Source organism: Heptranchias perlo, chromosome 19 (assembly GCF_035084215.1).
Source record: "Heptranchias perlo isolate sHepPer1 chromosome 19, sHepPer1.hap1, whole genome shotgun sequence".
Lineage (NCBI taxonomy): Eukaryota > Metazoa > Chordata > Chondrichthyes > Hexanchiformes > Hexanchidae > Heptranchias > Heptranchias perlo.
Window position 1 is genome coordinate 40,174,848 of NC_090343.1, and position 72,089 is coordinate 40,246,936.

A 72,089-nucleotide genomic window follows, 5' to 3' on the forward strand; every position below is an offset into this window, starting at 1 on the left:
GATCTTCCAGTTGGGCTACATGGTCACTAAGGCCAACACACACCATGCATGGGAGTTGGTGACCCAGCAGTAAATTGGTCCCTTGGCCTTGTGAGCTGTAAAAAAGGTGCAAAAAAAAATGTTAACGTCAATGTGAGTGAATTAGGTGCAAACAGTACTCTGCATAGTACCTGATAATTTAGAGGGATCCCATCTCTAGTAAATCCATAGAGTTTGAAAAGTCTTGTTATCGCGGCAGCTGGTAAAAGAATAAATAAGTGAATGGACCTATCATCACAAAGGCATGTGGGTTTGTATAATGTCATACTATACTGAGGGAGTGCTACATTGTCGGAGGTGCTGACTTTCACATGTAATGTTAAACCAAGGCCCCATCTGCCTGTTCCGGTAGATGTAAAATATCCCATGGCACTATTCAAAGAAGAGTAATCCCAGTGCCTTGGCCAACATTCCTCCCTTAATATCACCAAAACATTGTTTGGTCACTCATCTCGTACTGCTATATAAATGCAAATTGGTTCTCCGTCTCGCTTTCTAAATTATGAATTATTGAGGACAGATGCTGTGAAAACCTGTTGGAGGAATGAATTGGATGTTTTGTATATCTGACAACATAATGTACTGTGCAAATTATGGAAGCAAAGTTGTTCTTTTTCAGTATAGCGTGGCCTGGTGCGAATTATAAATCGCTAAATGGGACAACCTCGACAATTGCAAGGTAGTTTGCATAAGTTGCATACATTTCCCCAAGTATATGCAAAGTGTTTTACATTGGTCTTGCCATCGTTCTTGTTACATGCCAAGATAATGTTCAGTGCCAACCCATGGACAACAACAGATGAGGCCTTGTTCAGAAAGAAAGAACAGTTCCTGTGGAAAGACTGTGTGATGGAATAGGAAACATACTCCTCTTCCAGAGGTTTTGGGGATTCTATGGAGTCAGTGCTGTGCTCCTCTGCCTCTTGCCCCAAGCAATAAATAAACAATCTGCTATGCTGTTCTTCCTGGAAACTGTCCAGCAACTGCTGCCTTGAACGGCACACTCCACTACATGTTACTTCAACTCAGTTGAAACTTGAGGGCAGGCAATGACTAGAGTATTTTAGTAGGGGTAAGCAGAAGGCAGGGCTGATGGAACGGAGTCTGCCCAAGAGAGATAAATATTTCTGCTCCAATCTGGAGCTGATGGAGAACTGAGAGTGCTGTAAGCAGCGACTGTTGCCGTTAGTATCAATAGTTTCCCCATCCTGTACTGGATCCAGCACCAAAGCAATGATCACTAGCCCAAAATCAGAGAGTGGAGAACTGGGCCTCTGAAGTGAATACGACTCTGCAGAAATCCTCATTTTCCTTAACAGCCAGTGAGGAATACTGTCCTAGTAAAAGCTATTTCAGAAGATCAACAATACCCGATCTGAGATGCCAGTGTTGATCTCCTGATCTATAAATGTTCCATGACAGGACTTTGTGTGGCACTGTGTGTCAGCAAGGAGCTGTGAGTAATTAGCAATTGCAATGGTGCAGTACAGCAATAGCTGAACATAGAAGTTGAGATTGGCTCACTGTTGTTTTGGGAGGAACATGATAGACTTGTAATCCTCTCTAAGCTTTTCTGACAAGACCCCTCCAACTGGTCTGATGGATAGGCTTGACAGCGAAATACTAAAAGTAGTCACAGGTACTGAGAACAGAACTATTAACAGACAACTTGCAGTCCTATAAATGTTGTTGAAGAAAACTCCTGTGTCATGAAGAAATCTTAAAGGCCAGTTATACTGCATGTTTTGCATTACTGCAAAGTGGATTCAACTTAGTGCCTGCACAAACTATGTAGTGTAAATCAGGTGCAAAGTTGCCTGAATTGAAATTAGACAGGTGATGTGGGACCCCCTCCAACAGATTGTCTTACACTGCTTCAACCATGCACAGCCTGCAGTACAACTTGTGTCCGGTGTAGAGTGAATTTTAGGCAACCACTTAATCTTTGATCTTTTTAAACTGGCCGATCCGCATTTTGAAATTAACATTGAACCACATTGGCAGTGAATGTGCTTCAATGCACACACTCCTTACACATGTTTAAGACTCCTTACACATTCCCTGGCCATGGCACAATGTGGAGCCAGCGGTATAACTTAGCGCTGCGAGCTCTGCACAGCTGTGAGCAGGTACCAGTCTCAAACTGACCCTTCCAACTTACCTGCACCCTTCACTATTTGACCTAGCATGCAGCAAAAGCATATTTTGAATAAGGCGTTGCTGCAATAGAATGAACCCTGCAAAGCTGAAACTGATCAGTGGGGTACCTGCTAGGCCCAAAGCTGAATTCCAAATGGCCAAACTGAATGCACAACTCTGTTCTGTATTCTACGAATTTACCAGTGATTCTAACTTCTGGATGGAATGCATTTTTAAGTAAAAGTGATTTGGCAGCAATCAGCCTGCTTGAAACACATTTAGAAATTTTAACTTGTAATATAAGCCCATGCAATGTGTTCTCAGAGAGCTCTGCACAAAGTCAATTTAGGGACAATGGGCTCCATGGGCGCCATCGGGTGCGTTCCTGGCGAGGGGGCTCCGAAAATCGGGGAATCCCGGAGCGGGTCGGGAGCCCGGCTCCAACCCGCCCACTTCCGGGTTCCCCACAGACGTGCCGACGTGCGCGGGCGGCCCCTGCATGTGGGACTACTGCAGGCAATTAAAGCCGGCGGGGTGCCACTTGAGAGTATTTATCTTGTCATTTCAGGTCATTAACAGACCTGATTAAGGGATTATGTGTGGAGGGGTGGGATTTCAGAAACAACTGGGACTGTTTCTCATACTGGGGGAAATACTCCCAGTTGAAATGGACGTGTTGCTGTTATCAGCCTGTGGCAGCTGCAAAGGTCCATTTGACAGGGGGGGGTGGGGGGGAGACCCTCGCTCATTGCAGGAGGCCACTCTGTCACTTGGGACAAAGTTTGGCCTCCACCACCCTCCTCCTGACAATCAAATTCACCAACTTGCACACTTACCCCGGGGTCCAGACACATGTACCTACCTTGCGGACCCCCTCAGATGTACATCTACCAGATGGGGGCCGCCGTAGCTGCAGTCATGACCTCCTCGGAGGACGAACAGAATCACCAGCCTCACCGGCCAAGCCGTCCACCTCTGACACGGGGAATCCCGGAGCGGGTCGGGAGCCCGGCTCCAACCCGCCCACTTCCAGTGCTGTGACACATCCACCTGTACAGCAGGAGGGAGGGCAACCGCAGAGAGAGATGCGTCGCAGGTGGCACTACCCTCGCCACAGGGTCCACAGACCGAGGCTCAGCTTCCTGGACCTCTCTGAGCAGCAGTGCACACGGAGGCTCAGAGTCACTCGACATGTAGTCGTGGACATCTGCAGCCTCTTTCATGCCGAGCTGCTCCCGGTTGTCCCGAGCACCATCTTCTTACCTGTCGCTGTCAACGTCACCACTGCCCTCAACAACTTCTCCTCCACATCCTTCCAGGGTGCCACCGGGGACATCGCCGATGTCTCTCAGTCGTCTGCACAAAAGAGCCCTGCAAATACACCTACACCCACTCTGCAGTGACACAATGGGTGGCATCAGTTGTGGGTCTTCATAGTGATCCTCAGGAAAGGGCATTATTGCACAAACCAGACAAGATTCGCAAAGACGTGGCAGTAGTGGTGCCAATATAATATGTAATGTGAGTTGCTCAGAAATTCAATATAAGTAACAACCATGACAAACCCTCAAACACCCTTGTGCATCCCCTTCATGCTCACAACACGTTTGCCTTACGCTTCCTACTGCACATATGTGATGCATACCCTGTGGCTGCAGCACAGGTAGTGGCAGGTTGAGTGAGGCTGACCGTGAAAGAGATGCATGAGAGGGTGAGTATGAGATAGAGCCATGAGATTGTATGAGGATTGGGTTGAGTGGTAGTGGTGGGATGAGTACTGGCGAGGTGAGTAAGTGCAGGTAAGATGAGGATGAGGTTTGAGTGGGTGTGAGGGGTGATGCGACAGAGTAGTGTTGGCAGTGCAGAAGGAGATGTGGGGTGGGGGCGGTGATGTGGCAGACGGAGTGTAGGGGAATGAGTATGTGTACTCACTTTGGCTGACCCACTTAGGGCATTGCAGCGCCTCCTGCACTGTATGCAGGTGGGCGATATGTTGGTGGTACAGGTGAACTCCTATGCCACCTCGAGCCAGGCCTTCCTGGTGGCAGAGGCAGGCCGCTTCCTCCCGCCCGCCGGGGGGAAGATCTCTGTCCTCTCCCTCCTCCTCACCCCATCCAATGATACCTGGAGTGAGGCATCATTAAACTGGGAGCAGCCTTCCCCCATGGCTGCTCCATGCTGTAATTTTTCCTATTTGTTGCAGCATCAGTCAGTGGAGGACTGCCCCTTTAAATAGAGCTCCTCCAGCTGACAGACCTTACTGTGCATGCGCAGCCCGCCAGATGCGCAGATCAGCAGTGGGGAACCCAGAAGACCAGGTAAGTGGATCCAATTAGGCTGCGATTGAGCGCGGGGCAGACTGATTTCACCGGGCGTGTTACCCACGCGCCCAATAGCCCCCACCGCCGCGAACCCGCAGCCCTGGTAATATCGAGCCCAAGGTGTTTCAGGGTGAATGGATAGCATGCTGTAAGGTGAACAATCTGTCCTTGTATCTTCGGATAAGCACTAGAGATACAATGCAATGATATGGGATGCCATCGTATACTCTGAAACTCTCCAATAAGTGGAAAGACATCTCACTGAAAAACTCAGTTTATTATGAAAAAGAAATTCATACAAGAGTTCAAAGAGCAGATGAAAATAACCAATACAATACTTAACTTGCACCAATACCTTAAGCTGAACTCAATGCGACAAATGGTTTCAAGATCCTTAGCATGGATCAGCATGCATTAAACTGGATTTTGATGAGCAAAGCATGGCTAATAAGTTCCTTGCTGTCCATCCTTCCAGACCATATAGCTTCCATGTGAACCAAAGGCACTGGAGTTACCATATACTTATACCTTGTCTGGACAGCTTGCTCAAACCCAGGGCAAAAGCAAATCTGCCACAGGTCTTGCTGGCAGGACAGCCAGAACTTTTGGTGGCTGCCTCTTTCTCAAAAGTGGTCAACATGAAGTCCTGGTCTGAGGAATTAATCAAGCTTATTTTATCCTGATATAAAGAATGGCTGGCTGTCCTTTGAAGCTAATACCCAGGCCTGTGTGCCTTACCCTAATAAAGGCAAGAGAAAGCAGTTAACACAAACCAGTTTCAATTTATCATTAATATGTAATGCTTTCAGGCAAAGGCACACATTTTGCTTTGCCTACACGTTCTGAATTTAAAATATAGGAAATCTTTACAAGCACAACAGTTGTAGCTTCCCTTTTAAACATCGCAGTGCTGGCTATTTCATGAAATGGATCGTGCCGTTCAAGTTTGGTGAATTCTTGAGATGCACAGTATAGCTCTGTTTATTGGTGAATTGATCTAGTGCAGAATGCAATTCTGATTTATTGGTGAATTTGTGTGGTCCGAGTACATTTGTGCCATAGAGATTAGTTTGGTCCATTTTTATTGAGGAATGAAATGTTATGCAGGTAGTGGTTTTGATACTAGAGTAATAAACCAGTGAACATGGTTCAGATCCCACCATGGCTGTTTGAGAATTCAGAAAATCTGTGAAAAGAAAGCCGGTATCAGTAAAAGTGACCATGAAGCTGTCAGATCGTCGTAAAAACCCAACTGGTTCACTATGTCCCTTAGGGAAGGAAACCTGCCGTCCTTACCCGGTCTGGCCGATATGTGACTCCAGTTCCACACTGTTGGTTGACTGCCCTCTGAAGTGGCCTAGTAAGTCACTTGGTTGTATAAAACTGCTTCCAAGGCAACTAGGGATGGGCAATAAATGCCGGCCTTGCCAGCGACGTCCACATCCCAAGAATGAATAAAGAAGAAAAAACTTGGGGTGACCATTTTCATTGATTTGATTTCAAGCACTTGGTGACTCCCAGTTGTTAAAGCAGCGTTCTTTAGCATGTAATTTTCTGCAGCATTTTGTAATAGCTGTGAGACTAGGAGACTGCAAAATATCCATGTGGGAATGTCCATCCACGGTACAACATGTCATAAAAATTATAGAAAACAAAATATTTAGAGAGTTGCTTGTGGGTTCACTGTATATTAAAGTAGTAGATTGAGGAAGGCCTTTGCGAAATGGTGATTGAGGACCATTCTGATCTAGTCATACGTGGATTATTTTTCAAATATAATTTATTGGTTACAATCTATTCAGTACATATTTCCTGTACGATAAAAGTTTTATTTTAGAGGGAATGGCTGGCCTATCAGTGCTTTAAACAATGAAAGAAATATTGGCATTTATATAATGTTGATGTGACTTAAAAGTGTTTCAGATTCAATTAATTACTTTTAGATGCAGTGTCGGCCATTTTGCACATGGCAAGATCCCACCAACACAGCAATGAAATTATGGAAGAATGAACCTTTTGGAAGACGGAGGAATATTGGCCAGAACACCAGGAACTCCATTTTCTGCTCGAGTCCGAATAAGGCCATGTGATCGTCAACATCTGCCTCAAATTGCAGACAGGACCTCTACCTGAAGTGTAGTCTGTAGCTGGTTAACTTTAACGATGCAGAACTCTCTCCTCATACTGTGCTGGAGTATCAGCTTAGATTATACACTTAAGTTCTGGAGTAGGACTTGAACCCACAACTTTCTGACTCAAAAGCAATTGCTTGACATGACAGTGGAGCATGCTATGTGCTTGTGTGGCCACATTAGTGATAAATCAGTGGGTAACTATGCAAATGTACAGCCCAATTTTTTTTTAGCTGAACTCTGCTGTTCTATAACTTCTCAAATACTGTTTACAGCCTCATAGGTCTATGATGAGTTGAACCATAGAAGTAGTACAACAGTGGAGAAAATAAGATGAAAAGTGTTTGGTCTCATTTGTCAAATTCTAACCAACTCTGAACACCCTGAGACAGAGCTGTTAGGCCTGGTTGATTAACACTATAATAGAGATAGATGTCAACTTTGAAAGCTTGTTTAAGAGTCCTTATTTTCTTTTGTCATTTTAAAAATAACCTACATTGAAACACTAATTATATGGGTGCAGTTTAAATATATTTAAATGTACTGTAGTGAATTACATGTTCTTGAGTATTTGTGAGGAAAATATTAGTAACTAATATTACAATCCCTGTAAACTTTCCTTCATGTATTGAATGATTAGGTTCAAGGGGCATTACCTCATCAAATGTTTGGAAAATCCTTTCTGTGTGGGGGAGAGAGAGAATGAAGAGTCATGATATTTTTTTTTGCCTCTATTGCATCGTGATAGTGTGTTCAGCAGAATTTAAGTCACTGGGGCAATGACTCTGGAAAGGTCTTGAACATTTTTAAAGCACCTTCTATGCTTTACATTGGGAACCAATTCTAAAATTGAATTTGTACAATAAACTTATCATTTAATTCCACATGCATTTACAAATCAGATATTTACCTCATATTATATACTCTGGCATGAGACCATATTTAAACAGGCAGGCTCTGTGTTGATTTTGAAGTCCATTATCAGCACAATGGAGTCGTTGGGATGAGATTGCTGGAGATGAGCACACTGCTTATACCACTCCCTCCTGTAACTGGGTTACTATGACTGATGTTGGCGGCGGGGGGGTGGGGAGAACATTTTTGGTCCCCTCCCTTGGGTCTGTAGGGGACTGGCAGAGAGAGTCAAATGCATAAGTCTGTGAGCTGATTGATCAGCTGTTATAGTACTGGCTGATCTTGCCGGTGGGAGTAATGGAGGTGAGTTTTGTTGGAAAGGGTTGAAGCAGGCAGATAGGGAGAAGCAATTTACAGTAATTTGGGGACTCGCAATTATCCACCAATTTCTATTATTCACAGGGCGGATTGTAGCCCTCTTTTATTCTGGTGGATAATAAAAGTTCCACTGTCTGGTACTAAATGGGTTATTTTGTAATCACTACCTCATCTACCATGATCTGCAAATCTGACATGTAGCAGGAAAGAGATGAGGGTAAAAATTCCAAAGTTGCGAACTTCATTTAACATGCTTGTTAACATGTTCCTGTGTATGATATTTCTATGCAGGCATTAACCCATTCATTTTAAACAGGCTAAAGCTCGCATTAAATTAGCACCGCTGGAATGTTGCATGAGTGAGTTAAATGTTCCAGTGTATTCCTCAGCACACATGCCAGTTCATCAGTGTTTCAACATGTCTGTGTTTGCAGTCAAAATTCAGTGCGGGCTGGCCCTCTTTGTCCCTCAGTCCCCCTCCTGGTGCTAATAGAAGTGTATACGCTAGATGAGACCCAGAGTTCCCACCTACATGATACAGTGTTGGAATTGATTCCATTGGGAGTAGGAGCGGCATTTTTGGGAAATGAGCCTTGTCCAGATCTATTAGCACCAGCACTCGTTGTGGGGGTGGGGGGGCAGTGGAACTGAAGGGAGGAATGGATGACAGTGAAGGGGAAGGGGCCAATGGATGGAAATGAAGGAGAGGAGGAATTTGAAGTGGATTGGAACAAATAGAAGGGGAAGGAGGAAATGAAAGGGAGAAGGAAAGGGAAAGTAGCTGGGAGCTGGGCTTTGGGCTGGAGAAGAAAGAGAGAGCCAGCATAAATGGATATATTGGTAACCGGATATATTGGTAAATGGATATATTGGCCTGCATGAGTTGAATTGGGAGGGAGGGGGAAGAATGTCAGAATAAACCAAGGGGGTTGAAAGATAAAAGATTGCCAGCTTGAATGGAGGGATGTGTAGAAGAAGAGTATCAGCTTGAACTGGGTTGGAGGGAGAGAAATGGGTCAGGAAGAATTGAAGGGTGGGGGAGAAGAGCATCAGTATCAACTACAAGGGGGAGAGAGTGTCTCTGCGTGCAGATAGATGTGCTCCACCGTCTCTGTGAGATCGGTCCAGAGGGGGTCGAGCACCTGTATGAACTAGAATGGTGGGTTGGATATGGGAGAATCACAGTTGGGGAAATTATGGTCTGGTTGGTCTGTTGAAAACTTGAATATGACTTTGATTTTCCAGAATGCCTAACTTTTCATTAAAAAATTTAAGATTTTCCAGGGGACCATGTCTCCCTTCCCTAGAAATGGTCCACCAAGTTTGCTCCTCCAACATTTGGATTTCCCCCTCAGCCTTTCATGTACTTGTGTATTTTTTTATTCCTCTAATACAAGTGAAGGAATGCTCGGTGTAGATACCACTCGTTATCAGGGCTGTTCTTGAGTTGCCAGCTTTTTGGGGGCTGTGTCAGTTTTATTGAAGCTGTTGGTCAGCTTATTGCTAGATTTCTGGGTCGGCATGTGTACCTCACATATACACAGTACTGAAGGCTTATGAGGTGCTTTTGGATTTTTAATTTTTTTTGTCCTGCTTCTTTGCTGGAGAGATCTAGATTTTCACATGATAAAGAAAAGCTATGCAAAGTAAATGGTAACAAGATCAGTTTGATTTGTTTTTCTGGCTTCAGTACCACTGCCATCTAAACTGACTAATAAAACAGTCAGCACCACCCACAGTAGCACGTTGGTACTGCAGACTGGATATTCAAAAATAAGAAATCGATCCCTTTGTTCAGCCGACATGCAACATAGCCAGCTCACTCTTTCATCTATCGTTGTTCCAAGCGTTGCCTGTGAAGTGCCGAGGGAAGCGAGGGCATAGAATGTACTGGGTCATGGAAACTTCCCTGAGTAACACCTGCAGCAATGTCCAAGGGCTGCAACGATTGGCCTCTAACAACCACAACCACCTTCCTTTGTGTCAGGAATGATTCCGGCCACTTGAGGGTTTCCTCTTTGACCCGCCCCATTGACTTCAGTTTTGCTAGGGCTCCTTGTTGTCATATTCGGTCGAATGCTGGTGTGATGTCGAAGGCAGCTATTCTCACCTCTCCTGAAGGGCATTCAGTTCTTTCATCTATGTCTGAATCAAGGCAGTGATGAGGTCAAGAGCTGAGTGATTCTGGCAGAACCCAAACTGAGAGTCAGCCAGAGGTGATTGGCGAGCAAGTGTTGCTTGATATAATTATTCACTCCTTCCATGACCTTACTGATAATTGGGAGGAAATTACTAGGGCAATAATTGGCTGGGTTAGATTTCCCCTACTTTTTTATGGACAGGACATACCTGGACAGTTGTGCGCATTGTTGGGTAGAATCCAGTGTCATAGCTGCACATAGGTATGGGGGTGGAAACCTGCTAGTTCTGGTTCGTCAATCTTCAACAGTACAGTTGAGATGTTGTCAGGGCTTTTGATGATGGGATGTTGATGGAGCCTCCTCCTCTTGTTAGTTGCCAGACTCTCCACTACCATCCTTGAGTTAGTATGGTAGTGTTACAGAGCTTTACTCCGGTCTGTTGGTTGTACGACTACTTAGCTTCATCAATAACTTGCTGGTTTTTGTATTTAGCATGGAGGTAGGTCTATGTTGTCGCTTCATTAGTTTGGTGACTCATTCTAAGTGGTGCTGCCCCTAGCTAACCTTTCTACACTCCCCATTAAACCAGGGTTGGTCACCTAGCTTAATGGTGATGGAGCTGTGAGGGCCATGAGGTTACAGATTGAGGTGTTAATCAATTCTGCTGCTACTGGTGGCCCACAGCGCCTCATGGCTGCCCAGGTTTTGGTGCTAAATCTGTTCTTAGTCTGTCCCACTTAACACGGTGGTAGTGCCACACTACACATGGATGATGTTCTCACTGTGGAGACGAGGCTTTGTCTTCATAGGGACAGTGTGGTGGTCCCTGCTCCCAATTCTACCATGGACAGGTAGGTTTGTGAGGAAGAAGTCATATAGTTTATTCCCTGCTGTTAGTTCCCTCACCACCTGACAAAAGCCCAGTCTGGCAGCTCTGACCTTCAGGACTCGGCCAGCTCGGTCAGTGATGGTACTACCGAGTCACTCTTGATGGTGGACATTGAAATCCCCCACCCAGAGCACTGTTATGAGAAATGTAATAAAACACTAAACAGATTCAAGCTCTTTTTGTTTCTAATTGTAATAAGGTGTTCATATTTATTGAAATAATCAACACTACAATTTGAGTATCTCTTACAGTTGCCTGGTTTTCTACAAACTTTCAAAGCATTCCCAAATTTTGGCCAACTCCTTTCCTCAAAGTGAGTTCTCTATTGAAGACTGCACTTAAATCTTTTGACTTGCCTTCTGTAGACAATATTACAATGATCTTAAGATTTGGTGTGGAACTTTCCCTTGTTTGTTTACCGTCCGGAACTTTTATTTTTTAGTGACACTATTTCAGTGACCAAGTGATCAATCTATGGAACAGACTCCCTAAGGAGATGGTGAAAGCAGTAGGTGTGATTCATTCCAATGCAAATTCAATAGATTTCTTTCAGAAAATAATATTTTGGGATACATTATTTGAGTAATTTGAAACATGACCTGTGGTAAGTGTAGCATGCTTGGGAGGAACAGGTGACTTTGGACCTAATGGTTTCCAAAGCTCTCCACCATTGGGGTTTTCCTCACGTCATGTCTGGGTCTGTTGCAGACCAATTGATAGAGATTGATTGCTATGATTAGTCAACAACTCCATTATTGTATCATGTGACTCCCAGGATGGTAGAAGGTGAACTGGATGGACCTTGGTCTTTTTTCATCTAGCAATTGCTATGTTCCTATGACAGTACACCTTTAACGCTGATGCTGCACCTCCTTGCCGATGGGCAGATCTGGTGCCAACTATATCAAGGTCCTGTGCATTTGACAGGCTACAAACCTGAGTTATTGCACGATGTAAAACTTCCACTGTATATGCCAACTACTGCTTTGGACTTTTAATGGAGTGTCCTTATTTAGTGATTTTCTTCAGGCAATGGTGGTGGTGGTGCAGTGAGGCCTAATAATGTAATTTTAGTGCCATCTATTATGGGCACAAGTATCCTTAACTCTGCCCTGCTAAATGCAACACATCGCTTGAATCAGTGCAAATAGTGCTGCTGTCTGAGAATAGTTTCTTTGCCCCATTTTTAAAATTTAAATAAAGAGGAAAAACTTTCAAATATTGGAAATCTGAAATATAAACAGAAACTCTTGGAAATACACATCAGGTCAGTCATCCTCCGTCAAGAGAAAAGACAGGTTAATGTTTTGGCCCATATGCTTCATCAGAACTGCTTTCCTCTTGTCTGTTTTTATGACTCTGCTCCCATCACCACATAATATTGTTAAACTGAGTCAGTAGACATGTATCCTCCTCAAAGGCCTCTGGAAAATGGAAGTAGAGTGAGTCTTAACTACCTTCCCAGTGGAAACCACCTTACTTCTATTAACTTCCTATTTGACAGGCTGGCCGAGATTCTGGATCAGTCCCTGTTAAGATGACCCACATCTCACTAGTGCAGAGAACAGTGATGGCTAAAGCAAATTCAAAACAACTGAAAATTATTGGGACAGCGGTTTAGTAGTGAGGATGTGTGTCAGGGTATCTAGCAATTTGAATTAAGCATGTAAATAGCATAGGAATTTAATACTTGAAAGAAAATGAATTCTCAGATAATTTGAATTAAGCAACTTTGAATTAAGAGGAATAGACTATAATAATACATTGTAGGTGCCAATGCACTACGATTTCTATCTCAACAAGTTAGAAAGTACAAAAATTATTTCCAACAAGCCCATATGTAGTGAATACTACATATGCAGTCTCAAAATTCTATACTATTTTATACGATACTATACTCATTAGGTCTATTCAGAAAGGCACTAAGCATATCTGTATAGCACTATATTAAACATTATTATACAGTACTACACTTGTCACATCAATACAGAGATATATCGAACCTGCCTATTGACTACTACGTTAATGTTTATATAGTACTATATTAAACACTATAAATGCAGCATTACACTATACATGTAACCTTATATGCAGCATCTCACTGAGTACTTGTACAATAGTACACTGTATAGTTTCTATACAACAGTGTGGACTATATAGTATTGCATACCGTATAACAGGTGTGTATGTCACTTTTCTCATTTTACTTAATTTTAACACAGCGACGCATTTCATTAATTATGCAATACAGCGCCAGCAATGGTAACCAATAACAAGATTAACTCGAGAACACATAGACCACTGGCCCCGATATTCACCTTCTAATAATACGTTCATCAGAATTTGAGGCAGTAACTTACTAAGTTGTAAACACTTGGAGCTGCAATTATATGTTTACAAGAAAATGGTCTGCCGAGACTTCATTGGTAAGCTGCTGAAATATATGAGGTAATCTTTTAAAAACAAAAACTAAACAAAAAAATGAAACATAAGAACAAAGAGGAACAGATGGGAAAAGGCTGCAGTGTTACACAAGCTATTAGAAATTGCCCAGCCTTTCCATTTCATTGCCATGTTAATCCTTGTAAATTACTTTTTAGATGTTTAAATGTGTCTAAATGGTTCCAAAATAACACTTCATTCAATGGCCATTGGCTGCGCTGCTTCTGATTTGCTGCTATGCTCACTGCGGCACATTCTAATGGGAAAACCGGCAAAATAGGGAGCATATTATTAACAGCGAGATTAGTGTGCTACACAGCGGAATTTACAGTGTACACCACCGATTCCACTGTTGCAGGAAAATCTGGGCCATTGTATCACTTGTACTTGGTATCATGCCAAAAGCACAGGTCAGCTGACTCGTTCCTTTTTTGATTAACATGGTGTCCCATTAATATGGTACCATTGGAAGGTTGTAACATGCTGTTGTAATAAAGCATAAAGAACTCAACTTCCTGTCTCAGTATAGAATCTGTACAAACTTAGAGACTTGTCATTAATTCTGTGGGATATGGCTCTTTCTAATAGCAAGCAGAGGTAATTTTTTGAAATTGGTATTCTTAGAGTATGGGACTTTACTGGGACTACCAGCCATTTTAATACAAAACAGACTCCCACATTACTAACTGGCCAAAGGAGGTATATGATGGTGGCCCAGGGTGACCCTCTTCCCTCTAGTTTCCATTGCTTCTTGCTCTGAGTGGAAGAGCCTTTCCCTTTCACTCACCTTATGGGGACACACAGATGTGATGTTGGATCTTGCAGCTCTGTGACGCCAATACAGCACCGTACCAGATAATCGCTTCACATCGTGTTCCTTCAATAATCTATGTCACATAAACAAAGGAAGAGAGCAAGTCCTCTAAGGGAGGTGTTGAAAAGTTGGAAGGAATGGTAATAAACTACTTCATTTACCTCCCGACTCTTTTTTGGCTGCTGGTTAATGGAATGTGATCCATAAATTGACCATTTTCATTACCCCCACAGAGACCAATAAATATGTCAATCTATCGTTGCAGTGGACTGAATTTTGCTTTATGTCCTGTGAAAAGTTTTCAGTATAATTTCTAATGTTTCCATATATCTTTTTTTAAATCTAAATCTGCTTCCTTCAATTTATGCAGAAGAGGTGGATTTGGTTACCTTGGCTTAATTCATCCGTCATGGATCTGTAGTAGAATTGCGGATGATGCCCAATGTCTCCAGGGAGACATTGAGGGATTTAGCAGAACCCAAGCAATCAAGAATTTATCTGCAGTAATCAAGCAATCTCTCTGCTTGCTTACTACTCAGCACTTTGAAGTATTGGACATAATACTAATTAAAAGGGATGTATATGAAATAACCTTGAAGTCACGGAGCAGGGATGTGCAGACACAAAGCATCTGAGTTTAAAGCTTTCTTAATTTTTACATTTTTTTAGGAGAAGGGAATACATGTTGTCAAGTCACTGTACAGTTTTGTCACGGGATAGAACACAAAGGCACATTTAGGATTATTGGTACAATTTTCACTATGCATTGTCTTATCAGTTTTGATAATTTGATGACAGTTTGGCGAGGTCAGTGGCTATCAAGGGGCCTGCTTACCTGGAAGATTGGGTCATTGTCCTTTGTGGGCCACTGCAAGAGGGTTGTTGACGTGTGGTCCTATTATGACAGCGTTTCTGTGGGAAATGTCTCGAGTCATGTGGGAGTCAGAAAAGGCCTCTAGAATGCCTGCTACCTCCTGGGTTCCAGAGTCCATACATTACCTGCTCTGACTGGCATATCACCCACAGATGTTTCATCCACATATTCATTGTGGGAGGGTAACACTTCATCACAGTGACGGAATGGGCCATCTTGCATTGAGTAATGATAAGTTTTATTAGTCTGTGTGTTGTGTCTGGGTGGAAGGCTCATTTTCCAATGCTTAAGCCCAGTAGCACAAGCAAGGGCTTACATAGGTTAAAAAGAAGGGAAAGCTTTTATGTATCGCCCAACATGAAAATCTTTTAGTTTTTGAACTTGCCTTCCCAACGGCTGTACTACAGCGACGAACATCCCAAGGCACTCCACAAGAGCGTAATAAGACAAAAATTGACACCGATCCAAAGAAGGAGATCTCAGGGTAGGTGATTAAAAGCTTGGTCAAAGAGATAAGTTCTAAGGAGTGTCTTAAAGGAGATGAGCGAGGTGGAGGAAAGGAGAGGTTTAGGGAGGGAATTCCAGAGCTTGGGGCCTAGACGGCTGAAGGCACAGCCACCAATGGTGCTTCAAAGGGAGTGGGGAACAGACAAGAGGTCAGAGTTGGAGGAACGTAGAGATCTCGGGTGGTTGTCGGGCTGGAGGAGGTTGCAGAGATAGGGAGGGATGAGGCCATGGAGGGATTTGAACATGAGGATGAGAATTTTCAAAATTGAGGGAACCAAAGTAGGTCAGCGAGCAATGGGGCGATGGGTGAGCAGGATTAGTGTGGGTTAGAATATGGACAGTAGAATTTTGGATGAGCTCAAGTTTATGGAGGGTGGAAGATGAGAGGCCAGCCAGGAAAGTATTGGAATAGTTGAGTCTGGAGATAACAAAAGCATGGATCTGGTTTTCTCAATGATTAAGTAATGAACACCAGGAGATTTTTATTATCTGTTATATTTTCTGTTGTACCCTACCCATTGATGGGACATTTTGGGGTATTTAATATACCTTCTGTAAATGTCCTATTGATCACATTGCATACGTAAGGCAGCCAGTACAAGGATATCTTACAATTCTCCAGCAAGACTCTTTATATATTGTCTGACCTTAACTTATGCAATGATTTATTTTTAGATTTGATAGCTCTACATTCAGTTCCTCGTCCCGCCAAAAAAAAACCATGAGGAAGTATTGGAACTGTTAGGTGTATTGTTTTCTCACTGTGGTACGCTGGCTGTGAACTCTGTAAATGTGCCTTCCATCTAATATGGCTCATGCATACAATGAATGAGCGTGTATTGGTAAAAAGAAAAACAATTTGGATATGATTACTGACCATTGAAGGTGTCCATTCCATGTGAGGCTGATGATCATCACAACTAATCAAGTACTAGGATGTAACACAAAAATAGTTGATTGTAAATCAAGTTATTTTAACCCTATATAACTCATTGGCAAAGTCATTTTTAAATATCACATGCAATTTTGATCATCACATTTTTCCAAAAGTACATTGGTGAGTTGCAGAGGGTTCTCAGAGGAGCAACAGGAGTGAATTAAGGACTCAAAACTTTGGGTATTAGGAGCTCATTGAATTGAACAACATCATCAAAAGGTTATGAGGTTCAGGTCTTCGCACCTATACAATTCATGCTTCTTCAGCATTTTAATCGAGTTATTTAACTCTTTGTATACCATTTGAATTTTACAGCATGCATTACTGTAAAAGGCAATTTAGGAACAAATTTGAGGATTACCTGTAGGATAATTTAGCAAACAGCAGCCAACACACCTTTAGAAGGGAAAGATCCTGCTTGACCAATCTCCTTCAGTTTTTGAGGAATGAAGTCGCAAATGGTCCTTCAAGTTGCATATTGGAGGGAAAACTTTAAATTCATTCACTATCCAGTTTGTTTAAGTGATTGAAGAATGGAAGTTTTTCTTCCCCACCAGATGGATCAGCTAAAACAGGCCAAATGATCTTGACATCTGTATTTATCTTGTGGCAAGCATCAGAATGTTCAAGAATTTGTTTCACAGTTGGTAGATTTTAGCATGGAACTGTGAACTGATAGGTTCTGCCAACTCTAACTTCTAATGGACCATTACCAAAAGAAAAATAGCTAACTGCTCTGAATATTTGTGTGCATAATGGAATGTGCAAATGGCAATTGAATTCGGGGGCGTGATTTTAAATGGGAAAAATGGGTGGGTTGGGGGTGGGGGAGCTGTAAAAAATGTTAAAATCTAAAACCTGCCTCCATCCCACCACTTCTGGTTTACACGGAGGCAGGACGAGGGGCAGGCGACCAATCCACTCTCAGGTGGCGGGTTGGTCACTGAAAGCTTTCAAGGAGGCTGCAGGCCTCCATTTTTAGATTTTTTGTATTTAACTCCTGGGGGCCGGAATTCCCGGGCCTTCTACTTCACGCCACTTAGGAGGAGGCGAGAGAAAGCCCGCAACTGCAGGTAAGTGCCTTTTATAGCACAGCTTGTGAGCCCAGAGGAGCAGGAGTGCTTCACCCAGACCCAACAAGCCTATCTGCAGACTCCCCCCCCACATGATCTCTGACCCCCTCAGCGATCTTGGATTCGCACCCCCCACGATCTCTGACCCCTGACCCCTGCAATGACTGAGCCCCCCCCCCCAATAATTGAACTCCCCGATTGCTTTGTATTGTAGAAGCCCCTGAATGCAATAACCATCGTGGTGACTGATTTGTTCTGTTTATATAATTCTTCCTACTAGCACACAATGTATAATGCATATTACCTTTGTAATCCCAGCTGCAGTTGTTGGGGTAATGAGATAATTGTACATTCACTGTCCACAAGCACTCTTAATGACAGTATTGAATGCTCGTCAATTATATGTTAGGGTTGGGTCATGTTTGTACATGGCTGTTAAAATGTCGGTTCAGTTCCTACTTCTATCAGAAGCCCCTCTGATCTGTGCACATTTGGATCAAAAGCAGTAAAGATACTTGGTTCACAATCCAGCAGACACTGAAAAGATTGCAGATTGCTGAGATTTACCATCTTAAATTGTAATGGATACAACTCATTGACACAGTTTGACTATTCTATCAAGGATGGGGGATGTTTGAGTCGAAAGCAAAACTTTATCATTGTCCCTCAAAAAGCTGTCTGTTGAGAACTAGCATAAAATATGTTGACCAAACTATGCAGAAATACTGGAAGGTAAAGCTCTTGTATCCCTGCCCCTACTCAATACATCCTGATTAAAGGTCATTATGCTGCAGTGAGCTAGGAGAAAACCAATTGAGAAAAATTGGTGATAAGGATGGGCAGCTGCTTGTTGTATATGTCCCGCAGGACAGGTTACAATGTATAATATGCTAGTCTAATAAAGGTAGCATCAGTTGTGTTAAATTTATCATTAATGGAACACAAACACGAGACTGAATGATAACTGGAAGCAAAAATATAATTTGTACTAGCTTTTACCTCATGTAAAAACTGTTTCAGTCACAACAGTGGCCACTGGACAGTGCTGATACCAAAAGACAAGCATAATTAATACCTTGCATCCTATCAAATGTTGTAATGCTTGAAAATGTTGTTAGTATTCCAAAAGCTTCCCAGCAGAATGCTCATTTTGATGAAATGCTGGTATCTTGAATAATTATATTTCCCTGGAAGTTATCCATCTTTAATGAGATTATTATTTTTTAGTTTTATGTTCTGTTGGCATAAAACTAAAACTTACTGCGACACTGGTCGTCAATATGATAGAACTTTATACCCAATAAATGATCATATACACAGTTGCTATGTAGGTTCCAATAAAATTCCTCACTGGCATGTTCAGTCATATCAGGAGACAAATACTCACCAATAAGGATGCCCTTCACACTCCCATAAGTGAAAAGGCTTGGCAATGAAAGCATGTCATGATTATTCACTTGTCAATCTGAGATCAAAGCTGAGTCGAATGTCATTAGACAGCAGCTCGTAGCAAAACAATTTGATAAGTTTTCCAAAGATTGTATGGGTATATCATTAATTTTTTGGATTAATAAAGAAGCTGATGTGTTATATGCAGTGGATATGATGGTCTATATTTCTTGTTGAATCCTTACTGTATTCAAAGACTATGTAGATATTTCACGCTGATTCTCAAGATTTACTGCGATATTAAGTCCCTAAAGTATTAACACCACAGTGTTTACAAATGAGCATACAGAAAGAAGGCTGAGAGAAAATCATCAGGTCCAACAAGCCTACTCCCATTCAGATAATGGTCCAACCTCATGCACCATTGACCCACACCCTATAACTATGTAATGTCCTCTGCTACGCAAGCGATACCTTCATTAAGCCCTTGTACTTTTCCCTTTCAGATGGTTCACTCCAGTGACTTGAGTTTACAGTTATTTTAAAGTCAACCCTTTCTCTTTGCAAGAAACTTGTATTGAATTGTGAAGATTCATTGACTTGAAGAAAATATATTGTGAATTTTTTCTGTCTTTTCTAAGGAAGAGCAATATTGATGATGGAGAACCGACTGGTTTCCCACTTTTTTTTGCCAGGTGTCAATACCGAACGCTCTCGGATCAGGTTATAAATTGGTTGTACATGAAAGCTCCTTATTCTGGTCCAAAATCACTTCAGCAGAGCTGATCGTACTGCACTAATGTAAGCTTTCCATTTCTCACATTCTCCAACCTTATTGATATTTGTATGAGAGTACCAATTTAGTCTCAATTAATGGTGCATTATGGACAGCTGTGCTCTGTGGACTGGTGCCCAATAATAATTGAGTTTTGTCTACCCAAACTCACTTCACATGGGATAAGAGAGAAAGAAAAGGACAACTTTAATCCCATCACTCTAATTGGATTAAATTCTGGGCCCAGAGGTAAAAGTACTATGTTATAATTCACCGTGTCATCCTGACCTCCAAGATGTTTAGATGTATTGATTTTAAAGTAAATGGATCCTTCACCTGTAAACATAGTGATCTGAAATCTCAGAGCAAATGGAGGTGAAGGGGGAGGAGGTCAAGTTACGTGATGTGAAAATTTTGCCTTGCCATTGCTTACTGCTCCCTGGCCTCATAATTTTCAAATTTTGAGTGAATTAACAAGAAGATGGCTGATTATCTCATGTAGTTTATAATTAATAAAATGGTAACTTTCCAAGTTGAGTCCGAGGACTGACTGCTACTTGAATCTTCCAGCCATACTTGGAATGAAAACTTTGAGCCACAATATGATGGACTCTGGGTTTGATTTTACAATGGTGCCAGGTTGGCAGAGAGGGGTTGAAGGTGCGCGTGGCAAACCCGCATGAACAAAACTTACCGTTTCTGACGCGTTCGCACGTTGACTGATAGTGATTAACGTCCTCTCCAGGTTTCGCGCCCGGCAGCGAGCCTGTTTGACAGGCTGGCTGCCGTCAGAAGCTGCAACGCGAGGTAGTGGGGGGGGGGCAAGAAGGAGAGAGAGCGAGACGTCATCTGACTCTGGACTGGAAGACGGTGGCGGAGGGGGTGGGGGAGGAGAATGGAAGATCGGAGGCTGGACTGGAGGGGGGGGGGCGAAGATCGGGAGGACATTGGGGGAAGATCAGAGGGGGTGAAGAGGGGGACATCGGGGGGACATGAGGGGGTGAAGAGGGGAACCTCGGAGCGGGAGACATTGGAGCAAGTTTCAAAGGTCGGTTCATTTAGTGTTTTCACTTCCTTCCATGGTTTTTTATTTAATTTATTTAATTTCTTGCCTGATCCGGCCCTTCCAGGCGTGAATCAGAAGCGGTGGGCAGGCTACCCAGGTAAGTTGAAAATCTTTCTAATTACTTCATCTATCACGGTAAAGTGCCTTAAGTACCTCAACAAGGTATATTTGGCTCTTTTAACTGTCATCCTGCCGGCTTTAATTGCCGGCAGGACTTCCGTTTTCGGGTCGCCCGTGCGCACATAAGTGGGTCCCTGGGAAACTCGGAAGTCAGCGGGTTGGAGCCGGCTTCCGAACCCGAAAGGGATTTCCGCGATTTTCGGAGCCCCCCCCACTCCCAATGCACCTACAATTGCCCCCTAAAATCACCCCCAATAAGTCTGTTCTGTGGTTTTTTTGGGGGGAGTGGGGTGGTGAGGTCAAACTTTTGCTGCTGCAAACATCTGTTAGTGGCATTGGATAATAAAAAGTCAATTGCACTTTGCACCCAGACTGCTCACTAAAGGGAGCTCATGTGAAGTCAAACAGATGGAGTGACTTGGTCAGGTTGAATCCATTGTTTTTATTTTCTATCACTGATGAAGGCAAATATTGGGGCAACCTTTTAGCCCCCTTCTGCCAAAAGAGGACCTGACTTGATCAGTGCTCAATATGCAGTGCAACAACACAGCATAAGATCTATCAGTCTATTTATCTGTATATAACCTACTTTATGAAACGTCCAATGATTTCAATTTTAAAAAATTATATTTTTTAACAAAGAGTTGTTTTCTAAATCCCAATCGGAGTCCAACTGATTTGAATCTATGAATAAATCTAAAAACATGTTCATTGAAAATCAGGTGGCTTCTATAATGGGGGGGTGGGGGGAGGAATCTGCTCTGGCAGTTTTCCCCCCAAGTCGTGAAGGTGAAAATTGCCCGCCATCTCTCTTTCTTCTACATGCATTGCAATAGATAAAAGGCAGCATCTATCTGCAACCAGTACTGTGAACAGTTCTGGTCTCCGTATTATAAAAAGGATATAGAGGCACTGGAGAAGGTGCAAAAAAGATTTGCTAGGATGATACCAGAACTGACAGATTATACCTATCAGGAAAGATTGAACAGGCTGGGGCTTTTTTCTCTCGAAAAGAGAAGACTGAGATGTGACCTGATAGAGGTCTTTAAGATTATGAAAGGGTTTGATAGGGTAGACGTGGAGAAGATGTTTCCACTTGCAGGGAAGACCAGAGCTAGAGGCCATAAATATAAAATACTCACTAATAAATCCAATAGGGAATTCAAGAGAAACTTCTTTACCCAGAGAGTGTTTAGAATGTGGAACTCGCTACCACAAGGAGTAGTTGACAAGACTAGCATAGGTGCATTTAAGGAGGATCTAGATAAACACATGAGGGGGAAAGGAATAGAAGGATATGCTGATGCAACTAGTTGAAGTAGGGAGGGAGGAAGCTCGTGTGGAGCATAAACACTGGCATGGACCTGTTGGGCCGAATGGCCTGTTCCTGTGTTGCACATTCAATGTGATTCTATGTAATTCGATGTAAAACAAGAGTTCCATTTTAAAAAAATAGGAATTGAGTGCTGCCAAATCAGTTTCTGATGGAGAAAATGAAACCCTCAACAGAAATGACAGTTGTTTACATTTATGCTTATAATGTCTTTATGAAAAATTGTTTGGCAAACTATTTTCGGGGAGAAAGATAAACTAGGTACCATTTTCAACATTGCGACTTCACTCAAAAAATGGCACGGACGATGCATTTCCATGTGAAAACTGAAACCATTATAGGAATGGAGAAAATAAACCTGGAATATTACTTCAAATTAAACTGAGAAAGTAGAATTAGGGGACACAGATTCAAACTAGTAAAAAGTCAGTTTAGGACTGATATCCATAGTTATTGAAGCAAAAATCCTGGAATTTTCGAAGAAACAATTGAATGCTGTATTGTGGAGTCTTTAGGAACTCTCTGGCTGAATAAATTTAGATGGACTCAATGGCCTTCCTCATCTGTAATTACCTTGTGATTTACATCATTTCATTCTGTTCTTGTAAACAAGTATATTTGTCATGCTTTTCATGAAGACTTCTATGGCCAAAAGTACAAATTTCTACAGTGCCTTAAAACTCCACTACTTCATAGAGTTTTTAAAAAAAGTTGTGCTATATACTAGAAACTTGCTCTTAATTTGAATTGTCAGACTTGAATTGAGAGAGATTAGCAAATGGTTATTTGAATCATGAGTGTTTGAATGAATCCTAACTCCATGTGGATGGATGTCAATGCCCTACGGAGTGCTGAAAGATGCTTGTGGCTTGCATGCTGCACCTACCCTGAAGATGCTGGAAAAATAGCTGCAATAATGGGGCAACAGAAGAGTGGAAGAGTTATCATTTGACCGAAATTTTCAGGATGAAATATGATCTGCAATTGAGCTGGGATAGCTTAAATAGAAAACTAAAGTATATTGGGTAAGTTAAGGCACAGAAGTAGACGGTATCTTTACCAACTAAAAATGTTAATATTTAAGTAAGGCTTGAGGGAAGATATCTTCCACTTAATCAGGCAGTTCAAAGTCTAGTGTGGTACAGTCAAAGCTTTAGCCACAGTTAAAGCTTAATGTAAATTCTGACTATCTCCTAACCAGGTGAGGTTGCTTGTAACGTTTCATTGCATTTATCCACGAGGAGCATTCTATGTACTTTTCTCTCCATTTAGTAATGGAGATATTTTCAGTGAATGTAATGTTGGACAGTACAGCCCCGATGTTAACTCCCGACGGGAGTCGTGTGGGCAGGAAACTGTCCGGACCTCGGCAGTGTTTGACCCGTGGAGTTTTAACTCCCGGGCCTAATCTGCCCTGTCACACTCCCACCCATCATCAGGCCAAACCTGATGGCGAGTGCTAGCTAGCTGGCCAGCAGGTGGGCAGGAGAGGGATTTCAGGCAGGAGGCCGCTGCCGGTGACCTGGAGGAGCGATCCCCGGCAGTCATATAAGTGGTTAGGAGGTGGGGGGGGGGGGGCGGGGGTGGGTGAGGGTCCGAGAGGGCCTCACCGGGGTAGGGGGAGATACGCTCTGGGCAGAGGAGGCCCAATGTTTCCTTGTGGGGCCTGTAAGAGCACCCCTGCTCCTCCTGGCCTACAAGGAAACAAAATAAAAAATCAAAGTAATGAACTGTTGTGGGCCTCTTCTGATACACATGTCATCAGGTTAGCTTGGCGGGCAAACCACGATGACTTCCCTGTTCAGGCCTCGGGTTCAAATCGAGGTCTGCCCCCGATGATGTCATTGGAGCCTGATCTGCGTTATTAAAGAAGAGCCTTCTGGTGGCCATCCCGCTCGCCTGCTCAAAAGAGAAGGTTAAAATTGTAAACCGTGGAAAGGCTGCGGGACTCGCACTGACCAGTTTAAATGCCCGTGCCCGGTTCCTGTTGGGCTGGCAGCAATAAATCGGCCCTTTATATAGCTATAGCATCTTGAGATTCTGACAAAGAGAGTGAGGGAGAACAAAAATAAAAGCTGCAGGCTATAGAGAGAATAGTTCAATCACCAGAGGTTCCTTTTTGTATTGTTTGGAAGTGGTTAATTCTCTTATTTTAGTACAGTTCAGTGCACTGACTCGCCCTGGGGAGTGTAGCACTGTGCCCATTGGGCATTTATGACGTGTAGTATGTGCTTTGGTTTGTAGATGCTTCATGTTCTTTGTGTCTATAAAGGAGACTGGATGATAGCGAGCCCAGATCATAATTCTAGGTAGCAGGCTTTTCAGGCTTCCTTCATCCCTCACTACTGAGGAGTATTGATGATGTGTAAAAGAGAACTATGACTGCACTTATAACTGTGACAGCCGCAGGTTTTATGAAACTTTTTTAATAATGGTTCCATCTAAACTTAAAGGCCTTGAAGGTGTTGCTCGGGAAATATCAACAAATATCAGAAATTTGATACATTTAAGAAGGAAGATAAGATTCAGCTTTGGGCTATCCTTTTAGAGAGTGTTAATAACGAGGGTGCCATCTTTCCCTCCCAAGCCATGCTCATACTTTAACAGCTGGTTGTGGAGTTGTGTTTGCAGAGGCCTAGGAACAGGAGATGCAAGGGATGGAGCCTCAAAGATGGGAGAAAAATCATTTTACTTTAACATAAAGATGGCGTCCTGTTTCCTTGTGTGGCTGGCTGCTGTTCTAACTAGTTTGTGTAATAATTATCGTTCTACGGTTTTGCCTGGTCAGATTTTGCATCTCCCATTTCTTTTCTTTTCAAAAATTCTTTTTATTTTGGTTTATTTTTTTATAAATACATATTTTATAAAGTCCCTGTACAGTGTAAAACTGAGAGGTGTACATTTTTACTTATAAAGGAATACATTGCTACATTGGAAGAGTGGATACAATCTGCATATACTGGGAACAGCGCGCTGGTGGGCGATCGTACTAATCTAGTGACAGTCACTGGGATTTGGGTAGTTTGGGGGGGTATTAAGGGTATAACAAATGCGGGCCTTGTAGGGTTGGGGCATTGTCTTTGAAAGAAAGAAAGAAAGACTTGCATTTATATAGCGCCTTTTATGACCTTAGGACATTCCAAAGCACTTTACAGCCAATGAATTACTTTAGAAGTGTTGTTACTGTTGTAATTTAGGAAACGCGGCAGCCAATTTGCACACAGCAAGCTCCCACAAAGGTCCTGCAATGTGATAATGACTAGATAATCTTTTATTAAAGCAGGTTGAGGGATAAATATTGGCCAGGACACTGGGGAGAACTCCTCTGCTCTTGTAGAGCAGTAGGAGAGGTTTGCTAGTTTGTGGCTTTATTCTTTCTTGGGAGCTGGTCTGGTTCTGTGGGCTTTTGGGAAAGGGCTTCAGACAGCCCAGTATCTCCCTAGCTCCAGATGGAGTCAATGGATCACTCTCTCTAACTGGCACACCTTCCATAAATGTTTCACTTGCAGATTTGTTGTGCTCCACCACTGCGGGGAACGCATTATTTTGCAGCAAGCAGTGACGGGTGCACTAGCCTGTATGTTGCAGGGGGATTTGCTCCCTGGTGGGTAATGCTCGCAGGCATAGGCTTGGATCAGCAGGGATTGTAAGGTCTGTCATGGTCTCTCGGACTTTCTGAATTGCTGCCCAGAAAGGCTAACCAAAGCAACAGGACCAGAGCAGCAGACAACTGGTTTTGGTGCAAGAAACTTTGACCTTTATTCAAGAGAGAAAATACAACACAACAATCTTAACACTCTAATAAAATGGGGAACACTTTGGTACACACGAGGGAAATTACAGTAGAAAGATACCTCACCCCTCCCAATCCCACTGTACTAGCTAAGTTGGACTCTAAAGGGCCAGAGATAATGCTCACCAAATGAATCCTGGACAGTAATTCACCCAGAGGTAAGTCAGAAATAGATTGTAGAGTGGAAACTTTGTGGATCTTCGGTTTTCTCCCGAGTTGGTTTTCTTTATTGCCTGGTTGGTTGGTGGCAATATTCAGTTGGTTGTTTCGTAAGGCCCTTGTTGCCGCGAGGTGTCTGATGGTCATTGGGGCTGTTGCTCTGGTTTCTTCTTGTGTGTCGGCCTGCTTCTAGAGCTGCTGACCTTCCCTGTCGAACTGCTTTTCCTGTTGCCCCCTCGCCTTGTTGAACTGTCGCCTCCCGAGCTGTTGTTCACTGGAAGCTGCTCTTCCTTCCAGAGACAGGCAGAACAAGCCCAGCAGCACACAAGCGCTAGCAAGCCAGAGAGAGAGAGAGAGAGAGAGAGTTTCCACTCCTATAACCCTCTCTTACAATGGTCTTCGACACTTTAAAAAAAAAACACTTCATGTCTGTTTAAACAGTTCTTACAAAGTCCTTAAGATTCTTTGATGGCTTTTTGATGGTCCCTCATCATGTTGCAATTGCTTCTCCCGATGGGTCATTGTTAATTCCGATTTTTAGAGCTTGTCACACAAGGCTTCCTTTTGTATCCAACATCCTAGGTGTTGATCGGTTTTGCTTTAAAACAAAGACATGACCCCACCATGTCTGAAGCAGTTGCCTCTTTCAATGGCAGTGAGTGTTGACCACCTGCTGTCGGTTTTGCATTAAAACAGAGACATGTCTGAAGCAGTAATTCTCCCACATTCCATGTGTGTGTTGTGGATTTGTCTGGTGACCTCTCACCTATCCTTCCATCTTAGAATTTTGGTCAATGGCCAAAGTTTTCCATACTCAGGGTTTTTTAGGGTTTTTCTCTGAGTTTTGGGGGATCTGTGAATTTTGAAAATCTTACAACAGAGGATGGAAATGCATCCACAGGAACTTGCCGAGAACGGGACGTACAAGGAGGCCCGTTTATTATAGGGCATTTTGAGCATACTGGATCTCGGGATGTGTTTGAATTGGAGGTTAACATTGTCAGCCTTCCCTGGGGACTGTGAAAAGCAGGCTGCATAGGGCAAGCCCTGATTTCTATGGCAGCCAAGGGTCATGGGCTCAGGCCAGATTCCAGAGTTTCTCAGAGTTGGGCTGCAAGTTCAGATTCCAGAATTGCCATAGTGCCGTGAATTTGGAAAACTTGAACACCCCCTTGTGTTTGGGGAGATGTAGACATTGGTGATATATTCCTAGCTGCATTTCTAATCCTTTATGAGCAATTACAGCCCTCCTGATGTCCTTTGTGTACAGGGCAACTCATTATGCATATGCAAAGCCGACTTTAAAATCAGTAACAATGGGCACAATGGAAGAAAAATGAGTAAACATGTTCTTTTTGAATGCATCTAGAGTGTCTTTGCGCACAGCGAGCAGAGCAGTTCTTCCCCAAGAGTGTGCATTGCTGTAATGGGATTGTCTTTTCTGTCATCTTTGTGAATCTTAGAATAATTATACAGTGAAACCATCATAGTCTTTTCAATTGTGTCAGATTAAATAATTTAAACCGAGTGGAAAAATAGAATTTTTAAATAATGCAGTGTTCAAAGGGAACAGGTCTGAGCAGGAGTAGATCTTGAAAAATATCATCAACTTCAATAGTTTGCGTTTTTCCTCTCCAAAAACGATGGAGGTTAAATTGGGCTGCGTAGCCCACTTGTGTAGGCACCACACGGACTCCTAAGCCCCGAGAAAGGTGTCCGCAATGCGCATGCACACTTTCGGCATGACGTGTGCAGGACGCCATCTTGGTAAAGGTGGCTGCACACATGCACCTAGCAAACGCCAGCAGCATGTAGAGTAGGGAGATTATGATGTTAATCAGAGTGCAATACTGGTTTGAAGCAGTCGGCATCATTTTCGAACTCCCCGCTCCAGCCAACACACTGTCCTAACCTCCCAAAACTGAACAGGAGTTAAAGGGCATGAAGGATGCCCCACCAGTGCTATTGAAAGGGATCATGCAGGAGTTACAGATTAGTTATTCTGGCTGCTGGTACAATTGTAGGTGCTTGTGAAACTCTCCTATACTTGGAGAAAGTTGCAATATTATGTAGAGAGTGGTCTAGGTGTGGCATTTAAAATAGTGCGCTGAACAAAGTTGCTTCCAGTCATGGGTGGCCTGCTAGGGCTTCCTCTGGGAATTGAATATGACTGGGAGCATGAAGAGAGGCCACGCAGAGCAGGACAAGCTGCTAGAATAGGGAGGAGGAGGAAGAGACAGAGGAGGAAGAAGAGAAGAGATGGAGGAGGAGGATGAAGAGATGATGGAGGAAGTGGAGGAGGAGGAGGAAGTGCAGCAGGAAGTGGAGGAAGCGGCAGGGAGGCAACACGGTCGACAGGCCCTGTCTGCCAGGGCTCTGTGCGATCTGATTATTAATGAGAGATACCAGTAACCTCAAGGACACCTCCCCATTCACCAACAGTCCCACACTCCTTACCTTTCTGCTCCCACATGGCCATCAAATCCTTATGATTACACATTGCTTCCTCTCTCAGCTCATCGTAGAAATGAAAGCCAACTCAAAATGCAAATCCAAATCCAAATTTATCAATTAACATATACAATAAAGCAAACAAAATGAGACTATTCACCCTTGTGCATTCCCTTAGTGTCTGTCGCTTGTGTGCCTTTACCTATCCTAGTGCTCCCATGAGGTGCATCCCCAGTGGCTGGAGCATGGGTGGTGGGAGGCTGCTGACCTTCAACTGAGGAGCGAGCAGATGGCCTTGGAGGATGACCTCGAGTAGCTCTGGGCCAGGAGGGCCCGGCTGCAGACTGCACCATCTCGGCCTGGGCTGCAGCAGTCTGTCCTGGCTGGCTGACAGGCAAAAGCAAGGTCACTGGCGGAGTGGCAGGGGTGGGAGCAGGAATGCCATCATCCTGAGAGAGGACAGCAGGTTTGTCTTCCATGGCGCCACTGCCACTCTCCCGGGGCAGCGCCTCAGCAAGTGTTTGATCAAGTGACGGTGTGTCTGCATCATCACTGTCATCTTCCTCTGCCTCCTCGGATGGTGCCGGTTCCAGTTCTTGGATATCTGAAATGACAAAGGGACACAGGTTAAGTTGTGGTGAAGGGAAAGGAGCAACTAAGACATATGTGCTGACACCATCTGCAGCACATGAGTCAGAAAAGATTGTGGGCTGAGGGGAAAGTGGGAAGCAAGAAGGAGGATTAGGTTCGCAGAGACACTCATCATCGATATCTCCAGTGTCGCCAGTGACCACGGCCGCAGCGACGGCCCGACCAATGATGGCCAGCACTGTCTCCTCCATGGGGTGAGTGTAGGCGTGCTTGTCCTCCCCCTGGTCTTTCCTGCTGCCTGTTGTTATGCGCCACCTTCTCCTGCAAGAAAGAGGGAAGTGTGTCAGTGAGTGTTCTGCAAGATGTTTGGGTGATGTAGCCGTCATGTTGAATAGCTGCCAGTGTGTATGACCTATGAGTTGTGGGTATGTGGTTTGCAAGAGTGGTAATGTGTGAGGGTGAGATGAAGCATCTGATTCGCAGGATTGATTACTGATTGAAAGAGTTTGTTGGTAGGTGCGTGACGGGTGGTGTAGTGCGTGGTGCAGTTGGCAGGATATGCCACGTGACAGTTGAACGCACTCACCTTGACCACTCGTATCAAATCATTGAACTTCTTCCTGCTCTGCATCAGTGTGCATGATGCAATGCTCCTGGCATTTACTTCCTGCGCCACTGCCTCTTGAGGGTGTGTCTGGTGGGCCTCCTGCCCCCCTGCAGATACAGGATGGCCCTCCATCTGTCCACCTCTTCCACCAAGGACTCCAGTGCATCGTCTGAGAACCTTGGTGCACGCTGTCTCGCAGGCGCAGCCATTCCTCAATATCTTCCAGCCCAGGGATCACTTTACACCACTCTCTACAGCCCCGGTACAGCTCCCCATTAAGAGGTGCGAGCCTCTCTTGATAATGGGGCCCCTTGCTAGTGTGTGCAGCCAATCACAGCGCAAGTCGCGCTGGCTGCACGCAGCAATCATGTAGATTAGCAGGCAGCACGAATGTTACATGCTGCCTGCATCTCAACAACCGGGCGCGGGTTAACCATGCACTGCGATCCCTGCACATGTTTTTGGGGGTTAACCAATTTAACCCCCAGTGATTCTCGCTTGGAGATGAAGGTAAATTTTATGAATTGGTTTGCTCGGCACCAAGCCTCATTTGAAGGGAGGGCAGATCGGATATTTGGCCAGGAAGTCAGCACGCACGATTCACGACCCTCCCAATTTTCCAGTTAGGCAGTAAACACGGGAGGACTTGCATATTACATAGAATTACATAGAATGTACAACACAGGAACAGGCCATTTGGCCCAACTGGTCCATGCTGGTGTTTATGCTTCATATGAGCCTCCTCCGACCCCTCTTCATCTAATGCTATCAGCATATCCTTCTATTCCTTTCTCCTTCATATGTATATCCAGCTTCACCTTCAATACATCTATACTATTTATAGAATCATAGAATTGTTACAGCACAGAAGGAGGCCATTCGGCCCATCGAGCCTGTGCCAGCTCTTTGTAAGAGCAATCCAGTTAGACCCATTGTCTCACTCTTTTCCCCGTAGCCCTGCAAATCTTTTCTCTTCAAATATTTATCCAATTCCTTTTTGAAAGCCATGATTGAATCTGCATCCACCACCATTTCATGCAGCGCATTCCAGATTGCAAATACTCGCTGCATTAAAAAGATTTTCCTCACGTCGCCTTTGGTTGTTTTACCAATCACCTTAAATATGTGTCCTCTGGTTCTGGACCCTTCTGCCAATGAGAACAGTTTCTCTTTATTCACTTTATCTAAACCCATCATGATGTTAAACACTTCCATCAAATCTCCTCTCAACCTTCTCTGCTCTAAGGAGAACAATCCCAGCTTCTCCAGTCTCTCCACGTAACTGAAGTCCCTCATCCCTGGAACCATTCCAGTAAATCTTTCCTGCACCCTCTCTAAGGCCTTCACATCCTTCCTAAAGTGCGGTGCCCAGAGTTGGACACAGTGCTCCAGTTGTGGCCGAACCAGTGTTTTATAAAGGTTCATCATAACTTCCTTGCTTTTGTACTCTATGCCTCTATTTATAAAGTCCAGGATCCCGTATGCTTTTTTAACTGCTTTCTCAACGTGTCCGACCACCTTCAAAGATTTGTGCAAATATATCCCCCTTTAAAATTGTGCCCTCTAGTTTATATTACCTCTCCTCGTTCTTCCTGCCAAAATGTATCACTTCGCACTTCTCTGCATTAAATTTCATCTGCCTTGTATCCACCCCTTCCACCAGCCTGTCTACGTTCTCTTGAAGTCTATTACTGTCCTCCTCACTGTTTACTACACTTCCAAGTTTTGACACTGTGCCCTGTACACCCTAGTCCAAGTCATTAATATATATCAAAAAAAGCAGTGGTCATAGTACCGACACCTGGGGAACATCACTGTATACCTTCCTCCAGTCCGAAAAACAACTGTTCACTAATACTCTCTGTTTCCTGCTACTTAACCAATTTCATACCCATGCTGCCACTGCCCCTTTTATTCCATGGGCTTCAATTTTGCTGACAAGCCTATTATGTGTCATTTTATCAAACACCTTTTGAAAGTCCATATACACATCATCCACATTGCCCTCATCAACCCTCTCCGTTACCTTATCAAAAAACTCAATAAAGTTAGTTAAACACGATTTGCCTTTATTAATCCACACTTGTCCAAGTGATGATTAATTTTGTCCTGGATTATCATTTCTAAATGCTTCCCCACCGAGGTTGAACTGACTGGCCTGTATTTGCCGATTTTATTATTACATCATTTTTTGAACAAGGGTGTAACATTTGCAATTCTCCAGTCCTCTGGCACCAGCCCCATATCTAAGGAAGTTTGGAAGATTATGGCCAGCACCTCTGCAATTTCCATGCTTACTTCCCTCAGCAACCGAAGATGCATCCCATCCGGACCGGGTGACTTATCTACTTTAAGCATGGCCATCCTTTCTAGTACCTCCTCTTTATCAATTTTCACCCCATCCAGTATCTTAACTACCTCCCCTTTTACTGTGACTTTGGCAGCATCTTCTTCCTTGATAAAGACAGATGCAATGTGCTCATTTAGTACCTCAGCCATGCCCTCTGCCTCCATGCGTGAATCTCCTTTTGATCTCTAATCGGCCCCAACCCTCCTCCAACTACCCGTTTACTATTTAAATGCCTAGAGAAGACTTTAGAATTCCCTTTTATGTTAGCTGCCAGTCTATTCTTATACTCTCTCTTTGCCCCTCTTATTTTCTTTTTCACTTCTCTGTACTTTCTATATTCAGCCTGGATCTCACTTGTATTATCAACCGGACATCTTTCATAAGCCCCCTTTTTCTGCTCCATCTTACTGTCTATCTCTTTCGTCATCCAGGGAGCTTTGGCTTTGGTTGTCCTACCTTTCCCCCTCGTGGGAATGTGCTGAGACTGTACTCTTTAATGGCCCACCCATTGTTCGATTACAGTTTTGCCTGCCAATCTTTGATTCCAATTTACCCGGGCCAGATCCGTTCTCATCCCACTGAAATTGGCCCTCCTCCAATTAAGTATTTTTACTCTAGATTGCTCCTTGTTCTTTTCCATAACTAATCTAAACCTTATGATACTATGATCACTGTTCCCTAAATGTTCCCCCACTGACACTTGCTCCATTTGACCCACCTCATTCCCCAGAACCAGATCCAGCAATGCCTCCTTCCTCGTTGGGCTGGAAACAGACTGATCAATAAAGTTCTCCTGAACACGCTTCAAAAATTCCTCCCCCTCTTTGCCCTTTACACTATTACTATCTTGGTCTATATTAGGATAGTTGAAGTCCCCCATTATCACTACTTTATAGTTCTTGCACGTCTCTGTAATTTCCCTGCAAATTTGCTCCTCTATATCCTTCCTTCTAGTTGGTGGCCTATAGAATACACCCAGTTGTGTAATGGTACCTTTATTGTTTCTTAACTCTAACCAAATAGATTCTGTCCTTGACCAGTCGAGGACATCCCCTCTCTCCAGCACTACAATATTCTCCTTATTCAATACTGTCACCCCACCTCCTTTTTTTTCCTTCCCTATCTTTCCTGAACACCTTGTATCCAGGAATAGTTAGTATCCAATCCAGGCATTTTTTGAGCCAGGGCCATGTCTCCGTTATTGCCACTACATTATATTCCCATGTGGCTATTTGTGCCTGCAGCTCACCATCCTTATGTACTACGCTTCGTGTGTTTACATACATGCACTCTAAACCTATCTTAGACGTTCTCGTATTGTCTCTTAGTCTGATTCCACCTAATACTGTACTATTTCTTACTCTAGTGCTATCTGTCTCTCCCAATCCTTTGTGCACCTTGTTTCTCCTTTCTAATGCTACATCCTGGTGCCCATCCCCCTGCCAAATTAGTTTTAAACCCCCCCCCCCCACCCCACACCCCCACAGCACTAGTGAACTTCCCCACGAGTACGTTGATCCTAGCTCTGTTCATGTGCAACCTTTCCATCTTGAACAGGTCCCTCTTGCCCCAGAACTGGTCCCAATGGCCCAAGAATCTGAAGCCCTCCCTCCTACACAATGTCTCTAGCCATGCATGAACCTGCCTTATCTTGCTATTTCTGTACTCACTAGCACGTGGCACTGGGAGTAATCCAGAGATTACTACCTTTGAGGTCCTGCTTTTTAACTTCCTCCCTAGCTCCTGAAACTTTGACCACAGGACCTCATCCCTTTTCTTTCCTATGTCGTTGGTACCCACATGGACCACGACTTCTGGCTGTTCCCCTTCCACCGCCCCCCCCAGAATGTTCTGCACACTCTCCGTGATGTCCTTTACTCCGGCACCAGGGAGGCAACACGCCATGTCGGACTCATGTCGACAGTCACAGAAATAGAAATCCCCTGACTATCGAATCCCCTATGACTACTGCATTTCTACACTTCACTGTGCCCCCCTGTGCAGTCCTTTGCCCCATGATGCCATGCTCAGGACTGCATTCCTTCGAGGCGTCGTCATTTTCACTAGTAGTCAATGCTGAAGATTCCTGCACTGCCTGCCTCTTCCTCCCCTTTCGGAAGGCCACCCACTTGCTGTCCTGAACTCTCTGTGGCTGCACCTCAACTATTCCTTGTGGTAGCGAGTTCCACATTCTAACTACACTCTGGGTAAAGAAGTTTCTCCTGAATTCCCTATTGGATCTATTAGTGACTATCTTATATTTATGGTCCCTAGTTTTGGTCTCGCCCACAAGTGGAAACATTTTCTCTATGTCTACCCTATCAAACCTTTTCATAATCTGAGAGACCTCTATCAGGTCATTTCTCAGTCTTCTCTTTTCTCAACAAAAGAGCCCCAGCCTGTTCAATCTTTCCTGATAGGTATAACCTCTCAGTTCTGGTATCATCCTTGTACATCTTTTTTTGCACCATCTCCAGTGCCTCCTTATCCTTTTTATAATGTGGAGACCAGAACTGTTCACAGTACTCCAGTAACCAAGGTTCTATACAACTTGAACATAACTTCTCTGCTTTTCAATTCTATTTATCCTTCTAGAAATGAACCCCAGTGCTTTGTTTTTTTTAATGGCCTTATTAACCTGCTTTGCTATTTTGTGACTTGTGTATCGATACCCCCAGATCTCATTGCTCCTCTACCCCATTTAGACTCTTATTTTCCAGAGTATGTGGCCTCCTTATTCTTCCTACCAAAATGCACCACCTCACAGTTACCTTTATTGAAATTAATTTCACCCCCATTAGAATGCACCAGCCAGCCTATGTGAGGAAGATAAGGACGAGGACCTGCTGTTTAATGGATGTTGCTGAATGGCTTTGGTTGCCTGCTATTCATTGAAGTAGCAAGCATTTTGAGCTTGACAAATATTAACACCTGTGACGTATTTGTATATTTGTTACATTTAATGTACAATGTTGGCCCATTCTGCCATCCGGGTGCACTAACCTCCTTACCTGATTGACTGATTTGCCCTCCCATTGAGCGAGGTTCCATGATGAAAGTGCCAACTTGTAACATTTAATCCCCAAGTTCCATGGATACTGGAGATCCTCCTGTATCTAGTCCAACTGTTGACGAGTATTCAGCATTCACGTGTGAGCCTGGATGATGAGTAGTGGAAGGCTTCTTGTCTTTTTGGGGGAGTGAAGAGGAACCGAAGCTGAGGCCAATCTTGTAGTCGCCCAATGACCACAAGCACTTTTCCAACAGAAGTGGCACAGAACAGCCATCAGGAATGGAAAAATTGGATGATTGTTTTTTTCAACCCTCCCCCCAGCTTGTTGACTCAGGTCACTTCTTATGCGCCCTTCTGCTCACCCTTTTGAGATTTGCTAACCGGGCACAACCTGTGACATTGTGATCTGTGTAGCTCAGACGCACATCATACAATAAATTAACCCACTGTGCAAACAAAAAATGTTCGAGGAAACCCCAGTAGGAGCAAAGATTTTACAGTTCTTAATATGTTTGAAACAGTTACCAAAAATTAAGAGAAGCATCAATGGTGGGAGTCCCTTTTCAATCTCCTTGCTGTGGGAAGACTAGAAAAATTGTGAAACAAAAACAGAAAACACTGGAAACACTTGGGTCAGTCAGCATCTCTGGAGAAAGCAGACAAGTTAACGTTTCGCGTTTGGACTCTTCATTAGAAGAGTATTGCCAGAGTCTGAACTGTTAACTTGTCCGTTCTCTCCACCGATGTTGACTGGCTGAGTGTTTCCAGCATTTTTTTGTTTCAGATTCCAGCACCTGCAATTTTTTACTTTTTATTTAGAAACACTGTAGTGCTACCGTATTACCATGGATACGCAAAATGTTGGCAGTGTCCTCTCCCTAAAGACAATGGTCTTTTAAAAGTTAAACCCTGCAGTAAAACGGCCATAATTATGTTGTTTTAATAAAAAGGGTCAGGGGAGGGGAATAGAAAAGTTATAGTTCACTACTATAGCTCCCGAGCAGTCAGGGATCCTCACTTCTGATACTGGTGCCTTCTACTCTCTGTATAGTGCCTCTATTTGTATTGCAATATCAAGCAACTGCATAAAACAAAAGATGCCTTACATTTTGTTACTGGCTATGGACCTTCTGTAGCTGTCAAAGACTTTTTGGTAGGGGCAACAAAGTGATTTATTGCCTAATTCCAGCCTTGCCATGGGGTCCAAAGAGTTCTTGTTATCATCCAGTGCCAACTTTATTCAGAAAAAAAAAAGCTTTTGAAATCATTTGCTCCAACCAGCTATATTATTTCTCCTGATAATTCTTCTCCCATACAGAGGTGCAAATGGTCATCTGTATTACAGTCATAAACATGATCTTTTTAAATGCATTTATGGTGTTCTTGCACATAGCAGGAAAAACAATGTTTCCTACACTTTCAGTTACATTAATTCCACCCCCAGCCCCTACCAACATCTCCAAACCTAAATCTAATGTACATGTAAATAGCAGAAGTAAATACAAGGATTTGTTACTTTTGATTTTCATGACTGGATAGTGAAGATGACAATAGCTCTTTTTGAACTTGCTAATCAATGCAGTGAAAGCAAAAAGCATCTGACCTTTGAATGCAGACAGTTAAATCCATATTGATTATACTAAAAATGAACCTATAAAGGAACTGTCTGAACGCTTCAATTTTTTTTTTACTTGGCCAGGTTGGATTGGTGCAGTTTCCTCAGTAATGAGAGCAGAGGCGCAATCTGCAGAGCACTGCAGGGGCTTAGCTCAGTGATGCAGTGCAGTACCTTTCTTGTCCAGGAGATGGGATCTTAGACTGGTTGTACATTTCTATTAAAACGCTTTCAAATGTGGTACATCGTGTCTGCAAAGCAGAATGTGCATACATTTCCTGTGCTCTGTATAGGTTAGATAATAGGTGACTGACAGTGAATTTGCAAGGTGGTACTGGTTCTGATGAAAGATGTTCCAGGTTTATGAATCTCAACAGACCTGGAGATTAAATTGCTCTGTATAAATTCATTGCTTGGGCTCGATTTTGCGATGGTGGTGGGTTGGTAGCGGGGGGGTGAAGGTTCGTGTGGCAAACCCGCATGAACAAACTTACCGTTTCCGACCCGATCGCACGTTGATTGATGATGATTAATGTCCTCTCCGGGTTTCGTGCCGGCAGCCAGCTGCAACACTTGGTGGGTGGGGGGGGGGGGGGTGGAAGAAAGAGAATGAGATGTTATCCAGCGCTGGACTGGAAGACCGGGGGGGGGGGGGAAGAGTGGAAGATTGGGGGGGGGGGGGAAATGGAAGATCCGGGGGGAGAGTGGAAGATCGGGGCGGGGGGGAGAGGGGGAAGATTGGGGGGGGGGAGAGAATGGAAGGTCCAGCGCTGGACTGGAAGACTGGGGGGGGGGTGGGGGAAGAGTGGAAGATCCGGGGGGAGAGTGAAAGATCCGGGGGGGGGGGGGGAGAGGGGATGATTGGGGTGGGAAGAATGGAAGATCCGGCGCTGGACTGGAAGACTGGGGGGGGGGGCGGATGGGGGGGGAAGAGTGGAAGATCCGCGGGGAGAGTGGTAGATTGAGGGGGGGGGGGAGAATGGAAGATCCGGGGGGAGAGTGGAAGATCGGGGCGGTGGGGGAGAGGGGAAGATGTGGGGGGAGAATGGATGATCGGGGGGGAGAATGGAAGATCGGGGGGGGAGAGGGGAAGATGGGGGGGGCGGAGAATGGATGATCGGGGGGGGGAGAGGGGAAGATTGGGGGGGAGAGGGGAAGATGGGGGGGGAAGAATGGAAGATCCGGCGCTGGACTGGAAGACTGGTTGTGGGGGGGTGAAGTGGGGGACATCGGGGGGGGCGGGTGAAGAGGGGGAATTCGGAGTGGGGGACATCGGAGCAGGGTGCAAAGGTAGGTTCGTTTAGTGTTTTCACTTCCTTCCATGGTTTTTAATTTAATTTATTTAGTTTCTTGTTCCCTGATCCGGCCCTTCACACCTGGTTTCCCTGGGAGGGAATCAGAAGCGGTGGGCAAGCCGCCTAGGTAAGTTTAAAAATCTTTCTAACTGCTTAATCTGTCACAGGTAAAGTGCCTTTGTACATTTGGCTCTTTTTACTGTCATCCCACCGGCTTTAATTGTGGCGGAACTTCCGTTTCCGGGTCGCCCGCGCGCACAAAGGTGGGTCCCTGGGAAACTCGGAAGTTGGCAGGTTGGAGCCAACTTCTGAACACAAAAGGGATTTGTGTGATTTTCGGAGCCCCCCTGACCCCAACGCATCCACAATTGCCTACTAAAATCACCCCCCTTGTCTCATTTGGTCGCACTCAGCACTGAGTCTGAAAATTGTGGCCTCAAGCCCCACTCCAGGACTTGAGCACATAATCTGGGCTGTCCCATTCAGGTGAAGGAGTGCTGCATTGTTGGGGATGCAATTCCTTCAGATGAGACATTAAAACTAAAGTTCAGGTCGACATTAAAGATCCCATAATACTACTGTATTCATAGAAGAGCGGGGAATTCTCCTGGTGTCCAGGCTAACATTCCTCGCTCAATGAACCCCATTTAAAAAAAATACAGTTGAATTAATCATTCATTTCCATATATGCCAGACTAGTAAAAGCTGACCAACCAATTCCAAAAAGTTCACACTGCCGAAAAGCTGATAATTCTAACAGTTCTGACATATGTAAACAAGTAATTACATTGAAAGTGCAATGTACGGTGGGACATGGGCTTGTAAATTAAGCTGTAGGTATGTGCAACATTCCTTCCCTCATTTGGAGGAAATAAGCCATAATTGCATAAAGCCTTACAGCAGATACAAGTGTTGAAAGCACAAAATTTATTTTTCGGGGGTCTGAGAATATGTCCCCACCCTGAAAATTTTGATTTTTGATATTCATTTAAAACCAGCCTCTTTGATAATCTGTTATTTGATAATCTGTTATTTGGGAGAATAAAAACTATTAATTGCCTTTCTTTTTAAAAAAAATGTCTATTCTAATGCGCTGGCCTCCCATCCTCTACCCTCCATAGACTTCAGCTTATCCAAAACTCTGCTGCCCATATCCTATCCCACACCAAGTCTCGCTCCCCCATCACCCCTGTCCTTGCTGACCTACATTGGCTCCTGGTTCCACAATGTTTCAAAATTAAAATTCTCATCCTCGTGTTTAAATCCCTTCATGGCCTTTCCCCTCTCTATATCTGTAACGTGCCCTACAACTTCCTCTCTCCAAAATCTCTGTTCCTCTGACTCTGGCCTTCCTTCATGCCACCATTATTGGCTATGCCTTAAGCCACCTAGGCCCCATGTTCTAAAAGTCCTTCCCTAAACCCCTCCGTCTCTCTCCCTCCATCTCTCTCCCTCCATCACCTCCTTCAAGACCCTCCTTAAAACCCACCTCTTTTAACATCTAATTCTTTGGCTCAGCATCCATATTTTTGATTATGCCTCTGTGAAGCACCTTGGGACATTTCTCTATGTTAAAAGGTGTTCTATAAATCCCTTCCCCCTCAATTCATGTAGCCACTGTTCTCACCTTTCTCCCTTCCCCCACATGAGGTCCAGTTTCTCTCACTCCCCCGTAGCAGTGCTATTTTTGGCTCTTATCTCCTACTGCTGTTCCAAGGGATTGAACACTGCTGCACATTGTAGATCAGAATTACTGATCATATGAGAATTCCTAGCCACAGCATGTAGTGCCATTTACTCCCCTGGTGCAGCAACAGGAGATGGGATCCAGGAACGATTCCGAAGAACAAAGCTGGGGGAAATTGCTGATTTACTTTGTCAACGCAGACAGTTGGACACTGCTCTGAAAATGCTGACTGTCCATATGAAGTCGATCTCATTGCTGTTTGTGGGATCATAATAATTGCCGCCATTGCCTTCGTAAGAACAGCCATTGAACAGCAAAGTAATTAATTGGCCCAGGTTTTTCTGGAGCGGTGCATCACGCGGCATGCACCGTTAGTTAGACTTTTCCTGCACCATTCAGCTCAAAAATGTTTTGCTCTGTAAGTTTCTGGAAGTGCGAATTTATAACGGCACGCGAGGGCAACGGACATTGGTGAATGACAGGACCAACAGTTTATCTCTTTAATCAATGAGATTTAAGGATTGAGAAAGAAATAGAGGAACAATGGAAAAGAAAACAGGGTGAACTAGAATCAAATCAGGTACAGAAAGAAAGATTGGATTAAGAAAGAGGAAATGAAGAGACAAAAAGGAAAAGTAAGAAAAAATTTTAACAACTTAAAATTTAAAAAAATCTCTAACAGCAATTTACTGCCTGTAGGAAAGAGACTCCATAGTTTCAGTTGTTCCCTTTCTGGGCTGGAGAGGTTGATTGGTATTGCAGGAACATAAATCTCGACGTTAAAATGGTAATTGTGCTGTTAAGTACTTGCCCTAACTTCCCATGGCGAGTTTAATTGGCAATTAATGCACAAATGCAACAATTTCGTTAAACTCATGGACGTTGAGGGTAAGCTGCCGTTTTTGCGAGTCTAGTGGCAGAGCAGAGCAAGTCATCCATCAACTTGTGGTGATTCGCAATTCATGGGGTATCTTTTCCTCACTACAAGTCGCTAGACGATTTATACACTAATAACGGCATGCTCATTAAACTCGCTGTTATTTTGTCAGAAAATTCAGAGCCAATGTATACAAAGTGCTTTGAAATGTTGCTAAGAGACCTGATAAGGCTCTAAATAAATGCAAGATTGTTGGCTGCTCATCAGAAAATTTTAGGCCCGACATTCTTTCCTTTGCTCGTTTCAGCCAGACATGAGTAAAAATGTGGCTCAATGTCAGGCAATAGTGTTATTTTTTGGTCCTGACCCCTCCAAAAGACTTTATATATAAAAAAAAGACAAAAAAAAGGTTTGTTAAGGTCATCAATAATGGCTTGTAGAATATTCTGCAAACTGTGGCGTTGAATCTAAAAGTGCGTTTTTTGCTCCAGGAATGACCTGGAGTAAAGTGAGTTTAACAAAGTGGAAGGTTTTGAAATGCCGCAGCAGCAGTGAAAGAAGTGCCGCAGCAGCTGAGAAAGGCTTGGGGATTGTGGTCATTGATGGATAAATCATAGTGAAGCAGGAAGACACGGAGCCTGGGAGCATGGAGGCTGTAGGAGGTGCAAGATTCACAGTGTGTTCCCATCCCAGGCACTGCAACTGAGACCGCTGTCTGGGTATGGCAGAAGAGCAGTGCATGAGGAGGTTGAAACTCAGGCTTATCAAGGAGCTGTGACTAGTTCATGAAGGTCTGCAGCGGCAGTTAACTATGTGCTATGCACCATTGCTCTCAACTTTTATGTTACAGGGACTTGCCATACAACCACAAGGGACGTCATAGGAACAGGAGTAGGCCATTCAGCCCCTCGAGCCTGTTCTGCTTTTCAATTAGATCATGGCTGATCTATATCTTAACTCCATCTACCTGCCTTGGTTCCGTAACTCTTAATACCCTTGCCTAACAAAAATCTATCAGCCTAAGTTTTGAAATTTTCAATTGACCTAGCCTCAACAGCTTTTTGGAGGAGGGAGTTCTAGATTTCCACTACCCTTTGTGTGAAGAAGTGCTTCCTGACATCACCCCTGAACAGTCTAGCTCTAATTTTAAGGTTATGCCCCCTTGTTCTGGACTCCCCCACCAGAGAAAATAGTTTCTCTCTATCTACCCTATCAAATTCTTTAATCATCTTAAGCACCTCAATTAGATCACTTAGTGTCAACAGAAAACTTGGATATATGGCTCCCTAAGTCATTTATAAATATAATGAAAAGCTGAGGCCCCAGTACAGATCCCTGGGGGACACAACTAGTCATGCCCTGCCAATTGGAGTACATACCCATTATCCCTACTCTCTGTCTCCTACCTCCTAACCTATTCTCTACCCACATCAATAGGTTGCCTCCAATTCCATTTGCTGTCATGTTGTTATGTGGAACCTTATCGAATGCCTTGTGGAAGTTCATATAAACCACATCTAGAGCCACTCCCTTATCTACCATGTTTGTTACCTCGTCAAAAAATTTAACTAGGTTCGTTAGACAAGACTTATCCTTTACAAATCCATGCTGGCTCTCTCTGATCAGTTCAGATTTGCCCAAATATTCAGTCACTCTGTCCCTAATAATAGATTCTAGTAACTTCCCCACAACAGACATTAGACTAATAGGCCTTTAATTTCCTAGTTGATCTCTCCTACCCTTCTTAAATAGTGGAATGACATTGGCAATGTTACTGGAATGAACCACTTTATTTGTTTGGATTTTGGACAACTGACTTTATTTTTTGCAGTGACAAAGCAAAAGTTAATTCTTCACTTGTTCAGTGCTGGTTCTGTACAGTTAAAAGTTACTTTCATCACTGAGGACTGTTCATTCATATGTTGAAAGAACTGTAAGTTGCTTTGTTTTAGGCTTTCTTATTTGTATTTGGGATTTACCTTGTTCAGTGCAGACTCATTGCCAGAACTTGCTGGTCAACAGCCCACTTTGTGTGTTTGCAGTTAAAATAATTGGCAGTTACTCTGACAGAACAGGAAGAGCTTAGGTTGTAGCCCTTGTCTGTGATTAGTTAGTTGAGCTAAGTACCTCAAGGTTAGGGAAGAAGAAATTGGTTTCAGGTTTAGGGGAAAAAGAAATTGGTTGGGATTCTCTCTCCTGATTACTAGGAATGTCAGACCCATATAGGATAGGGCTCAGTGGAGGGTTAATCATTCAGGATTCCTAGTCCTGATTGCTAACCATTGACCCCTACTGGAAGGTGTGCTTGTGGTCATTAGGTGGAGGTAAGATGAGGCTGAGCTGTGATGTTCCCTGTGATTGGAAATCCTGCCCCCACTTGTTGTCTGTCTGGGCTCTCACGAGAAGAATGACCACTTTGGTGAGGTCCTGGCACCTGTAGAACTTTAGCAGAAGTCAATGCTTTAAGGAAGGAAGAATAGAGGAGAAAACTGGTAAAAAGAAAAGAAAATTAAAAGCAAAGAAAGCTAACCATTAGTGCCAGTGGCACTCGAGTTCACCACTGTCCTCCACTTATCTGTCCTCCACTTATCTGCCTCCAGGCTAGCAAGGGGATTGTCCACAGTGTCAGTCAATATGCTGCATATCAAACAGATACTGATGTGCCTGTCAAAATGGCGAGATGCCACCTGCAGGCCCAATCCAGGAACTCGCCTTGCATAATTAATGAGGGCTGACCCCAGAAGATCCGGTGGAGCTGGCTCTTTGGACTGGAAAATAGGCCCCCATGTTGTGTGAATAAATTGGAAGTTGTTAGCCTATTCCATTTCTGGTGTAATAAAACTACCACCCATGCAGTTCACAATTTGACTTCAGTCAATCTAAAATGAATTTGCTTAACCTTCACGGAAACAGATTTGACTAAAATTGATTTGCTAAAATAATCCAATGCATGCCACTGGATCATTGTTCAAGATTAAATTATCCTCCCATGTAAATGCATTCCTGTGATTTATTATGTTACTTCAGAGTCTGGAGGAGGGGCAGAACAAAATAGCTGAAGATTGGTTAGGTCTTAAACAGCTTGAGAATCGCAGAATCACTCCAACCAAAGGCAACATAAGTGACTCAGTATTAAGGCCTTAGGATGAAATGTATAGATCAGTCACTTGGGGTCACATGTCACCTAGCAACCACTGAGGAGGTAGCCTTGACAGAGACCAAACGGCAGATCTCAAGGCTGCTGCCTTATACAGTAAGGCGTGCACGGCCCAGAGAGTGGAAGGTGTATGTTAAGAAATGGAACCTCACTCGATGATGCAGTATATGTTTTCCTTTGTCATGACACGACTTGCATATTCCTTTGGGAAGCTGGGGAATGGAGTAATGTTTCAAAAAAAACTAACAGATTTCTGCTTTTGTCAATAAACCTGTAGAAAGCTTCTTGGTGAGGAACACCATTATCCCAATGAAATTTTATTCCCACAAGATTACCCTGAAAGTGCATCTTCATTTCAGAAGCCTACCTCTTGGGAACTCGGTGATGGACCATGTTTTGGGTTAAAACATGGTCCTTATTCCTCCAGTACTTCAAATCCAGTTGGATTGATGAGATGTAAGAGTGCAATCTGGGAAAGTCACAGTCCAATTCCTAATAAATCTGATTTCAAGCACAAAGTGTCCATAATTGGGAGCTACGTTGACCATGTGACTTCAGTCAAAGAATAGCTGAAGTGGAAAGAGGGAATGTCAGCCTGGTTCAGTGGGAGGTGCTTTTCTGAGGTTGATTTGATGCTAAATTGTTAACCCAAAGTAGAAGGAACTTTACTCTGTATCTGAACTGAAAATGCTTGGTGTTGACGCTGGATGCAATAAGTGGACCAGTTATTTGTATTTGCATCTCAAGCCAAACCCGTGCTGGTTATTTCTGAACCTCAGTACGGTTTTCTGCTTTATGTTTTGGTCCATAGAAGTCTTGATTAATACTTTTCAATAGGGATTAGTAGAAACCTTACTAAATGGTTTAGGTCACTCAGGTAAATCATGCTCATTAAATCCAAACATAGCTCTACATAAGTGTTCTTCAAGTGTGACAATACTGAAACTTGGTTGTGTGCCAACTTGTATTGAAATCAAGTGTTTCCTCACAATTTGTGTAAAAAAAAATCCAAACTAAGAAAAACTTGGGCCTAGCCTAGATCGAATCACACTCCCAAATTTAGGGTTTAGCTTGTCCAATATTCCAAGGCTATTTCATTTAATAATAGAATTTAGAGAAGGCTACCCAACACCTCCTCGACTAGAAATGGATTGGAAACTAGTTACAAGGATTGGGTTCTCCGTACAGGTAGAAGATTTGCCTGAGGATGACTGATTACAGGCAGACTCTTTCCACATAGGACCCGTACAGCTGGCAGGGAGTGAAAACCTTTGTCCCATTAATCTGTTCTGGATTTGAGTCTAAGCCATCAAAAGGTGAAAAATAGTGTTCTGAGGCACTCAGCTCCCGTAATCCAGTTCTGTATGGGTGAGTCCAAAGGGCACGTAATAGAATATAAATTCATCTCGATCCGTAGCGCAAAACAAGATACAGCTCATTGTCAGTCTGTTTTGCATTCTGCCTGATCTACTTTTCTATTGAAGTCAATGGACAGGAAAATCGGGGGGAACACAAAGCAGACTGGCCATGCACTATTCCTTGTTTTGCACTACCAATTAAGATAAATTTTACCCCATTATGTGCAGTAATTGTTAAAAAATTGGCCTTTTTTTTACTCCTAAACATCAAAAAGATGCCCAATGTTAGAAATGGAAATATCCTGTAAGAACAGTTTGAAGTGCTTTTTAAAGCTCAGGATTAAAGCATACTGTTAGCACAGCAGAAGGATGTCTGACGTGTTATAACTGACTTGAGGTGCTCAGTGGGCGTAGAACAATGGTTCACATGGTGTGAATAGTTTAAAAAATAAAGAAAAGAATTATATTCCCTAATTCTTCCTATCCCTCAGATGTGGGGAAAAAATCTGAAGATTATCAGAGAATATTTTTTAAGATAATTGCCAAAAGAACAAGGGGGGAAATGAGAAGTTTTTTTTACACAGCAGATTGTTATGATCTGGAATGCACTACCTGAAAGGGTGGTGGAAGCAGATTCAATATAACTTTCAAAAGGCAATTGGATAAATACAACAACTCGCATTCACATAGCACCTTTAACATCGTAAAATGTCCCAAGGTGCTTCACAGGAACATTATCAGACACAGTTTGACACCGAGCCACAAAAAGAGATATTAGGACAGGTGGGTTTTAAGGAGTGACTTAAAGGAGGAGAGAAAGAGGTGGAGAGGTTTATGGAGGGAATTCCAGAGCTTGGGGCCTTGGCAGTTGAAGGCGTGGCCGCCAGTGGTGCAGCGATTAAAATTGGGGATGCATAAGCGGCCAGAATTGGAGGACTGCAATTGTAGAGCTGGAGGAGGTTGCAGAGATAGGGAGGGGAGAGGCCATGGAGGGATTTGAAAATAAGGATGAAAGTGGGACTAATTGGCGGGGGCCTGGGGTGGCAGAGGTCCAGACCTTCCTTGTGGGGCCCACACAAAAAAAAGTTTTTTTAGTTACCTTCTTGTGGCCTTTGCTCAATGGATGACTCAACCGACCAGTGTTCAAATCGGCATGGGATGGTAACAGGAGCGGTAAAAGAGCCGCTCGATTTTAACTCTCGTTCTGTCTGGGTTTGCCAGACGGAGGAAGTTAAAGTCCCCCCTTACAATTCTTTGATTCAGATTTATCTGGAAAAAGTTGAGTTGGATTTAATAACCAATCAATATAACTGTCCTTGTGTAATACGATCTTTTTGTTCTTTGTAAGCTCTGAGTAATATTAATTGTGACTAGGCCCAAACAAAAAATATGATTCTATCTGTTAAAGTCCCAAAATATTCAAGGTTGTCAGCTATATAAACCTATGATATATTTGCGCATCACTGTGCAACACCAGAGGGAGAATGGTAGTCCAAAGGAGAGGTAGAAATATTGCCATTTTGTCCATAATCAAAATGACATTTCTTTGAAAACCTATAAAATTAATCAGAAAATGGATACAGGTTCCTTAAACAATAATCCTTTCCTGATGTGATGTGTTAAATGATGCCCTTAATATAGTATTGACGCCCTTAATATGGTGATTTGTTTTAAAGAGGTAAATCACTTGGGAGAGCAAAGTAATTTCAACACACACTGCTTGCTTTCTCCAAAGGAAGGACTCGCTGTCCCTTCTCAAGAGGCGTTAAAGCCCATTTGTTCTCATCCCAAAACAAACACCACAGAGACTGACCTTGTCTGGTCTCTAAGCTTGGGTGATTTATCAATGGGTCTGTATTTGGTTGGTTGCCATTAAGGTGAACAGGGATCAACATCTTTTGATACTCTTTGTTGCTGATCTTGGTATTTTGGTGTAAGTGAGAAGTCAGGACGTTGTCATCTTCACCTCTTTTAATAAATCCAATCCCTTTACAATATCTGGGAGACGAGTTTCCGGCTGTGGAAAAATACGTGGAAAAATGACCCTGTCCACTGGCGGGACCTCTGCTGCACCCCCCCAAACGGAAACTGCCAGCTCAGCTCCTCGGGGTAGCTATCGGGTTTCCGACACCATCCATCCCCCACCACCTCTCTGATTGGCAAATTGCCTGGCAGCACACCAAACATGTGGGCTGCTTGCACTGAATATTAAAGTGATTATCTGAAGTAATCCATCAGTTGGACGGCGGGCTCTCTGCCTATGAAAGAGGTCACACGAAAATCAACCCTTGTTGCTATTCACAAACTCCTCTTATTGACAAACATGCTGCTGTACAATAAATAAAGCAAAGGGAAGAAACAAATGGGCTTGATAGTTTAAGATGGTTAGGTTTCTGCTTTTTCTTTTTAATAATAACTAACATTTCTGGGATTGTTAAAAATGCATGTACGTTTGATTTTGTTTGTTTGTAAAAATCCACTCTCTGATGTTCATCTTCAAGGATTTTGCTTCTATTATATTCACCATCAATAGCAATACCAGGATAATCACTGGCCTCTTTTGAGTATTCCTGGATTGATATTGTTATTCAACTGATGTAGAAAATCCATTAATTTTGAAATGAAATATTTCCCCGTCTCTATACCGAAGGAAACTTTTTTTCTATTAAAACAAGTAGACCTGGGGTTTGGACAGGGAAGAGAGGCATGGTTTGAGATGTGGTCGAGTGAGACTGTGCAGCAATATGAAAACTAATTAGCACCAATCCTTCAAAACGAATCCCCCAAATGTTCCGTCATTCTACTCTGGGAACAATCTACCAAAAAATCTTTTGACCTTTCTTCCTGTTGGTTTGTTTATGATTTGGGATTACCATCTGTCTCGTTTTACACCAGCTGTCTGAAGATTTCTACCATGCAAATCAAGCACCGAAAACCTGTTGTTTAAAAAAAATTTAAATCAGAAATCCACGTTCCCACTTGTTGGCAAAGCTGATGTCAGAATGTCGAGCTATGTGCCCGCTCCCTCCTCTCCCCCGCCCGGCTTCCATTCTGCACCCTGTTAGTTGTGGACTTAACAGCCCTAGCAAGATTGCAGCAATCAAGATTTTTATTCTGATAAAAGGTGGAAGGAGGGTACGCCAAAAGGAATGAATACTCTGAGAGTCAACTCCTGGACACAGCCTTCAAGGATAAAGGCAATGAACACGTAGCTTATAATCAAATACCCAGGTGATCTGCATTTACCAACTGTGCCTGGACACCACTTTTGCTCTCTTGGACTCAAATTAGAACTGAAATATATGAAGGATGATCTGGGAGTGGGTTCCATCAGGGAGTGTTGGATACTTGGGGCTAATTTCATTTAATGTTTTGGATGACATCATAAACCATGAAAGCAAAAAATATTCCACAGGTATAGAGAGTTTGCAGCTCAGCACGACGGCCTTCAATCTGTCCTCCAGCTTTCTATCGCACCGTCTTCTAAATTCACCATTTCATGCAACTTCTGTGGTACATCGGCAACTCTTCATTGTCTCACCCAAGTGGTGCTTCTTCCTTTGAAAGTCACAGTGACCATCGAAAGGCCATTCGACAGTCCTGTCTTCACCATGTTCACACGTGTGCACTTTCCAGCATTCAAAGCTGGGGACCCTTGGAAGGTAGAGATCTTTAAAACAAATGTTAAAGAAAGCTAGTCCCTGTGCGTGAGAATTGAAAGTCTCACCCTGTCAGGGTTGTGTATAATTATAAAAGCTGTGTCAAAATGGATCTTGTGTTGTGTTAAAATAGTTGACTTGATGCCAGCCAAACTAAGAATACGTCATCTTGATTTGATCAATTATTAATTATGATAACTACATTTACGATCAGGGCTGCAATCTAGGTGTTGTTTGAGTGTGCATCATTGATAAATATGTTTTCTTGTTTACAGCTTGTATCAGCAGAGTTGTCTGTAAACAAAATACTTCAAGGAGAAATTGAGGTTAAAGCTGATCGCAGGCTGTAGATCTTCAGCTGGTTTGCAACCCTGAGCACAGAAGAACAACCTTGTAATGTAATAAGTCAAAAACTGTTACCAAGAGCTCAAGAACGTGAAAGATTACTGCAGGAATATTTGTGAGACTGTTGGTGTTTTTAACTGAGGCAGGACTGCTTCGTAGATTCTGTGGTTACATTTGCTCTGCCCACATAGAGTTCTTGTGTATTGACGGTGAAACAGGACAGCCCCAAGAGGCTGGGGGAAGGGAATAGCAGAATGCAACACAATATTTAAGAAACAGGAAAAAATGAGTTTGTCAAAATGATTCAGCACATTAAGCATTGGAATCCAACCGTATTAGGAGGGAGCAATTGGGTAAAGGTTAAATGTGGATTCCTAAATGAGTTTAAACTGTAATTGTAATCACAATAAAATTAAGCTCTTAGCTTTGCAAGTGTATTTCCAGTTTGCTCACAGCAGAAATATAGGCCCTTGGATAAGCATCTCATGCACAGTGGCAGTTGAATTTACCTTGAAATAGAAACATTGAGCTGAAAACGACCCTGCAAGCCATTTTTAATTTGTTTATCTCCAAGGCCAGGTTTCACATCGCATAGGTGATCATTTTATATTGATTCTGGTTGCACCTTGTAATCATTCATATTGATCATTTTTATAGCCTTTGTATTGTAAATAATGTTAGATTTCAGCCATACAATCTCAGTATTTCCTTTGATCTTTGGCAGTGAATAACGAAGCCATCAAAATACAATTTAATAATTGTAAAATGTTGAAAAATGATTGCAAGGCATCGAATGGAAGTGCATGTGGCCATTTCTGGGAGGCTTTTTTTTTGCACAATCTGTAGTCAACCATCTGCAAGAATTTTGTCAATAAAATTTATTGTAATTTTTGGGCATGTGTTACTATATACACATCCCAAATGCATGGATTGTTTATTAAACATTTATCACAAGTTGGCCTGGTGACACTTGCACCTCTCTGAGGTATTTTTAATCTTGAAATTTGCGCATTTGTGATGAGTATGTGAAAGATTGGAGATTGGGAGCAGGGTATCTTAAGAAATTGTACTTTTTTAAATAACTTGCAAACGGGCAGGTTTAAAAATCACAAAAAATGATCCCCAAATGACAAGCCGATGCAAGCAGAAACTGGAGGACACCGAAATAAATGTAAACTTGTAGCCAACAAAATGTAACAACAACAACTTGCATTTATATAACACAACACCTGGTAGAAACAGGATCTAATTTAGTGAGCAGTGGCTGACAGAAACGTTCTTGTCGTGACGTGGTCTTCCTAAAGCACTTTGCTTCAGGTGCTTGGTGTTTGGTTTAACTTAGAAATTTCTTGACAGTCTACTCACAAACTGTCCGGTCCAACTTTACTCTCAAACTGTCCGGCTTGCAACTTTAGGAAAGGCCTCATTGTGCATGTTACTCCTTTGAGATGCTCTTTAAAACCTACCTCTTTGACCAAGCTTTTAGTCACCTCTCCTAATATCTCCTTATGTAGCTTGGTGTCAAATTTTGTCTGATAACGCTCCTGTGAAGCGCCTTGGGATGTTTTACTACTTTAATGTGCTACCAGGCAGACTCCTGTTGTTCATTTTTAGTGAGGCCTGAAAGGATCTCACACTATGAAGATGATACCATCTGTTTGTCTGTGTCACTGTGATAGTTAATAATAATTTCATATAAGTTGAACTGGCTTAGGAATATCAATGTGAGGATTGCAAAACACAAACTAAGCATTTGTGTTTGTGGATCTGCCATGTGTGTATAAAGTGTGTATATTTTTTTATTTTTTATTCGTTCACGGGATGTGGGCGTCGCTGGCAAGGCCGGCATTTATTGCCCATCCCTAATTGCCTTCGAGAAGGTGGTGGTGAGCCGCCTTCTTGAACCACTGCAGTCCGTGTGGTGACGGTTCTCCCACTGTGCTGTTAGGAAGGGAGTTCCAGGATTTTGACCCAGCGACAATGAAGGAACGGCGATATATTTCCAAGTCGGGATGGTGTGTGACTTGGAGGGGAACGTGCAGGTGGTGTTGTTCCCATGCGCCTGCTGCCCTTGTCCTTCTAGGTGGTAGAGGTCGCGGGTTTGGGAGGTGCTGTCGAAGAAGCCTTGGCGAGTTGCTGCAGTGCATCCTGTGGATGGTGCACACTGCAGCCACAGTGCGCCGGTGGTGAAGGGAGTGAATGTTTAGGGTGGTGGATGGGGTGCCAATCAAGCGGGCTGCTTTATCTTGGATGGTGTCGAGCTTCTTGAGTGTTGTTGGAGCTGCACTCATCCAGGCAAGTGGAGAGTATTCCATCACACTCCTGACTTGTGCCTTGTAGATGGTGGAAAGGCTTTGGGGAGTCAGGAGGTGAGTCACTCGCCGCAGAATACCCAGCCTCTGACCTGCTCTCGTAGCCACAGTATTTATATGGCTGGTCCAGTTAAGTTTCTGGTCAATGGTGACCCCCAGGATGTTGATGGTGGGGGATTCGGCGATGGTAATGCCGTTGAATGTCAAGGGGAGGTGGTTAGACTCTCTCTTGTTGGAGATGGTCATTGCCTGGCACTTATCTGGCGCGAATGTTACTTGCCACTTATCAGCCCAAGCCTGGATGTTGTCCAGGTCTTGCTGCATGCAGGCTCGGACTGCTTCATTATCTGAGGGGTTGCGAATGGAACTGAACACTGTGCAGTCATCAGCGAACATCCCCATTTCTGACCTTATGATGGAGGGAAGGTCATTGATGAAGCAGCTGAAGATGGTTGGGCCTAGGACACTGCCCTGAGGAACTCCTGCAGCAATGCCCTGGGGCTGAGATGATTGGCCTCCAACAACCACTACCATCTTCCTTTGTGCCAGGTATGACTCCAGCCACTGGAGAGTTTTCCCCCTGATTCCCATTGACTTCAATTTTACTAGGGCTCCTTGGTGCCACACTCGGTCAAATGCTGCCTTGATGTCAAGGGCAGTCACTCTCACCTCACCTCTGGAATTCAGCTCTTTTGTCCATGTTTGGACCAAGGCTGTAATGAGGTCTGGAGCCGAGTGGTCCTGGCGGAACCCAAACTGAGCATCGGTGAGCAGGTTATTGGTGAGTAAGTGCCGCTTGATAGCACTGTCGACGACACCTTCCATCACTTTGCTGATGATTGAGAGTAGACTGATGGGGCGGTAATTGGCTGGATTGGATTTGTCCTGCTTTTTGTGGACAGGACATACCTGGGCAATTTTCCACATTGTCGGGTGGATGCCAGTGTTGTAGCTGTACTGGAACAGCTTGGCTAGAGGCGCATCTAGTTCTGGAGCACAAGTCTTCAGCACTACAGCTGGGATGTTGTCAGGGCCCATAGCCTTTGCTGTATCCAGTGCACTCAGCCGTTTCTTGATATCACGTGGAGTGAATCGAATTGGCCGAAGACTGGCTTCCGTGATGGTGGGGATATCGGGAGGAGGCTGAGATGGATTATCCACTCGGCACTTCTGGCTGAAGATGGTTGCAAACGCTTCAGCCTTGTCTTTTGCACTCACGTGCTGGACTCCGCCATCATTGAGAATGGGGATGTTTGCAGAGCCTCCTCCTCCCGTTAGTTGTTTAATGTCCACCACCATTCACGACTGGATGTGGCAGGACTGCAGAGCTTTGATCTGATCCGTTGGTTGTGGAATCGCTTAGCTCTGTCTATAGCATGTTGCTTCCGCTGTTTAGCATGCATGTAGTCCTGAGTTGTAGCTTCACCAGGTTGGCACCTCATTTTTCGGTACGCCTGGTGCTGCTCCTGGCATGCTCTTCTACACTCCTCATTGAACCAGGGTTGATCCCCTGGCTTGTTGGTAATGGTAGAGTGAGGAATATGCCGGGCCATGAGGTTACAGATTGTGCTGGAATACAATTCTGCTGCTGCTGATGGCCCACAGCGCCTCATGGATGCCCAGTTTTGAGCTGCTAGATCTGTTCTGAATCTATCCCATTTAGCACGGTGGTAGTGCCACACAACACGTTGGATGGTGTCCTCAGTGCGAAGACGGGATTTCATCTCCACGAGGACTGTGCGGTGGTCACTCCTACCAATACTGTCATGGACAGATGCATTTGCGACAGGTAGATTGGTGAGGATGAGGTCAAGTAAGTTTTTCCCTCGTGTTGGTTCGCTCACCACCTGCCGCAGGCCTAGTCTAGCAGCTATGTCCTTCAGGACTCGGCCAGCTCGGTCAGTAGTGGTGCTACCGAGCCACTCTTGGTGATGGACATTGAAGTCCCCCACCCAGAGTACATTTTGTGCCCTTGCTATCCTCAGTGCTTCCTCCAAGTGGTGTTCAACATGGAGGAGGACTGATTCATCAGCTGAGGGAGGACGGTAGGTGGTAATCAGCAGGAGGTTTCCTTGCCCATGTTTGACCTGATGCCATGAGATTTCATGGGGTCCAGAGTCAATGTTGAGGACTCCCAGGGCCACTCCCTCCTGACTGTATATCACTGTACCGCCACCTCTGGTTGGTCTGTCCTGCCGGTGGGACAGGACATACCCAGGGATGGTGATGGAAGAGTCTGGGACGTTGGCTGAAAGATATGATTCTGTGAGTATGGCTATGTCAGGCTGTTGCTTGACTAGTCTGTGGGACAGCTCTCCCAATTTTGGCACAAGTCCCCAGATGTTAGTAAGGAGGACCTTGCAGGGTCGACTGGGCTTGGTGTTTTGCCGTTGTCGTGTCCGATGCCGGGTGGTCCGTCCGGTTTTATTCTTATTATGACTTTTCGTAGCGAGATTTTACAACTGAGTGGCTTGCTCGGCCATTTCAGAGGGCAATTAAGAATCAACCACATTGCTGTGGGTCTGGAGTCACATATATGTCGTGTGTATTACTAGAAAATCTTCTGTAACATTTCTTAAGGCAAGTTAGAAGATATGCTGTTTTGTAATAATAGGCATGTTCAGGGCATGTAAGGGATAATATCAGGGTCACTGATTGACAGTGATTGAATAAGTCACATTTCATCTTTATTAACTGGTATTCTGGGATTTTGACTGGCGTGTTGGGGATTGGAATCCAAAACTGTGACCATTGTTCTGTGAAAAATGTAAACGAGTGGCCTTTATTTTGCCTATTAGTCGATCTCTCATGGCGTTGCACATGAGGATCAGCACCACGTCTAGTCTTCAGGTGAAGCAAAGATCGAGGGCTTGGGGGAAGTAATTGGACCCAGGCATGCAGAAGCAATTCAGTCCCCATTTTAAAGTGAGACATCCTGTCCTTATTTTTAGATAGTACTTTGATTTTATAGTATTATTTATAGTTTAAATAGCAAAAAAATCCTGCAATTTGAGAAGCAGAGTAGAGTTGGTTGGAGTATAAGTGTTCCTGTCCAGTACAAGCAAAGGAGCTGAGATATGCACCACTGTTGAGAGGGTGTAATTACAGCATGATAAGTTTACAGAATCATAGAAAGGTTACAGCACGGAAGGAGGCCATTCGGCCCATCGAGTCCGTGTTGGCTCTATGCAAGAGCAATCCAGATAGTCCCACTCCCCCACCCTATCCCCGTAGCCCTGTAGTTTTCTTCCTTTCAAGTACTTATCCAGTTCCCTTTTGAAGGCCATTGATTGAATCTGCCTCCACCACTCCCTCAGGCAGTGCATTCCAGATCCGAATCATTCGCTGTGTAAAAAAAGTTTTTCCTCATGTCACCTTTGGTTCTTTTGCCAATCACCTTAAATCTATGTCCTCTGGTTCTTGACGCTTCTGCTAATGGGAACAGTTTCTCTCTATCTACTCTGTATAGACCCTTCATGATTTTGTATACCTCTATCAAATCTCCTCACAACTGTCTGTTCCAAGGAGAACAACCCCAGCTTCTCCAGCCTATCCACGTAACTAAAATCCCTCATCTCTGGAATCATTCTCGTAAATCTCTTCTGCACCCTCTCTAAGGCCTTCACATCTTTCCTAAAGTGCGGTGCCCAGAACTGGACACAATACTCCAGTTGTGGACGAACCAGTGTTTTATAAAGGTTCATCATGACTCCCATATTTTTGTACTCTATGCCTCTATTTCTAAAGCCCAGGATCCCATATTCTTTTTTAATCACTTTCTCAACCTGCCCTGCCACCTTCAATGAGGAGGATGTTTCCATTATAAATGTAGGCACGAGGTATTTATAATGGAAAAAGTTTGACAGGAAGTGTGACCAGATGCAAAATTGTTAATATAGATAAAAACATTCCTTTATTTTATCCTTTATCACTTTTGAAGCTGAGAAGACACAGCAAGATGGTAGGCAAGATGTATCATTTGGTGTTCGATATCTGGTATTTAGAAGTACTCGATAGGGGTAGTGGGGTTTAAATGCACTGGGGTGGTTCTAGGTTTTGGCAGTACTTGGAGATGGTCCTGGCCAAAGCAGAACTGGGAAGGAGGTCTTGGAGCTTGGCAGCTCTACACTAGGGCTGCTAAGCTTTGGCAGCATGTGGGGAGGGGGGAGGCGGAGGGGGAGGGGGGGTTCCTTTGGCCCAGCATCACTGTGGAGGTAAACCAAAGGTTTGGCACTATTGGGGGGTGGAATATGGAGTTTGGCTCACTGGTAGTTTTCTGGTTTCTATCAGCAGTGAGCGGAGAAGGAGGGCAAAACTGAACAATATTGGTGGGGGCAGGCATTCCAAGGTCTGGCAGTACTGATTAGTAACTCGATAAGAGATCTCTCCAAATATTCTGTGATTGGTTCCTGGAACTGTATCCCTGTGTCTATCTGTCTCTTTACCACCCCCCACTTTCTCTCTCTCTCTCTCTCTCTCTCTCTGTTTTTATCTCTCCCTTATCCCCCATTCTGTGTTTTATTGGAATCACTAATTAGAATATTTACATTTTCTAACTATCAAGAAAACACAGATGATCATTAGAGGTTGTGTTTACTTTTAAAATTCAACTTACTTGTCTTTTAAACAATATAAACCAAATTAGGATGAAGAAAGGTACTCTGTCTGTGTATGTGTGACTTTAATAGACTTTCTGGAGTTTCTACAATAATTATATTTTGAAATCAACAAAAGCAGCCACAAATGTGTAATGGTATAGTTCATTGCTCTCTATTGTACACATACATGCACGTATGTATACACATACACACTAACACATGCACACACTAACTGAATCACTGCTCTGGGCAAAAATATCAAGTCCAAATCCAGACTTTTGGATTAAACTTTAATGAAGATATTTTAAAAATGCAAAAGACAATTCAAAGGATAAATTGTGAAGTTTTTTTTTGATTTAAACCTTATTTTGGACATTAGAAATTTCAGTTACTGAGAAAAGAAATATTTTTAAATAGCATCTTGAGTGATTCCACCTGATTGAGGGGAAACTGCAATTCTGAGTAACAACATTGATGAAGTTATTTCACTCCTCTGTTGATGTGTAAGATGGATTATATAATGTGGCTAATAGGACAAGCTGTGAAATTCCACTTGTGGAAAATGGTAAATGTGGGAATTCAATTTTCTTAAGGATTTGGAGGGGAGGCAGAAAGTCCTAGGAATGTGATATTCACAAAGCTGAAATCAAAGATTTGATTATCTTGCCTGTCATTGCACGACCATGGAGGTAGCATAAATACAACCATTCACACTGTACTAGTAAGGAAAAAATGATACATTCACCTTTACTCCCCATCAATTGGATGCAGACTGCATACTCTCCATATTAGTTAGCCCCCAACACTGCCAAGGATAATATAATGCATCTTTCTAAACATTTTCTCAAGTTTTCCCCCTCACATTGTCACATGGAGATTATCACCAATATAATAAAGTGTGAGATTTGCTGAATTGTGTGTACACACTTCATATGATTTCAGTGGTTTCACTGTATGTTATAGGTAATTCAGGGTGTGGCGTAACATATAATGAAATCACGCATATTATAGGCTAAATTTGTTAATCTCTAGTCCCCAGTTGGAGAACCATTCTCCGAAGGACTGCAAGTCAGCACAGGGCTACCTCACTGTATTGCTAATTCTCTGATCCACATTCCTTTTGAGCACGGTTTCTCCACTGGAGTGCGGGATCATTGGATGCATACTGTAAAACAGCAAAAGTCTTTAGTATACTGAACAAAGTTCTTTCATTTTCTAGCCCTCCCCTTCCATTGCTGTCTTCCCCCCATGGAGTTTTAGGAGACCTTACAATAATTACACATTCTGATTTATTTTCCCTTTTAAGTGAAATATATTGTGGTCATAACTCCTCATTTACTGAAAAATACAAGCAGTGATTGGCATAGTGCCGTTCTAATGCTTTTGAAAATCCTCCGTAAATGCAAACCATGTCTTAAATTCATTGAGATGGTCTTCCATGACCTATTAAACGTACTTAAATTCATGGATAATTTTGTACTGGGAGCTTTAGTCCAAAAACCATCAGTATCTAAGCATCCCATAGAGTTCTGTATTTTTTTATTTTGTTTTTTTTTAAAAAGAGGATGCAGTATTGAACTGAGAGAAAATTCGGTATCTGGCACCTGGTGAGATTAGCATTTGATTTCCTCTGGAGCATTTTGTCAGTGGAGTTATGATGTTATGCTTGGCTGCAATGAAGCTCTGATTATTACCTAGCCCATCAGTGAGGGTAGATGAACTGAAGGCTATAATATCACTCAATTTTAATTCCCTCTTTTACAAGTCGTTGAAGTCATCTGGGAGCTGGCGCAATGGCTTATATTTTCAATTAGCGTCAAGTCATTCCAGTGATTGTTCAATGTGATAATAGTTCTGTCTATTAGTGCTGAAGTGTACGTATTCCTGATAGAAACTTAAATGGTTTCATAAATATACTCGAGTCCAAATAACATAACTCAAAATGCGTTTTTTTTCCATTCCCTTTGTTTACTGTTCCTGTCTGATTCTCATATCATGCAGCTTGTACAATATTGGGGGACAAATGATCTTTTGTGAGTTAACAGAATATTTTTCATGCATTTAAGAAAATAAACATAAAGGGATTAATTTTAGCCGGAGCCGGGAAGGGGACGGGGGGGTCGAATTGCGGACAGGAAACTCGGAAGTACGGGTTTCCCGGAGGTCCTTACGATTTTGACGTCTTTTATTTTATTTTTGATGGTTTCCCGCTCAACAGGCCAGCCTGATTGACAGGCTGGCTCTCAGTCGGAAGGGAGAAGAGCAAGGAAAAGTTAAATGTTCAGGTAAGTCCTAGATTGGATGGTTGGGGGGGGGTGGGGGTCATGGGGTCATCGGGGGGAGTCAGTCATCGGGAGGGGAGTCAGTCATCAGAAGGGGGATCGGGGATCTGTCACCAAGGGGTGAGGGTCGGGATCGGGGGTTATCGCGGGGGTTTATGATCATTGGGAGAGAGGAGGTCGCTGCAGGTAGGCTTGTTGGACTTGAGGGAGGCACTCCTGCTCCTCCGGGCCCACAAGCAGTGCTATAAAGGCACTTACCTGCAGTTTCGGGCCTTCTCGCCTCCTCTCTCGTGACGTCAAGAAGGCCCGGGTGTGCCGGTCCCCAGAGGCTAAAATCACAAAACCTGAAAATGGAGGCCCGCAGCCTCCTTGGAAGGTTTTAGTGACAAAGTGGGTTGGTTGCCCCACCCCTCGTCCCACCTCCATTAAAACCGGAAATGGACGGGTTGGAGGTGGGTCGGGGACGGGTTTGAAATTGTTGCAATTTTTAGTGCCCCCCGCCTGCCCCCAACCCACCTGTGCTTTGGGGTTAAAATCATGCTCAATATCTTCATAATTGACAAAAGAGTGTGTGGAAACAAAATTCCATGGGAGGATTTGAATTGGGGGCAGGGCTTTGCACAAGCAAATAGTAGAAGGGGCCCCATAATTCCCAGCAGCCAGTTATAGAAAGAACAAACTTGTATTTATATCGAGCCTCTCATGTCCTTATAACATATCAAAGCACCTCACAGGCAATTAATTGCTTTTATTAAAGTACAATCACTGTTCTGTAGACAAACGCAGCAACCAATTTTCACACAGCAAAGACCCGCAAACCGCAATCAGAATCATAGAATTGTTACAGTACAGAAGGAGGCCATTCAGCCCATCGAGCCTGTGCCGGCTCTTCGTAAGAGCAATCCAGCTAGTCCCACTCCCCCGTTCTTTCCCAGTAGCCCTGCAAATTTTTTCCCTTCAAGTATTTATCCAATTTCTTTTTGAAAGCCACGATTGAATCTGCTTCAACTACCCTTTCAGGCAACGCGTTCCAGATTATAATTACTCGCGACATAACAAAAGTTTATCCTCATGTCGCCTTTGGTTCTTTTGCCAATCACCTTAAATCTGTGCCCTCTGGTTCTCGACCCTCCCGCCAATGGGAGCAGTTTCTCTTTATTTACGTTATCTAAACCCTTCATGATTTTGAACATTTCCATCAAATCTCCTCTCAACCTTTTGTGCTCTAAGGAGAACAACCCCAGCTTCTCCTGTCTATCCACGTAACTGAAGTCCCTCATCCCTGGAACCATTCCAGTAAACTTTTCTGCACCCTCTCTAATGCCTTCCCATCCTTTCTAAAGTGTGGTGCCCAGAATTGCATACAATACTCCAGTTGTGGCCGAACCAGTGTTTCATAAAGGTTTAACATAACCTCCTTGCTTTTGTACTCTTTGCCTCTACTTATAAAGCCCAGGATCCCGTTTGCTTTTTTAACTGCTTTCTTAACCTGTCCTGCCACCTTCAAAGATTTGTGCACATGTACCCTCAGGTCTCTCTGTTCCTGCACCCTCTTTAGAATTGTGCCATTTAGTTTATATTGCCTCTCCTCATTCTTTCTGCCAAAATGTATCACTTCACACTTATCAGCGTTGAATTTCATCTGCCATGTGTCCGCCCATCCCACCAGCCTGTCTATCTCCTCTTGAAGTCTATTACTATCCTCCTCACTGTTTACTACACTTCCAAATTTTGTATCATCTGCAAATTTTGAAATTGCGCTCTGTACACCCAAGTCCAACTCATTAATATATATCAAAAAAAGCAGTAGTCCTAGTACTGACTCCTTGGGAACACCACTGTACACTTTCCCCCAGTTCGGAAAACAATCGTTCACCACTACTCTCTGTTTCCTGTCACTTAGCCAATTTTGTATCCATGTTGCCACTGCCCCTTTTGTTCCATGGGCTTCAATTTTGATGACAAGCCTATTATGTCGCTCTTTATCAAACGCCTTATGAAAGTCCATACACACAAAATCAACCGCATTGACCACATCAACCCTCTCTGTTACCATATCACAAACCTCAATCAAGTTAGTTGACACGATTTATCTTTAACAAATCCGTGCTGGCTTTCCTTTATTAATCCACACTTGTCCAAGTGACTATTAATTTTGTCCCAGATTATCATTTCTAAAAACTTCCTCACCACCGAGGTTAAACTGACTGGCCTGTATTTGCCGAGTTTATCCTTACACCCTTTTTTGAACAAAAGTGTAACATTTGCAATTCTCCAGTCCTCTGGCACCAGCCCCATTTCTAAGGAGGATTGGAAGATTATAGTCAGCACCTCTGCAATTTCCACCCATAATTCTCTCAGCAACCTAGGATGCATTCCATCTGGACCAGATGACTTATATACTTTAAGTTCAGCCAGTCTTTCTAGTACCTCCTCTTTATCAATATTTAGCCCATTCAGTATCTCAACTACCTCCCCTTTTACTGTGACTTTGGCAACATCTTCTTCCTTGGTAAAGACAGATGCAAAGTACTCATTTAGTGCCTCAACCATGCCCTCTGCCTCCATGTGTAGATCTCCTTTTTGGTCCCTAATCAGCTCTACCCCTCCTCTTACTACCCGTTTACTATTTACATGCCTATATAAGACTTCTGGATTCCCTTTTCTGTTAGCCGCCAGTCTATTCTCATACTCTCTCTTTGCCCCTCTTAATCCCTTTTCCACTTCCCCACTGTACTTTCTATATTCAGCCTGGATCTCACTCATATTATCAACCTGACACCTGTCATCCGCCCCTTTGTCTGCTTCATCTTACTGTCTATCTCTTTCGTCATCCAGGGAGCTCTGGCTTTGGTTGTTTTACCTTTCCCTCTCGTGGGAAAGTACCTAGACTGTAACTGAACCATCTCCTCTTTAAAGGCCCACCCATTGTTCAATTACAGTTTTGCCTGTCAATCTTTAATTCCAATTTACCCGGGCCAGATCCATTCTCAACCCATTGAAATTGGCCCTCCTCCAATTAAGTATTTTTACTCTAGATTGCTCCTTGTCCTTTTCCATAACTAAGCCAAACCTTATGATACTATGATCACTGTTCCCTATATGTTCCCCCAATGGCACTTGCTCCGCTTGGCCCATCTCATTCCCCAGAACTAGTTCCAGCAATGCCTCCTTCCTCATTGGGCCAGAAACATATTGATCAAGAAAGATCTCCTGAACACACTTCAGAAATTCCTCCCCCTCTTTGCCCTTTACACTATTACTATCCCAGTCTATATTAGGATAGTTGAAGTCCCCCATTATCAGAACTCTATCGTTCTTGCGCCTCTTTGTAATTTCCCTGAAAATTTGCTCCTCCATGTCCTTCGCACTAGTTGGTGGCCTATAGAATATACCCAGCAGTGTAACTATTCTTTCTTAGCTCTAACCAAATTGATTCTGTCTTTGACCCCTTAAGGACATCCTCTCTCTCCAGCACTGCAATATTCTCCTTAATCAATACTACTACCACCCCCCCCCCCACCTTTTGCTCATTCCCTATCTTTCCTGAACACCTTGTATCCAGCAATATTTAGTACCCAATCCTGCCCTGTTTTGAGCCAGGTCTCCATTATTGCAACTACACCATATTCCCATGTGACTATTTGTGCTGGCAGCTCACCAACCTTATTTACCATGTTTTGTGAGTGCAATGAAATAAATGACCAATAATCTATTTTTGGAGATGTTGTTTGAGGGTTAATTGTCGGGCAAGACATCAACAGTACTCCTCCACTTTGAATAGTACATGGGATTTTTTATGTCCACTTGAACAGGCAGAAAGGGCCTCGGCAGCCCATATACGCACTGCAAGGTCCCACAAATCAATATGATAATGATCAATTATTTGTTTTTTTAGTGATGTTTGTTGAGGGATAAATATTGGCCAGGGCAGCAGGGAGAACTCCCCTGCTCTTCTTCAAAATAGTGCCTTGGGAGCTTTTATGTCCCCGAGAGGGCAGAGGGGGCCTCGGTTTAATGTCTCATCCGAAAGACGGCACCTCTGACAGTGCAGCACTCCCTCAGTACTGCACTGGAGTGTCAGCATGGAATTTGTCCAAAAATCTCGAGTGGGGCTTGAACTCACAACCTTCTGACTCCGATTGTTCACTGCTTAAAGTGCAGAAGTAGGAGAGGGTGGGAGACAGGTTACTTTGAGAGTCATTTGGATGAGTTGATGACAATTGAAAATTTAAGGCATTGGGGGTAAATTTAACTTTTGGTGATAGTGTAAAACGGGTGATTTCGGATCAGCCGCCATTATACACTTCTCCCGATTTTCCTTTCTATTGACTTCAGAGGAGAGAAAAATTGGGAGAGGTGTATAATGGGTGGCTGATTCGACAATATCGCCCGTTCTACACTATCACCAAAAATTAAAATTACCCCCATTGTGTCAGCTCCCATCAATGGTTTGTGAAGGACAGAATTAAAATGGAGTGGTGATACAGGTTTTGGTTCATCTAACCTTACTGATGGGACACATATCTTACACTTTCTATCAGTCTGATTATTTGGACTCAGCTGGCAGACAGGAGATGCCAACAGTGATGGCAAAATGCTGACCTTGTTGTTTTGCTATCAGAGTAATCCCGTGAGTACCAGTTTAGTTTTGAACATTTTCTACAATTCTGCTGCACTTTTGCACCTAAGGCAGATTGCAGTAGGAAGCATAGCTTCAGATAGGGTGCAAAAGCTTGCTGCCAACTAATCTTCCTAGTTGTGGCAGCCAGGTTAGAGTGAGTCTGCCAAACTAACTTGGAGGGTGGCATGTTGATACTGAGTTTTAATGCACCAATGCTCAGTACTAAGCGGTGACGGTATTGTCTCCTAGCAGGAGGGGATAGTTGCACCTGAGCTGTCTCTGGTGCCTCCTGACAGCTAGTTGTAGAAGGCATTGGCAGCAGCCTGAGATCAGGATATGGACCCATTCTCCCTAGCTCCAGATATCAGGGCAGGCAGATGAACAATAGGATAGCAAATGACGTGAAAGGGGAATTACCTTGAATACTCACGTGAAAATAAAGTCCAATGTAAAGGAAATGAATGTTTGAACGAGCATTAAATTAATACAACAGACAAGCTTAACAGCGGTACAGAGACAGGTTGAGACTGATTCTTGATGTCAGCGGACTGAGTGATGAGGATAGGTTAGAAAAATGTGGACTCTTTAGCACTCACTCTTTCAGTAGTATGCTCAATTATCTACCTAGATTATGAGCACATAATCTAAACTGACATTTTAGCACAGTACTGAGGGAGTGTTGTACTGGTGTGGATGCCATCTTTCAAATGAGATGTTAATCTGAGGCCCCAACTGACTGCTTAGGTGGAGGTAGAAGAGTCCATGGTAATATTTTCTTGTGCAGGGAGTTCACCCACATCCTGACCAATTTTGTTTCCTTGACCAATGTCATCAAAAAAAGAGAATCTGTTTGTGGGATCTATCTGTGCTCAAATTGGCTGCCATGTTTGTTTGTATAAAGAAGTGATCGCACTTCAAATGTAATCTATTGGTTATAAAGTGCTTTGGAACATCTTGAGGATATAATAAGGTGTTATATAAATATAAGTTTGTTCATTCTTTCCGGAAAAGAGGCCTATGAGAAAGGTCCTTTCTCAAAATACTACGTAGAATAGAAACGGTTAATCCTGAGCAGTATTTTAAAAAGAAATAAAGACTTGCATTTATATAACACCTTTCACAACCTCCAGACGTCCAAAGTGCTTCACAGCCAATTAATTACTTTTTGAAGTGTAGTCATTGTTGTAATGTAGGAAATGCGGCAGCCTATTTGCACACAGCAAGGTCCCACAAACAGCAATCAGACACATTACCAGATAATCTGTTGGTTGATGGATAATTATAGGTCAGGACAGCGGGGACAACTTCCCTGCTCTTCTTCGAATAGTGCCGTGGGATCTTATGTCCACCTGAGGGGGCAGACGGAGCCTCGGCTTAACGACTCATTCGAAAGACAACATCTCTGACAGTACAGCATTCCCTCAGTATTGCACTGAAGCGTCAGCCTAGATTTTGTGCTCAAATCCCTGGAATACCGTCACCGCTTAGTACTGAGCATTGGTGCATTAAAACTCAGTATCAACATGCCACCCTCCAAGTTAGTTTGGCAGACTCACTCTAACCTGGCTGCCACAACTAGGAAGATTAGTTGGCAGCAAGCTTTTGCACCCTATCTGAAGCTATGCTTCCTACTGCAATCTGCCTTAGGTGCAAAAGTGCAGCAGAATTGTAGAAAATGTTCAAAACTAAACTGGTACTCACGGGATTACTCTGATAGCAAAACAACAAGGTCAGCATTTTGCCATCACTGTTGGCATCTCCTGTCTGCCAGCTGAGTCCAAATAATCAGACTGATAGAAAGTGTAAGATATGTGTCCCATCAGTAAGGTTAGATGAACCAAAACCTGTATCACCACTCCATTTTAATTCTGTCCTTCACAAACCATTGATGGGAGCTGACACAATGGGGGTAATTTTAATTTTTGGTGATAGTGTAGAACGGGCGATATTGTCGAATCAGCCACCCATTATACACCTCTCCCAATTTTTCTCTCCTCTGAAGTCAATAGAAAGGAAAATCGGGAGAAGTGTATAATGGCGGCTGATCCGAAATCACCCGTTTTACACTATCACCAAAAGTTAAATTTACCCCCAATGCCTTAAATTTTCAATTGTCATCAACTCATCCAAATGACTCTTCAAAGTAACCTGTCGCTAAAATCTGAACTAAATAATGTTACTGCAGCGTCACAGTGTGTCTGCACCGCAAGAACAAATTCATGTGGTACTAAAATGCACCATCTTGGAGCATCAATAATTTCAGTCGTAACATCACAAGATAAATATGGTTAAGGAAGGGTTGGCCTTTCTTAGTTCATCCATCCAGCAAGGCCCCAACAGTCCCCCCAATGCAGCTTCCAATTCCTTTTTCTTCAAATAATTCCAGGATTTTCACCTTATTCGTTCCACCCAAAAGTACGTTCCATGTGTTGATCAATCTTTCTGTGAAGAACTTCCTCATGTTAGTCCTAAATGTGCCTTCAACTGGTTTGAACCTATATCCCCTTTTACTTCAAAGTTAAACGGGAGAGAAGAACTATTCTGGAATTACCTTTTCCATACTGTTTATTATCTTATACACCTCTATTGGATCACTTTTCACTTCTCCTTTCAAATCTGAAAAGTCCAGGGCCCTCCAGTCTTTCCTCAAACCTCAGATCTCTGACATATGCGATCAGCCCTGTGCATCTTCTCTGAAATACTAGTGTTTATGACTCAGTGACCAGAAGTGGATAGATGGATACGGTCTGATCAAGGCGCTGCATCGTTTAATCATGATTTCCCCTGACTTGCACTCTACTGCTTTGGCAAAATAGTTCTGCATTCCACTTGTTTTGTTTATTGCTGCTCTGCAGTGGCTGGACATGTTGAGTGTCGAGTATTTACTTATAATATTTGGATTTATATTGTGCCTTATCACTCTCATAATGTCTGAAAGCACTTCACATAGAGTGAATTGCTTTTCAAGTGATGGTGTTTGTCTGCATAACAATCATTTTTTGGTGATATTGGTTGAAGAAAGAGGGTGGTCAGGAGCAGTGTTGGCCCCTTAAAAACTGAGAGTGGGGATATTGTCATTGACAATGGGGAAATGGCGGACATGTTGAATAAGCTGCGCCTCTAGCCAAGCTGTTCCAGTACAGCTACAACACTGGCATCCACCCGACAATGTGGAAAATTGCCCAGGTATGTCCTGTCCACAAAAAGCAGGACAAATCCAATCCGGCCAATTACCGCCCCATCAGTCTACTCTCAATCATCAGCAAAGTGATGGAAGGTGTCGTCGATAGTGCTATCAAGCGGCACTTACTCACCAATAACCTGCTCACCGATGCTCAGTTTGGGTTCCGCCAGGACCACTCGGCTCCAGACCTCATTACAGCCTTGGTCCAAACATGGACAAAAGAGCTGAATTCCAGAGGTGAGGTGAGAGTGACTGCCCTTGACATCAAGGCAGCATTTGACCGAGTGTGGCACCAAGGAGCCCGAGTAAAATTGAAGTCAATGGGAATCAGGGGGAAAACTCTCCAGTGGCTGGAGTCATACCTAGCACAAAGGAAGATGGTAGTGGTTGTTGGAGGCCAAGCATCTCAGCCCCAGGGCATTGCTGCAGGAGTTCCTCAGGGCAGTGTCCTAGGCCCAACCATCTTCAGCTGCTTCATCAATGACCTTCCCTCCATCATAAGGTCAGAAATGGGGATGTTCGCTGATGACTGCACAGTGTTCAGTTCCATTCGCAACCCCTCAGATAATGAAGCAGTCCGAGCCCGCATGCAGCAAGACCTGGACAACATCCAGGCTTGGGCTGATAAGTGGCAAGTAACATTCGCGCCAGATAAGTGCCAGGCAATGACCATCTCCAACAAGAGAGAGTCTAACCACCTCCCCTTGACATTCAACGGCATTACCATCGCCGAATCCCCCACCATCAACATCCTGGGGGTCACCATTGACCAGAAACTTAACTGGACCAGCCATATAAATACTGTGGCTACGAGAGCAGGTCAGAGGCTGGGTATTCTGCGGCGAGTGACTCACCTCCTGACTCCCCAAAGCCTTTCCACCATCTACAAGGCACAAGTCAGGAGTGTGATGGAATACTCTCCACTTGCCTGGATGAGTGCAGCTCCAACAACACTCAAGAAGCTCGACACCATCCAAGATAAAGCAGCCCGCTTGATTGGCACCCCATCCACCACCCTAAACATTCACTCCCTTCACCACCGGCGCACTGTGGCTGCAGTGTGCACCATCCACAGGATGCACTGCAGCAACTCGCCAAGGCTTCTTCGACAGCACCTCCCAAACCCGCGACCTCTACCACCTAGAAGGACAAGGGCAGCAGGCGCATGGGAACAACACCACCTGCACGTTCCCCTCCAAGTCACACACCATCCCGACTTGGAAATATATCGCCGTTCCTTCATTGTCACTGGGTCAAAATCCTGGAACTCCCTTCCTAACAGCACTGTGGGAGAACCGTCACCACACGGACTGCAGCGGTTCAAGAAGGCGGCTCACCACCACCTTCTCAAGGGCAATTAGGGATGGGCAATAAATGCCGGCCTTGCCAGCGATGCCCACATCCCGTGAACGAATAAAAAAAATTTTTTAAAAAATTACTTTGCGTCAGTATTTACAATAGAAAAAGAGGATAGCATGCCGGAAATCCCAAGAAAACTAATATTGAATCAGGGACAGGGACTCAATAAAATGAACATAAGTAAAACAACAGTAATGAAGAAAATAATAGCACTAAAGAGTGACAAATCCCCAGGACCAGATGGTTTCCATCCCAGGGTTTAAAGGAAGTAGTTGAGCACATTGTGGATGCCCTAAATATAATCGTTCAAAGTTCTCTAGATTCAGGAACTGTCCCTCTAGTTTGGAAAATTGCACATGTCACTCCGCTTTTTAAGAAAGGAGAGAGAGTGAAACCAGGGAATTATAGACCAGTTAGCCTAACATCTGTTGTGGGGAAAATGCTGGAGTCTATAATTAAGGATAGGGTGACTAAACACCTCGAGAATTTTCAGTTAATCAGAGAGAGCCAGCATGGATTTGTGAAAGGTAGGTCATGCCTGACAAACCTGATTGAATTTTTTGAAGAAGTGACTAAAGTAGTGGACAGGGAAATGTCAATGGATGTTATTTATATGGACTTCCAGAAGGCATTTGATAAAGTCCCCACATAAGAGACTGTTAGCTAAGATAGAAGCCCATGGAATCGACGGAAAAGTACGGACTTGGTTAGGAAGTTGGCTGAGCGAAAGGCGACAGAGAGTAGGGATAATGGGTAGGTACTCACATTGGCAGGATGTGACTAGTGGAGTCCCGCAGGGATCTGTCTTGGGGCCTCAATTATTCACAATATTTATTAACGATTTAGATGAAGGCATAGAAAGTCTCATATCTAAGTTTGCCGATTTCACAAAGGTTGGTGGCATTGTAAGCAGTGTAGATGAAAACATAAAATTACAAAGCGATATTGATAGATTAGGTGAATGGGCAAAACTGTGGCAAATGGAAATCATTGTAGGCAAATGTGAGGTCATCCACCTTGGACTAAAAAAGGATAGAACAGGGTACTTTCTAAATGGTAAAAAGTTAAAAACAGTGGATGTCCAAAGGGATTTAGGGGTTCAGGTACATTGATCATTGAAGTGTCATGAACAGGTGCAGAAAATAATCAATAAGGTGAATGGAATGCTGGCCTTTATATCTAGAGGACTAGAGTACAAGGGGGCAGAGGTTATGCTGCAGCTATACAAAACCCTGGTTAGACCGCACCTGGAGTACTGTGAGCAGTTCTGGGCACCGCACCTTCGGAAGGACATATTGGCCTTGGAGGGAGTGCAGTGTAGGTTTCCTAGAATGATACCTGGATTTCAAGGGTTAAGTTACGAGGAGAGATCACACAAATTGGGGTTGTATTCTCCAGAGTTTAGAAGGTTAAGAGGTGATCTGATCGAAGTTTATAAGATACTAAGGGGAACAGATAGGGTAGATAGAGAGAAACTATTTCCGCTGGTTGGGGATTCTAGGAGTCGGGGGCACAGTCTAAAAATTAGAGCCAGACCTTTTCAGGAGTGAGATTAGAAAACATTTCTACACACAAAGGGTGGTAGAAGTTTGGAACTCTCTTCCGCAAGCGACAATTGATACTAGCTCAATTGCTAATTTTAAATTTGAGATAGATAGCTTATTGCCAACCAAAGGTATTAAGGGATATGGGCCAAAGGCAGGTATATGGAGTTAGATCACAGATCAGCCATGATCTTATCAAATGGCGGAGTGGGCTCGAGGGGCTGAATGGCCTACTCCTGTTACTATGTTCCAATAAGAAGGAATGTTGGCCAGATCACTGGGATAACTCCCTACTTTTCTTAAACAATGCAAAAGGGATCTTCACCTGAACTACTGAATAAGCAATCGAGCCCTTTGTGTAATAGGGGTGATTTCTCCAATTGCATGTACCTGCGAGGAGGTTAGAGATGGGGCTACAGCATTGTAGCCATAATTCTCCGATCCACAATCCCCATTGGGAGAGCGGGAATGTGGGATCAACCATAATCTCTCATCTGAAAGAATACATCTCTGTCAATGCAGTGCAGTATTAACGGAGTGCCAGCCTAAATTGTGAGCTCAAACCACCCATTTTGGGGCTCAAACCGATCGCCTTCTGATCAAGACTAACTTGAGCAGAGAGAAGATTGACTCGTGGGTGCAGAAATTCTAAGGCTTCACTGCCAGCGTGTTAGATGTGAATCTGGGTGGGAGACTGAACTACAACACTATAGTTTGATTCTTTGCCTATGCTTGCATCTCGCTTTACCATTTCTATAACTTCACCTTCAGTGGTGTTCACTGTATTCAAAAATAGAAGTGGCAAAATGCAGAGCATTAGCACTTTTTTTATTCATACATGAGATGTGGGCGTCGCTGGTAAGGCCAGCATTTATTGCCAATCTCTAAATGCCCTTGAGAATGTGGTGGTGAGCTGCCTTCTTGAACTGATGCAGTCCGTGTGGTGAAGGTAGATGGTGGAAAGGCCTTGGGGAGTCACTCACCGCAGAATACCCAGCCTCTGACCTGTTCTTTTTTTTTTATTCGTTCATGGGATGTGGGCGTCGCTGATGAGGCCAGCATTTATTGCCCATCCCTAATTGCCCTTGAGAAGGTGGTGATGAGCCGCCTTCTTCAACCGCTGCAGTCCGTGTGGTGAAGGTTCTCCCACAGTGCTGTTAGGAAGGGAGTTCCAGGATTTTGAACTAGCGACAATGAAGGAACGGCGATATATTTCCAAGTCGGGATGGTGTGTGACTTGGAGGGGAACGTGCAGGTGGTGTTGTTCCCATGTGCCTGCTGCCCTTGTCCTTCTAGGTGGTAGATGTCACGGGTTTGGGAGGTGCTGCTGAAGAACCCTTGGCGAGTTGCTGCAGTGCATCCTGTGGATGCTACACACTGCAGACACTCTGCACCGGTGGTGAAGGGAGTGAATGTTTCGGGTGGTGATTGGCACCCCATCCAATCGGGCTGCTTTGTCCTGGATGGTGTCGAGCTTCTTGAGTGTTGTTGGAGCTGCACTCATCCAGGCAAGTGTAGAGTATTCCATCACACTCCTGACTTGTGCCTTGTAGATGGTGGAAAGGCTTTGGGGAGTCAGGAGGTGAGCCACTTGCCGCAGAATACCCAGCTTCTGACCTGCTCGTGTAGCCACAGTATTTATGTGGCTGGTCCAGTTAAGTTTCTGAACAATGGTGACCCCCGGGATGTTGATAGTGGGGGATTCGGCGATGGTAATGCCGTTAAATGTCAAGGGTAGGTGGTTAGACTCTCTTTTGTTGGAGATGGTTATTGTCTGACACTTGTCTGGTGTGAATGTTACTTGCCACTTATGAGCCCAAGCCTGGATGTTGTCCATGTCTTGCTGCATGCAGGCACGGACTGCTTCATTATCTGAGGATTTGCGAATGGAACTGAACACTGTGCAATCATCAGCGAACAACCCCATTTCTGACCTTATGATGGAGGGAAGGTCATTGATGAAGCAGCTGAAGATAGTTGGGCCAAGGACACTGCCCTGAGGAACTCTTGCAGCAATGTCCTAGCGCTGAGATAATTGGCCTCCAACAACCACAACCATCTTCCTTTGTGCTAGGTATGACTCCAGCCACTGGAGAGTTTTTCCCCTGATTCCCGTTGACTTCAATTTTACTAGGGCTCCTTGGTGCCACACTCAGTCAAATGCTGCCTTGATGTCAAGGGAAGTCACTCTCGCCTCACCTCTGGAACTCAGCTCTTTTGTCCAAGTTTGGACCAAGGCTGTAATGAGGTCTGGAGCCGGGTGGTCCTGGCGGAACCCAAACTGAGCATCGGTGAGCAGGTTATTGGTAAGTGCTGCTTGATAGCACTGTTGACGACACCTTCCATCACTTTGCTGATGATTGAGAGTAGACTGATGGGGCGGTAATTGGCCAGATTGGATTTGTCCTACTTTTTGTGGATAGGACATACCTGGGCAATTTTCCACATTGTCGGGTAGATGCCAGTGTTGTAGTTGTACTGGAACTGTGAACTTGTACTAACTCTGAATAGCAGCAGAGAACCACAATGTCAAAGGACAAGACTTAAGACCCCCCTATATCTCACTCAGGCTTGATTGCATTTGGTGGTACTATCAACCTGGCCATTAGATGTAGCACCTACGATTCTCGGGGTGGGGGTGAAGGAAGAAAAAAAGGGGACTAGTCCTGCTCAATGAAGTATGTACTTGTTGGTTGACTATGGCGTAGCTTTAATGCCAGAAGTCGATGGCTGAGATCATTCCTCCCTCTGGTGACCTGTAAATGTGACGTGGCTTCTCAAAGTCAGGGAACTGTTAGGAATTAGATTTTTATTGTTAAAAAGAGTGGGACTGATCATAAACCCAATTAAAAACACGGAGTTGTATTTATTTTTAAGCATGAAATAGTAAGCTACGTTTTTAAACCAAAATGAGGGAGTCTCATTCAAATGAATGGGACGTGGCAAGTTTGTGGTACTAGTGGGGAAAGTGTGCATGATCATGATTAAAATAAGCAAAAACCAAT